Source organism: Sturnus vulgaris, chromosome 5 (genome assembly GCF_052056855.1).
Source record: "Sturnus vulgaris isolate bStuVul1 chromosome 5, bStuVul1.hap1, whole genome shotgun sequence".
NCBI classification, from domain to species: domain Eukaryota; kingdom Metazoa; phylum Chordata; class Aves; order Passeriformes; family Sturnidae; genus Sturnus; species Sturnus vulgaris.
Window position 1 is genome coordinate 20936787 of NC_142247.1, and position 72089 is coordinate 21008875.

Below are 72089 nucleotides of genomic sequence, written 5' to 3' on the forward strand. Positions count from 1 at the left end.
TTTCGACTATCTTTTACCCTTCAAAAAAGTTAGAAATCTCTTCCATATGCGATTACCCAGATAGCTGGGTGTTGACTATGTGTGAGTTGCTGGGGGAAAGTATGTCACTACTTGTGAAATTTTAGAAGATACACCAGGGTTCTAGTTGTGTGGTTTTATGAAATTATGCTGCATTCAATTTTGCTTCAAGTTATCTATTATCTGGTTCCTGTTTTACATGAGGATAAAGAGTACTTTCCAAGTACAAACCCAGACCATTTATTATATCACATAATTCATCTCTATCCACAAAAACAAAAAGCTATTTCCCAGAAAAGTTGTAAAACAGATCATGCAGTTGATTTAAGAAAATTGAGCTTTGCTCATAGTAAAATATGACTAGCTGGTAAGTGGGCATTTCTTTTCAGTAGCAGAGATAATGAAATTTCTTTCTAGCTCATACCTGGGGACTGAAAAGAATAGGTGCAAAATTCTCAAGGCAGGGCAAAATGTTCAAGGCATTTTTCACCTTTAGAAATATGTCTGCCTTCATGTTTTAAAATAAAATTTATTTTCTGTATATAGAGAAAATAAATTGAAGATCTAGTAATAAACTGGATTTTCCTACATTTTGGGGGGTTTCTGTAGTCCCTTGTTATTAAACAGAATGAGACACTACAGCACATCATATAATTTTTTTCTGCTTATTTGGCTGGCAGTACTGTACATTTTCAGCAGCTACATGGCTGTGCTGCACTGTGTCTTTTTGTGTCCATGAGTTGTAGGTTTCCAAAGCTCAGAAGTCTGATTCAAAGAAACTATGAAAATGCACAGGCAGCAGAAATGACAACCTACAATGTCTTCTGTGGTTCACGATGGATGGGAGTCATGACTTCTGACTCCTCTTATTTTGTGTGGGTGGTCACTTGACAAGTTATCTGCAGGGATATTACTAATACACTGATACTTTTATTTGAAGTCCAAGCCTATCAGTTAGAATGAAATCATGCTGAAGAACAAACACATTTTATGAGGACAGTGAAAACTTTCTTTGAAATGAAACTCAGCCTCAAGAAATCCACAGCTCTGGCAAGTGTCTCCAAGTGGATGACCTATTCATCACCAGCAGTTTCTGTAGTTGGTTGAGGAAAACTATCAACAAAACACCTCATTCCCATGAGCATCAGAACATCACTGCTGCCAAAAGTAGTCTCATTTTTATGACTGTAAAACCTGCCAGCATCTAAATATGACTATTAGCCACAACACTGTGGAGAAAAACTGCTTTGATTTTGTGAGCTGAGTACTCACAGATCCCCATTACGCAATAGTCCTAATAAGAAATCCAGGTCTCATATGGCCTGGATTTCTAGGAAGAGCTGCTACATTAGCTACAGAGCAGTTTTACTTAATGCAAAAGCCACCAAAACTTCTTGTACCAGCCTACACATGGTAGAGTTTTTCTGAAAAAGCTAAATATATCCTCCCACTACAAATAAAATCAGGCATTAATAAAAGGTTTCAACATCTGCTGTTCTCCCCTTGTTTCTTTGATTTTTAAGTGTTTTACTGGAAATAAATGGGGAAAATGTGATATTTTCAAGAAAATTTCAGTACCAAAAAAGCATCTTTCTACCACAAAGAATTTCTAAGCAGCTATCAACTTCAGCTTGTCAACTTCACAAAATGATTACAAAATCCCAAACCCTCCTTGAAACCTGCGCATAAACCATTCTTTTCGTCCTGCAATTTTCTGAGTGAAAGCAGTCTTGCCTGCATCCCCCTGTATGTGGTGTGACTGAATTAAGCCTGAATTAAGAGTGCCAAATTATGATGTTGAACTTCTTGAGAAAAGCTAAAGCTGATGTCCCTGCTGGATGTTTTTCCATCTTCCATACTGTGTGGGGGCAGCATTATGTATCATGCTGTCTAACCCATTCATAATTGATTACCTCAAGCTCCTGTCCATAAAGCTGAAATATTATGTGCAGCACTGTATTGAACGGGCTGGATGCACACTTATGATTACACTTGAAAATGAAATGGGTAGACACTCTGCCCAGAATATAGTGCTCTGTACTGCCATAACAGAGGAAACATAATAGAGTGTCACAGAAAACTCTCAGGCATTTCTGTCATTGAGAAGAATGGATTTCATGAGGATTGACCAATCTATCTATCTCTGTACCAATCCATATTTCTGTCTTCATTAATCTATTTCACAAGAGGTATGTGGTGTTTCTCCAGATTGGAATCTGTGCTCTTATCAGCAAATCTGTTGGCCCAAAGCACTTTAACAGTGTATAATGAAGGACTCACAAGACATTAAAATCTACATTTGCTTACAAATCTGTTAATCTTAGATGGTATTTTACTATTATGTTTTGAATTTATAAGCAAACTTTTGACTGAAAGGCTAAAAATTAACCTGAATCTCACTCTGCCTTGGGAGTGGCACAATTTTATTACCCTGAAGATCAGGTAATTGTTATTGTTATTGTTATTACAATGATCAGATTCACAGTTGTACTATTTCACTCCCAATGTAGTCATAAATCATATACTGGTAGAAAATTGAATCAGTAGATCAATGACTCTTGCCTTTATAAAGACAATTTCTGTCCTGACCAGCCACAGCCTAACTAAAAAGGAAATTACTTATGAACCTAACTATGAAAGTGCTAAGCCAGCTTCCTACAGAGAAAGTGCAAGCAGGTAGTTATGTCTCGAAGTAGCCCCAGCACATGTGGCTTAAGATACAAGCAACCTCAGCAGTACCTGAGATCCCAGGCCATGAAAAATCTATGCTTTAGCTAAGTTAGATGGCAGTGAGTGTTTTTGGTGGAAAGGAAAAGTCAAGGGATTCTCTACTGCCTGTGAAGCTAGCTGAGAGATACAACTTTCCTTCACTAGGCTTCTTATGCCTCTTTTAAAAGAAACTCAATATAAAAATAGAGTACTAATTATTAGCTAGGAAAAGAATACTCACTCTGCTATTTTGACTGCCTTCAACATAACAGTGAAAAACTTATTATTAGTAGTATTATAGGTATATTAAGATAAGAGTGGCAACATATTCAGACTTTGTGCAGAAAATGACAGGTAGAAGAAAGATGAATTAAACAAAATTATACAAGAAATCTCTGTCAAAGTTAGGTTTAGTATTCCCTGATGCATAAGTCTGTACTTGGACTTTAAGAAATTCTCTCCTGTCAGCTACTTGTTGCATATGCAGAACAGGCTTCCATTGTATACCTGTCCTGACATTCTTGGTGTTCAGTTTTTTGGATATTCATGCACTCTATGTCACAGCTCCACATGTGCCTTCTCTGTACAGCACCTGCTGCCAGACAATTTCATTGTCCCTAAGTGCACCCATGTGCCATGTGTAAGTGCACATCATCAGGAAATGTCAACATGCATTTGAACTTTCTACTTTTAAAACAAAAATCCCCAGTTAATTTTTTTGCACCTTAAAAAAAAGTAATAGGAAAAGATAGCTAAACCCCTCAATTAAACTAGGGAACTGCCTGCTCGTTCTGTTAGTTAAAATAAAAACTGTAAAAAAGAAAACCTATGGTAAACACATTTCCCAAGGGTTTTAGGGCTAGTCGGCTCTGCATTAGGTATGTGAAATTGTATCAGTATGCAGTGTCTCCTAATACCACAAAATACATTTTAAAGTAAGGACACCTTTCTTTGTCTTCATAAGTAAAGTGTCAGCTTCTTTCTCTCCTTTCCAGTGAACACAATCTGATCTTTGTTTCTAAATCTGTCACAGATTTCATTTGTGTCCTTTCTAGTTTTTTTCTTTCCTACACAATGGAGATTAAACATCTTATTTCATGGAATCTTTGTGCAAGTACAGATGAAAACAAAAAATATTTAAAAATAGAAAGCATGCATCATGGGTTTCACAGTTCTAGGGAGGGGGTAAAAAGATCCAAATTATTCTTGCATTCTCACAGGCTTAAAACTGTTGGAGAATCACTGTTATTGTAACATCAGCAAAGAGGGAAGTCCTGTGTATGTTGTGCACACCCTGTACACTGCCTGTGGTTTCGACCAACAATAACAACCCAACCCATTCCCAATTGCTCACAGCATCCTGCCTCCTGTAGATGGGTACTTGCCCCTTTCCAGGGGTAGTGTAGTGGCTAGGAAGGAGGTGTATCCCATGGAAATTGCACACAGTTCTACCTACACAAGAAGAATCCTCCCACTTGTTGATTTGGAGGTTTTTACAAAGTTACCAAGCTTTACTCATGACAAAGATGACAATCTCTCAGGTTTTGTAACAAATCTACCTTACTGGAAACAATTCCAAATCTGTAATCTGTTTTTCTTCTTTTCTTTTTCTTTTTCTTTTTCTTTTTCTTTTTCTTTTTCTTTTTCTTTTTCTTTTTCTTTTTCTTTTTCTTTTTCTTTTTCTTTTTCTTTTTCTTTTTCTTTTTCTTTTTCTTTTTCTTTTTCTTTTTTCTTTTTCTTTCTTCTTCTTCTTCTTCACAACCACCGACAAGCATACTCTTCCCTCCCGTGAAAGATATTGTCTTGGGAAAGGACTTTTTTACAACTCAAATAATTATTTCAAATAATTATTTTTAATGGCACCTATCAATGAATAGAACTGTCCCCTCCATGTAGAAAGGAAGTACTTGCCAGCAGAGATGAATTTTTTCTGATGCTGGTGATGATGCAGCTATGTTAGTTCGAGGCTAGACTGTCAATGTAAATTAGGAGCCAGAGCATTGCAAATCAAAAAGGATACTGGCACATACTGCAGTTTGGCACGATTATGTGACGTGAGCCAGGATGTGTAGTACATGAAAGACTCAAAAATCAAAGTCTTCATTCCTAACGATTGCACAGGGACATGTTTTCAAAGGGTTAAGCTGTGTGACACCAATTAAAACAAATAGAGGTTTAAAGCTTAAATCTTCAGTCCCACATTCAAGACTTTACACATTGCAGCATGACTTGCTTCATACGTGAGAGTGCAATATCATATTTTCCCCTTAAAACCTGAAGTCAACAAAATGAGAGGTTGAATCCTTTAGTTTATGAGGCCCTACCTCACCTCCTTAGCATCATATACACAAAAGCAAAGAGGAAGAGATGCATTATTTTCTCAGTTTTGAAGTGGTTTACCTTTTGTTTTATCTTTTAAGAAAGGTAAGTGAAGAGGAATAAAAGTGAGCATCACAGTTAGCGTCTCATTTTGTTGCTGTTGCATTTTTCTCCCTGTTTTAACAATTGTAATAAATCTGGGTTTAGGGAGATGCAGACTGAGAAACAGTGATGCTACCCCACAGGTTGCTTCTGTCCAAAGGGGCTTCTGTAAGACTGTTCAAGATCTCCCAGCTTGGGTCTTGTTCTGTTTGCATTAAAGAATTATATCCGTGTGTCACTAAAGATCAGTGTTCATTTGTCCTTCCACAGTAAAATACTGTCTTGAGGGAGCAGTAGGTATCTCCCACTGAGTATGTTTATCTATATTATTGTCTGCCAGTACCTTGCCCGAAGCAAACCCCAATTTTCTTCCTTTCTAGGCACAGTCTTAAAATCTGTTACACCACATGCTGAATTTCTGAAATATTTTGCCTCGGTAGCACTCAGAACTTCATATATGTGTATAAATGTGCTAGGAGTCAAGTCTCAGATCGACTTTGGACACATTTGCAGTCTTTAAAGAAATGGTTTGCCATAGCTAAGTAACGATATACTGTTAAATCAAATTAGCTATTCGGTATTATGACTGATGATGAAGGGTGAACAGTACACTCAATCCCACCTCCAGACAGGGAAACTTCCCGAGTTCAACATCAGCAAGCAAGCAGAGTTAAAAGCAAAAAGAGTGGAAAATTCTTATATTCACTTTGAAGGCAGAATATGGCTCTAATATCTCCCTCACAATTTTTTCCAGAGATTATTAACATAATTTAATAAGAATGTGCTTTATTAATTTAATACATATTGTGAAAGTTCATGTACACATAAGATAGGGATATTGATATAGGGGATTTGGTAACTGCTCCTTCTAGGCCAAAATTTAGGTTATCCAGTCATACATCTCTGTCTTGGTGTAATGCTACATGATTGAGTAGATATAATAATTTCATTGCTAATAAATGAGAGCTGTCCATTCCCTATCCCACTCCAGCAGTCTATTCCTTTCCTGACTGTACAGCGCCTCCTCCCTCCTGCAGCTGTGCTTGCGCTCATTTCATCCTGTGATGAATCAGTTTGATTCACAACTTCAGAAAAAGAAATTGGAATAACAGGTGAAGCAGTTTTCTGGGCTAATGAAATGCATCGGTCCGTGAAGGTCTGATGAATGTGAAAGTGGGCAGGAGTGAGAGTAGGAAGATTAAAAGAATCTCCTCCTCCTCCCCTTCACCAAATTATTAGATTTGTTCAGTTGCTTGTTCAGCACATCCCGTAACAGGTGCTTCAGCTAAGAATGGTTTGAAGTGTTGCAGAGAATGAGAATTAGATCCCTGTGTCCTTTACACATACAATACAAAGAGATGCAGGATGTGTGCACAGTCAGAGCGTGTTCTGGACCAGACTCCCGACCCATGCAACACTGGCCCAAGTATTTTCTGTCCAGCATAGCAGTACAGGCTCGGCTTCTCTGCATTCAGACTGCAAATACAATTAAGAAAACAGATGTAGATAATTCAACAATGATTTCGTGTGAGGCTGCTTCTGCGAACTCCAGATACTTCAACAAATTGTTGGGTCCTGAAGGTTGCTGATTCTGTAAGGGGTAAAAGACAGATATGGAAGGATACAAAATATAATCCTTGAAAACATGAAGAAGGCTGTATAATGAAGCTTAAGAATTTTGATTCAATTTTTTTTTAATGATTGCTATAAAGCCATTATTTAGTGCCTCCAGTGTTTCTTATATGGCTGTATGGCCATATAGCTATACTCCACGTGCTAACTTTCAGACACCTGACAACTGTAAATTATGTAAAACCCTTCAGAGGCTGGATACTTTCACAGTTGTTTACTTGTTCATAACTTAATATTCATAGAGAGTACTGAATATTTCTAAAGCTGAAAGCAAAATTCCATATTTCTTTCTTTGGTGGCAGTGCAGGTTTAAACTATTTCTGCTCTCAGCCCTTCCTTCCTGTCTCCACACCATCACATGCATTGTGCCTGCACAGATGTTTGTGCAGCTTGTGGTGAAAATGGGAACCATCTGAGAAATCCCAGGGCGGCAGAGAGGAATCAAAATGAAAAGGAAGCTTATAACAATGTGTGAATTAAGATGTATGAGAGGCTAACCTTGCATTGTGACATCTATGAGGTTTATGGAAGCCTTGTTAAGTTGACCCTAAAGGATCTGAGGTCTAGGGAAACTTTCAGTCTCATGAAATTTCAAAATATGTCTAAAGAACCCTCTAATTTATATAATTCAAAACCTCTATCTAGTGACCTTAATTTTTAGCTGTTTGCTGCTTTGAAGATTCCTTATGGAGGAATATTAAACTTACTCAAAAATAAACCTTCCTGAGGAGTTGACAGACCCTTAGATGCCAACTGTTCCATCTCCTTTCTGCTCTTCTCTCAGAAAGTAAGATGAATTGTAGCTAGATATATGTTTATGTATACATATAGGTAAAGGGAATGTGTACATATAATCTTTGCAACATTTTTGAATGCCACTCTTTTTTTGTGTCAGATAAGCGATTTGTCGGGTTTTGCTGCTTATGGGAGAGCAGAACATTCATGACAGCTTTCTTAAATACTATATCCATATAATTAAACACAGTTTTATTCAAAACATTTTATACTTTAACAAAGCTGAACATTTAATTTCTGCAGTGACCCATAGACATTGATGTCTCACCCGTCTGTTGAGCAGTTTCTCCAGAGTTCCTCATCTCCTTTTTTTGATAACAAGGGGTTCTGTCACATTTAAATCTCACACCAAATGTTGCCCATTTATAGGCATACAATTTTGGAGCACTTCACTGTCCAGATGCTTTGCATATGAGAAGCTGGGTATCTGGTTTCCATTCCAGGGACCAGGCAGTAAAACGCATATCATTTAGGTGTTTTGAGATTTTGGCTAATTTCAAGTCTGTGATTAACAGTTGGAACTATTCATATCCTTGATGCTAGGCAAATGCCCAAGAAATTTTCTAAAATCTTAAATCACAGTAACACAGTTGTCTCCAAGTGTCAGAGCTTTTAGTCACAAATTAATTTTTCTTCACCTCATATTCTCATACACTGGGTTTTCTCTGCTTTTAAGTAATTCTTTTTCTCCTTAAACCTTAAATAAATGGCAAAACTTCACTGTTATTTTACCCTGATAGTTTTGTCTTCAGATCAGACAGCTAAACTGAAGTAATTTTGGAAGGCTGCATTTCCTCAACATCTTTCCCCAGAACATCTCAAAATGCATTATGAAAAATAATCAAGCTCTTCAGTATGTCAGAGACACTTGAATACTTGAAAGGAAATTAATTCTGGCACAGCTCAAGTCTTTCTTCCCAGCCGAGTGTTCTCCTGTCCTGATTCATTCCTCCTCTCTTCTTCTCCTATGCAAACAAAACTTCAACTCCCTTTGATTCATACCTCTGTTTAACAGCTATATCTTACTTTACACTATTTCTTCTAGAGGCTTGATTACACCATACTTCACCAGCTATCAAATCTGTTTTCCTTCTGAAGTCCTTTCCCTTCCCCCCATACCCCTTTATCTTTTTGATCAACTACTACCTGTTCAATTTACACTTTGTCATTAATTGAATGAGTCTTATTTCCTCAGTATCCTTTTCTTTCCTCTTTTAATGTGCTCCATTTCAGTTCCACCCCCTTTCATCAATCTTTTGACATGTTTCTTAATTCTTTATTTGAAGGACTGCAAACTTGACTCTTTCTTTGTATGTGTTTCCTTTTTGCTTGAATCAAAAATCTGAAAATCAACTAGACTTGCTTTGAAGGAAATTTCTTTTGTCTTTTCACACCATTCTTTTCACTAATCAGTTCAACTTCTTTCAGTTAAGAGAGTATCTCACATCTTTGAACTTCTAGTGTTGGAAAACACATTCTTCTTTTTTCACCTGTTGAGTTTGGGTTGGACATGAAAGATTCAGAGGGCATCACGAAACCAGAAAATTGCATGGGACTGAATAAAAAGGGAAAAAGTCTGATTTTTCACTGAATGCATTTTTTTATCTTAACACCCTAATTTAAAGACTATGCCAAGGGAGCTCTCATTGCCATTCTGCGTACTTTGCTGAATAAAAATCACTAAAGACATGTACTGATGCTGATTTCAGACAAGGTTGTCTTTAGTCTTTTTCACTCAAGTTGTCAGTAATGATGAATACATTATAGATGGAAGACACGGTGGTTTTGTCAGAGCCAGTGAGAAATACTTTACACTTTCCTTACCAAAAGGGTTAAACAGCCACCCAAGGCATGTTTAGCAGCTGTACTACTCTTTTTAAAACAGTACCAGATATCTCAGTAACTGCTTTCTTCAGAAGCAATGTTGCAGCCTAGAGTCACTCCTTCAGCTGCTGCCTCTTCTCAGTGTTCCCTGCTACCTTCCCAGCAATTTTCATCCACCTCCTGGAAACTTTAATCATTTACTGATGAGTAAATGCAGTGAGATGCATTGAAGTTTTTAATATAATTATCAGTGTGAGTAGTAATGTTAGAGTCAGAGATTCTCTTATTCCACTAATTTGTCAACTAATTACTTTTCCAATTTAAGAAATAAAAATAGTAAGTAATAAGATATTTAAAAAATAATAATAAAAAAGCATGTTAGAAAGTACTGTTTCAAAATATTGTCTCAAGAACCTATTGCTTACTCTCAAAACCCAAAAGTGTACTACTTGGTAATAGGATACTGACAGCTTGGTTTTGCTTTTGACAGCATTAAAAATTTGAGGGTTTTGAAAATAAAAACCCAAATATGTATGAAAGCTGCTGAAAGAACACATTATTCAAGCTCTGAGCTTTAGCAAGACCATAAGCATTCAGAAGTCTTGTCTTGATAGAGAATAAAAACACATTATTCTGCCCTTTCCAAAACTCCCGAGCAGTCCCTTTCGCCAACACACATGACATATGAGCACCATCAAGTGGCAAGATATGTAAATTACACCTAGTATTTCGACTTCCTCAAACCACAGAATCTAACTAGGCATTTAGTTGTTTATATTAAATTTCCTGCGTTTTTTTAAAAAATCACATAACTGTCTTTCTATTAACTTATCAAAGATGCGGTAGAAGTAGAATGCTTTTTTGGAATACTCTGCATGTCACCTGAACAGGGCATTTGAGTGTTCCATGGTGGTTAATACGGGCAAGTACTTTCAGAGTATCTAAAATTCTTCTGCAAACACATTCTTTTCTTCTCTGCTACTGCTATCACAATCATAACTGATTCCTCCCTAGTGTGACAAGACCCTTATGGCAGGATAAGGATTCATTAATTAAACTGTATCTGCTGCTTCCTGAGAATAGGGTTATGATTGTCTACCTCTTTTTCCCCCTTTCTTCATGCTTACATATTTTTCTTTTCCCCTACCCATTCTCTTTATTTTCTTCACTGCATGATACTCTGTAAGGTATCAATAAAATTTTGATCCATCAAAAAAGACTAAAAACAGGCACCAAGACTGTATGTCTATCCTGCATTTCACTAAATTTGGGAAGCTCCACTGAAGAGCATGGAGGTGATTATGTGGCCTTCATTTGTGCCATATTAATGGTGACTGATTCTTTTAGATTTCTGTAGCAAAATCAGATCCCCAAAATAATATTGGTTAGAGGAACCTTATGCCTTCTGCAATAATTATATTGTAAATCTATTTTCACTTTCCACATGGATGATTCTGCTCTTAGGCCATTTCCTAAGAACAAAATTGTGTAAGACTCAATTAAGATTTTCTTTAATTTTAAGCATGACTGACTTATGCAATGATCTCTTCCTTAAACCACCCCCTTCACCCCCCCAGATTAATTGTGTTTATGACTGACATGACACACAGACATTCTGGCTTTTAAGTAGATAAATGTGAAACCTCTCTTCTGACCTCTTCTTTTACTACTTTGCTCTCAAAGTTAAAGTACCAAAGCAGTGTAAATTCCCTTGGCTTTAAGTACATACAATTTCTTTATTTGCTTCAGTAGTTCTTTTACTATTATGTAAGAACCTGGATGTCAAACTTTGTAGTAATTACTTTTAGATATTTTAAATCTTCACATCTGGCTATTTTGGTTTTTTTACCAGTACTGCTTCTTTAGGCTGGGCAGACTGTGCCTTTTTAAGAGACCATCACACTAAACCAGAGCTAAAGAACTTCTGCATTTAAGGGTGTTCAATCATAGTTATTATCAAATTATGACGTGAACATCTGACAGTAGACAGAACGTACATTCTGGGCTTTCTCAAGCCTGAAACATTTCATGAAGCCAAGGTGATGGACTAACTGGAGTTAATAGGAAGCAACCAATTGAGGACTAGTGGCTTAAATGAGTGGAAAATCTTAATACACATTAAAAGTGTTGAAGTAAAGAGCAAGAGGGCAGACATATATTCCACAGCTGAATAATCCCCAGCAGTCAGCTAAAGCAGCATTAGTCTCCTTTGTGATGCATTAAACAGAAGTAGCTATTGCACTTTAATAGTAAGATCTTGCTCACATTCATTTTAAGAGCTCTTCTGTAGCAGCAAACATTTGACCATGACTCTATACTGAAAAGTAGGGTTTATATAAATAAAAGCATGTGTCAGTACAGGTAACTCTTCTTTAAGAACATAGTTCTACACTCCGTGGACTGGGAGCAGAGGGATGCACGGCAACTACCCTAAACAATCACTTTAGAAGCCTGATGTGGTATGATAGTGGACATTTCCTGTTGCTCTGCCACAGCAGGAATATTTCGTACATGTTTGGTCTGTCTCTAATGATGAGCCATTACACACATGCTAATATTGCCAATACACCAGTTATAAAAGAACAAGCTCTTTAATTACGACAGCTCTACCCCATATGTTCCAATACATGCATTTTAGAGGACTTCTTTAAGTGCTTTTTTAGGTGCACAATTTCTACCACATGTCAAATAACCCTGATAATTAATTATAGCTTTTTGACAACTAATGCTACTAGTTCAACTTTTTGATGATTGGAAATTATTTCAAAAGCTCTCAGGTTAAAAGTGGAAAATTATCTGAGATTATTTTCCTGTGACAAAAATAGTTATCAATAAGGAATTTTATCAAGTTGCTAAAATGCTTTGGTTTAAGATTCTGCTCCTTTCCAATTACCTGACATAGCTTTTCTGTACTGACATGCTCAAAACTGTAGTCTTGAGACATAGAGCTTCAGAGACTTGCATTTATAAATAAATTAATCTGGTTCTTTGATGCTGGGACAATGTAAGCAGGTTCCGCCCTTTGCTAATTTGAGGAAGAAAAGTCAGAATTTATGCCTAATTTTAAAACACTTTAAGGTAAGGAGCAGATCATGTACCAGCTTCCATAGAACCAGCTTCCTGCCAGGTTACAACACTACATCACCTCTTGTGTTCACAGTAAGTGGCCCTGCCCATTAGTTTATTAAGATGGCTGATGTTTTGTTTTCAAGTTCTTTTAGCATCTCTATTCATCTAGTAAATGTCATTCTTTCAGGAAGTCCAGGTGAGGAAAAAGCAGGCTGTGTTATAAAAAGAGTATCAGGATATCACAGAGAAATACCTTATCAATCTCTTTATTTGTAGGTTAAAATGTAATGCCATACAGTTCTTAACAATTACTGACTGAAAAAAATTATCTGCATAAAACAGAGCAAAACTGAAGGAGACTAATTTAAAAAGCCATCTTGCTTTAACTTCTGAAACGATTACATACAGAATAATATACATATTTACATTACAAGTATATTATATAAATATAATATATATGTAATCTTGTAACCACAATAAATATCAAGGTCTTTTTTAGGCACACAGCATAGAAAAAAATGCAGAATCTGCACAATCCTTAAGATTCTTGGAGTGACTCACTCTAACATTGTTTTCACACTGAAAAAGCAAATATTTTACACCAAATATACAGCCACATTTTATGTAGTCCCCAGTGAACAGGGAATCTTTAATCACCTTCCTATAAGTCTACTCCTTGATTTTCTAATACTATTGCTCTATACAGCTATTACATAAGAAAATAGTTTGCAGGTTTGTTTTTTACTCAGCTAATAGCCTAAGTAATTATCAGTGCTAATAAAATAAGTACAGCATATCTACATAAGGTATATACAGGTGTTTACACAAACACAGGTTTGGTGAACTACTACTAAGCTCACCATTAATACTTGGGAGTTAACCTGAAATTCAGAAAAAAAAAGGATTTTCAATGATATAACTCAGAAATATGTTATCATTTGAGCGAGACCTGGGCTTCAGAAATAGAAAGCTTTAAATTTAGAAGTTAATTAAAAAATCAAATTCCCGGCTATGCTGGCAGAAGTAGGCTGCCATTGAATTTGCATGTTTCCTTCAGTGCAAATAAAAACTCAGAGAATTGATCCAAAGGGAGTTTTCTCAACCAGTACTTACAGTCATGACATTTTAAAGACTGTCACGATGGAGCACCTGAGATCGCGCCCTAGTAAGTGATGCTGACCACTTCTCCTAGCAGGGCTGTGATCAGTGAGAGAAGAAACAAACAGCACTTTTTTTTTTCTGTTGTTACAAATCAGACTCTGGCATGTCAGGCATATCTGCCATCAGGTAGCCAATACCATAACGTCCATTTGGAGCTGTGTCCAGAGTTGGTGACCCAGTCTGTTTTCGATATATGTTTTTGCCAAAATTTGGAGACGGCACCTCACTTGGACTCTTCCCATGAATCAGACTTGTATTATCTCCCTCCAGGTTAACAGGTTCCTTTATTATCCGACCTCTTTTGTAGGATACAGATGCCAAACTACCAGAATTGTCATCAATAAGGTTGCAACAGCGTACCATGAACACTATTGGGACTGGCAGTATGGCCAACACCATCAAAGATATACAGACAATCATTCCCCATGTTGGATAGCTGTGGAACTCTTCCGTAGCCTGAGAAACACAATAGAAAAACTATTAATACATCTTTACCAGAAAAATAACAAAAACCCGCAGTTCTCACTGAGGTCTGTAGTTTTCAAGCACATACTCCACTGCACTCACAATGTGGGCACCACTACAGATCTCAAATTTGAAGAGTTATGGAGACGTAGGATTGCTATCTTTCTGCCAGTGAACAGGACTAAAACATTGTTGAACAGTTTCTGAGAGCACTTCAGCAGCACACAAATCAAGATTTTCACTTTAGGCTTTCTGTTACATTTCTCTCTAGTCGTTCCCCAATCGTTTAAAGGGTGTCCAGAACAGAAAAGCATGCAGTGGTATCTGTAACTATGCCTGGAAAATTAGCCCTTGTTCTGCAAGCTAATAGCTGGTCTAGACAGGAACCATCTCAGTTACTGCCCTTTGCATAAACTACAGGTAAATTATAATGCTGGGGGCACTGACTGTACCCCACACCTCAACTGCATCCATCCATCAATGGCCAACAGGCTCCACTTATCTAATTCTGTACCTGGAAAGGAATGGAATGTTTGGTATTCTAAGGTATTTCTCTTTCTAATTTTTGAGGGTAAGAATTAAATGTAACAAGCATTTTTCTGAGAATCATGTAGTTGTCTGGATAGAGGCAGGCATACTATATACCTATAGTAAAGCCAACCTCTTGTCCTTATCCTTTACCTGTCTTTGCTGTGACTTCCCCCATGGCTAATTTGGGAAAGTTTTGTTAGATTAATTTCTCTGCCATTTTCTCTCTCTCCATTTTGAATAAAAAGCCTGTAGAAATAGCTGAGGCTCATGAGCCTACAACTAGCCAAAGTCTTCAGAGTTGCTTTGATTGAATATCTTTTTGAAGTCAAAGATCAGAACTGTCTTGCCACTGACCCAGACAAGTTCTTATCAGAGACAGGTTTTATTACATCTGCTACCTACACATTGTGATATGTGTTCCCAAAGAGAAAAAATTATGACATGGCTAAATCTCAATATTTAATTCCACATAAAAAAACCTGACGTGATATCTGAAATGATTTATGCATTTATCACCTGCTTTCTGCAGTAAGACTTAATGAATGTAAACAACCTCTCCCGTCATTAAGAGTTTCTTCTTCATACATTATAAAATAAATGTCACCCAGAGTTTGTGCCAATCAGTTATATTTTAAAGTAGAACTAAAATTTTAAGATGGCTGGTTTTACATCAGTTACTTAAGCTAAAAGCAATCATGTCATTATTTATACTGATTTTGAATTTCTAATTTTCGTTTTTTTATCTGTTCATGTGTTTCTCAAATGCTTCAGACATGATCACTATGATGACGGTGATGGTATCATATATACATACGAAATCTACATATAAACATACATACTATATACATACCCTATCTTCAATCCAAGCATTGTAACCAGGAGGACTTAATCCCATTTGGACAATGCTAGCTACCAGCAGACACAGCAACACAAATGGTGAAACATACTTCCACATGTAGTAATAATACTGGCTTGGAGAAAACCCCAGCATATCCTTCAGATCCTCCATAAATCTGTGAAGGGATTAAAATGTTTTTGTTAGTGTAGACACAGATTTTGAGTGCTATAATCGATAGCACCTAACCTGAGGGAACCAACACACTGGAAAAATGCATATTTAGAAATAGCTGTAGTTTAAATTACTTGATGGGCTGAAAAGTAGAGCTTATACCAGTAGTTCAGACCAGATGAACAAAAGGAATCCGTGCACAGTGCAATGACTTAGTAAGCTGCTTGCTGGACTGTGCTGGAAGATATTTAAACTTACTTTTCTTTTATAAGACTCTTTTTACATTTTCTTGTATTGTCTACTGGATTGTTTACCAGCACATCTTACAGATTGTGCAATATTAATTTTGAAGCCACAGATGTACTGCAGTCTAAAAAACCAAATTTATTCATAAGCTATGGTTTGCATCATATAAGCTGCTGAAATAAAACTTTGCCAAGCTATAAAACTGCCTCCTTTCTCCTCAAAATTATAAGTTAAGACATGAACAAAACTCCTATTTTTGTACTCATGATGGAGTACATGGTTCCAGAGCCAGCAAAAACAGAGAATGCTTTTAGAAATTATTATTTTGGAGTGTGCACAAGCAATGATTGTTTTAACTCCCTTGTGGTCCCACTCCCTTTTGAAATGTGCATCTCAAAAAAGCTCTTATAGAAGGATGTCTTCCAAACAGTTACACATGTGAATCTTCTGTCATGTAAACCCTCAGAAAAAAATTTTAACTGCACAGCTTGATGTATTCTATTGTTTGTTTACACTGAAATAAAACACATAATTACAAGGAAGCTGAATTTAAAAATTGATTGTGCCCTCTATAAATAGCCTTCTCTTTCTGAGATCTCCAGTTCTTCTTCCAGTTGAACATGAATCTGTTACCTTTACTTTAAAGTCTTCCATTGTCTCCATCCTACTCATCCTCTTCGAAAAGCTTCCTTTAGCTAAAGCTCCTTATAGCACTGATTCCAGCATGGGAGATTTTCCTTCTTGGCTACAGAGATTCACACGTTGTCTCTTTTCTGTAGCACCCTTTGGATGCTATGCTTTGGTTTTCTACTCTCTGATCAAAGACTTTATGTCTAACAAGACATTTACATGAAACTTCATCTACAAGGAACCCTTGTTACTACCACAGCCAATGGCAACCTGAGGCTGTTGATACTGACAGTTTTTGCAAACTGAATTGCTAGATTCCTGAAGGATATTCTGGACATACATACATCAGAAGAAATACTGGGAATACTCCAGAAAGAGGGTGGTTATTACAAATAAGAAACTTGGCTATTAACTTTTCACTGTATCCTGTCAGAACTCCTTCTGAAAACACGAATCACCAGCACTGTGAGTCATAAGCAGAGGATTATCATATTTTAGTTATGCCTAAACATCAACTTCCTCACAGGTAAGCTGCTGATTTTGACATGTCTACCTCCATTCACAGTGGAGCTTGAACATGACCAACTTTATAACATCTTTTACAAGATCATATGTTTTGTATCTATAGCCAGGTCATCTATTTTATCTTTTGGTTGCATGTGTAAAATAATCTACATGGTGTTTTTGTATCTAAATTATCAATTAGAGGATTATACAAGTGGTCCAAGTTGGAATTCTCCCTTAAAAAGCAAGTAGAGCAAGTACTAGAAAGACCAGAAACAATATCTGGAAACCATAAAATTATATTTTCTTCTTATAGTTTTGTTTCATTATGACAAAGGATTGGCTGATTATTCAGCTCAAACAAGTAAAAAGTCAAACACACCCATTCTATGTCACACTTTTTCTTCATGCAAAGGAATTACAGATGTTTTAATTGCTTCAGCACACTGACCTGTGCATGGAAAAAGTTATTTTTGATACAAATTCTCCTATTCCTTATATGTGGCATATATTGATCTCAATTACTGAACACATTCTGCTGATTTTGGATATAAAATAAATTAAACAAAGAAAAGAAAAAAATTAAGAAGGATTTATGATCATTCCTCTTCACCCCATCTCCAACAGGTCACATTTACTTCCTTGTCAACTGTGCTACTTCCAAGTAAGCTTTGACCCTGTTTTTGCTATCATCTCCTCACAATTAATGCAAAGAAAAAATAATTGCTATAACACCCCAAACTAAATTTAGTTCATAAATTGAAACTTTTTCTTTTTACTGCCGTTAGTTTCCTTTCAAGTAGTATTTCTCAGGCTGCCTGGAATTTTACATTGAAATATTCATCCTCATCTGTTGCTTAGACCATGGTTATTTTTGAAATCTTTCCCTTGATGTCTTTGTTGAGACAAATTCCTTATACTTTCATATCCAGCCTCCTTTTTAAATCTCTGGTTTCATCTCTTTTAGTGCATTTTCCTCTTTTTAGACCTCTTGCAATCATTCTTTGGGTTTCAGTACACTGTTCTGATGTAATCTATCTTATTCCAAACCTGTTCATAATAACAGGCTAGACTCTTGACCAGACTGACATGATTTCTAATTACTTGTATTTCTACGTATATGTCAAGTGCTTCATACAATACAATCAAAATAGTAGTAACTAATGTGAAGAATGGTGTTGATATGGACAGGGAGATACATTTCCTTCACTTACTTGTCTATCCCATAAATTCGGATGACTGCAATATTCTCCAAAATGACCACAATAAGCAGGGGCAGAGTAGCTGAGTAGTCATCAAACATCGTCACGAAATAATTTCCAGAGCGCTGCACAAAGATCAGGCCAATAAAAAACGCTACCAAGCAGCAGATGACTGGAATAAAGGACAGAAATGTGAGCTGTAACTACAACAAAGTTCCACGGACAAAGAGGAACTAACACGTTATTTCATAAAAGTACTTTTATTTCATAAAAGTAAAGTCAGTAACATTTTACTCTTTAGGGGGGGTCTCATTTTTAAGAATATTAGTTATCCTACCTCTTTCCTCCAAAACAGAGAAGTTATGAAATTAGAATTACTAATCACCATATCAGAGCAGTCCTGATTAAGCAGCAGAGATTAATCAAGTGACTTATTTCTCAGTAAATGTAATGTAAATGCAAAGGTAAAATCAACCAGTAGGCAAAATATCATGCATCACTTTTCCGAATTCAGAAGTAAAAAGAATTTAGAAGTGAAAATATGAGGGAAAAAATAATAGGAAAAAGTTTCTATGATTCTAAAAAGACTATGATTCTAAAAAATACAAAGGCTGAATGGACTTCCCCTAAGAGATCATTCACAGCATAAAATTCTATAAGGATCTGACTAAATGTATTTGTACACTAAGAAACATTTCTGTCCCTACTTTAGGGACAACCCAAAATATATTTCTTGAAAGGCTGCATAATGATCCTGCATAATGGATCTCAATATAATTTTCTCCAACTAAATTGTCAATAAGAGCACTTAATGCTTAAGTAAGTAAAATTTCAATAAATCGTGAAATCAGTTGTAGGCTGAGCATCAGTAAGACTGATTCTTACAGTTAAGGTGCTCTTTTTTTTTCTCACAGTGAACCTAGGCTAATGATGCACCTAAGTAGTCCAAAATTAGGTGAAATGAACCTGGGTCAAAATATAAAATATCTTTACAGAATACTCCCATTGCATGAATCCAAGATAATCAATTATAATTGATTTTAGCACTGAAAGTAAGATAATGACACTGTTTGAAATACTATGGTAGAAGTCTAATCACTTTCTTGAACCTCGTAGGAACTATTATATAATAATTACGTTATTATTATTATATATTATATAATAAATATATAGATATAAAATATATTATCATATAATAATGACTTTCTGAACTTTCCACCACTCAGCATGAGGCATGACATTGTTGAATGCAAAATAAATTTAAGCATTTGAGTTGGTTTTCTTGAACTCAAAGAGTTGCAAATGTGCTAACAATTCTATAAAAATTAAAAGTTTTTGTCTTGTAAGCACAAAATCTATTGCAGCCATAATCCTTCTTAAATGCCTCTGGTACTGCATGAAAAATAATCCAGGTATTTCTTTTTTTCAGATAATTAACAAAACACCACATCAAGTTGTAATCTTTTGAGTACAACTGAGTTTAGCCAAAATCATGCATGCACACCACTTTAAAAAGTTACAAGAGAAAGGCAGTTCTTGAATATTTCTTCATCTTAATTATTTTTTAAACAGTGACAAGGAATTACTGTAAAATGCTCCATTACACCAGTGTAATAACTATACATCATGGTACTTGAAAACATACTTAGGAAGAACAGTTAATTTCTAATTGTTGCACTGGTTGATCAGCAAGAAGTTAAGACCCAATTAAAGCAACCAAACAGACCAAAATGTGCTCAATAACTCAGGACTTCTGAAAAATAAATTGATTTATTTTTTTAAGAATTTGATTTTTTAATCTATCAGATATTACTTATTATCTCAATAAAGTAAAGAAAGCAGTTGGGGAAAAAGCAGTGCTCTGCTGCATCAGGGGTTAACTCTTATAAAATATTATTTCTCTCACAGAGTTTATAATTTTCTTCACAGAGATTGATAATGTTATAGCATCTTTTTTTTTTTTAATTTATTTTCTAACCCATCTTTTACAGACATTGATATGAAAGCTGAATTTGTGCATAACACATCAAATCTCTTGCAGCTGTCCTGAAGGTTTTCAGAAACCTAGCTTTCACACCTTTGCTGGTGTTTTATACAAAAGAGAGAAAGCCCTACAAGTCAAAGCTACATGAGCATGATACACCTCAAATAACTTAGGGCACTTAAGTAATAAAAGACCTCAAACAAAACAACTAGATGTCTTGTTTAAGACTTTATAAACATTTAACAGGGAAAAATACGTTTCTCTAGAGAGTAACTGTACTCATTTCAGCGTAATAAAAATTTCATCATAAATTAAGATTTCTTCTGGCCTACTCAGGAATAATTTGTAGTAATTTGCAATGTATTTTCACTCTTTTCTTTTGTTTCTCCAATGTGTGACACAGGCTGGAATGGAAAGTATTCTGAGAGAGTCCAAAATGACTGACCATACTGAAATTTTTAACAGAAATTAAATTAATATTAAATTAAAGTTTTAGGGTGTTTATGCTACTGTAACACTCAGGAAAATATTTTAGTGGCAGATATTAATGTGCCTGTGCATGGAAGTACAGTCTGGAATACAGTGGTTTACTGCTCTACAAAATGCTCTGTAAACTTTCATGTCCAAAAAAAAAAGAATTCATAGTCTCAAAACAAATTTAGCTTACTGCTCAATGGAAAAAAGAAAGTTTGTCTAACTCACCAGTAAGAATTTCTTTCCTGACCTTGAATGTATCAACAATGGGCGTGATAATGCCTTCAATGGTTCCAAACATACTTCCAAGTCCCAAATTTACTAACATGAGAAAGAACATGACTGACCAGAAGGGAGAAGCAGGGAAGTGGGTCATTGCTTCTGTAAATGCAATAAAAGCTAAACCAGTTCCTTGAACTGCCTGTCAGTGAGGGAAAAAAAAAATTATATCATTATTCATGAATTTTTTTTGTTTTGTTTTTTCAGTAGTGTGACAACCTGACAAGTCTGACTTCATGTTCACAGTGTCATTGATTATATTTCGAAGGCAGAGTGGGAAGTTGCTATCTAATATATAATTCTTCCAATTAATACTATTTACTGAGACATGAGAATTTGTAAGTTGATTTGTATTAACACAATTCTTTCATAGATTTATGTTTGAAGGTGTCTCATGGATCATCTGGTCCAAACTTGGCAAAAGCAGTCTAAACAAGATGGCCTAGCAGCCTGTCCAGCTGAATCATAAATGTGTCCACTGACGTAGAATCTACCACTTCTACTGGTGATTAGTCCAAGTGCTGATTGCTCTCATTATGAAGAATTTTCCTCTCATGTCCAATCAGAAGTTCTTTCTCTCTTTCCCTGATAATTTTGCATAACAGCTACAATATAGGACTACTACAAAATACATTCTGTTTTCTCCAGTAAGCATATAAAGGATTTCATTTCAATACTTTTGTTTCAAATTTAAACAGTGGCTATAGCATAGAAACTTTAAAAGTCTAAGTCACCAATTTTATATTTTATCTTCAGATGCTGGTGTAACTATATAGAAGTCAGTGATTCAATCTGCAATTGCCTCTCTAGAGCTAGAAAACTGTAATTTATGTTACAGATTTGGCTCACTGTGAGATTTCAAAACGGGGTGATTCTCATTAAATAACTACCTAAAAGTAGGTAATAATTTTTTACTTTTAGTATTTTTATCTAATAATTGTATCTTAAAACTAGAATATCTTGCAGTCTGACACAGGGAATAGTTAACACTTCTGTTTAGTCTTTGGATAACCCTCCCACTTAAATCTTCTGAAAAACAGAGCTTAAAAACCTTACCACCCCCTTAGAAGAATGATATAATGATCAAAATATATTATAAATCAGTGAAGACTATATTAAGACATCAGACCCAAAAGTCCTCAAGCGAGCTGGAATGCAATCATGTTTTCATCCAGATCTTTCTACGTGCATGGCTCACAGGTACACTGTCCTGACACTCTGTGCAGGTACACTTCACATCTTACTTCAGGCTTACAAATACTCATCTGCTCATAATCTCTGTATTCAAGACTTAATCTCACCTTGTCAAGTTCATCTTCAATTTGACAAGATTTCAGACCAAGAGAATCAAACTGTTCTTCTTTGACTTTCTGTATAATGTCATAAACTAAATTGTAATCTTCTGCTGTAATGCTTGAGAAATTGATATGATGTGGGATCATATCTTGGCTGAGATTGCCCATTTTCAAAAGTTTTAAAATCTTCTCTGAATTTCTGTAAAACACAACAGAACAGAGAGAACAAATTCAGTGGTCTGTGTTAGTTCATAAATGAAATAAACAGTAAAAATAATTTTATAAAAAGAAACGGGTATTCATACTGGGTAACACATTTTTCATTTATGATATTGGCTTTGAAGCCCAGAACTGCAAACACCACCAAAGTTGCCAGCACAGAAGTGAAAAAATTGATGAAGGACACCAGTACAGCATCAAAATGGCAGTTGTTGTCTCTCTTGTTGTAGCTTGAAAAGGCAATGACTCCACCAAATCCAAGCCCTAAGGCAAAGAACACCTGAGTAGCAGCTTCTCTCCAGACCTTGGGCTCCAGCATTATTTCAAGCTGTTTGAAATTAGATATAATATATGTCAGCTATAAAATGCATTTCTATTATATGAAAAAACAACAGAATAAACCCTACATCATACAATGCTAATACTCCACTACAACCATATTTTCAATATGATAAAAACTGAATGCAACCCCTGAAGTTGGCAAACTTATAGGTCAGAATTTCTGTTTATTTTATATTATCTAAACATCAGAGAAACATGCTATACAGCATGTTCCCAACAATGAGACACTACTGGAGCTATGTAACTGAAATAGCACCTAGTTATACTGAGAAATAAGAGAGAACCTTTTTTTTTTACAGTATTAACTGTCTTTTATTTACAGTATATGTACTGACTTCTGTTAGACTTAAGATGTATTTTAGATTAATCTAAATATCTAGTTCTTTTAATAAATGCAACGAGTATGATTAAACTTGCTTTCTTGTTACTTTTCAAACAAGCAAAAAAAATGGTGAACATGAGATACACATGCTTATATGGAATTCTATTACATGCAAATATGTAAAGCAAAATGAAATATATGAAAAGAACGCTCGCCACCAAAAGCTGTATAAGTGCATGAGTCAAATCTCTTAAGCCAGATGCCTTGAACTTAATCCTATGTTAAATGGGTCATGTATTTCAGGGGCAACTAAGCCTTTTATCAAAAAGTTAACAGTATTGGTCACTGAGATTAACTGCATTGCTCCTTCAGCAAAAAAAACTTTGCAAAAAGTTATGGGTCATCATCTGTCTATCTCAAATTCTTCTAAATACTAAAGCATAAAAAAGAATTAAAGAAGTACATGTCAAATTTAAACATCAGATTTGCTCAAGCTGATTCAGGGCCTCCATCAATGCAAGTGACTTTTATTTTCTTTAAGCCCTAGGTTTATTCATAAAAGTAAAACTAAAAAGCATCAGCATAGATGCCAGCAGTATTAGACTTACTCCGAGGAGAAATAAATATGCTATTATTACAACATTTTGAATAAAATGTCCATTTCCCATGGAGACATAATATTTATTACACTTATGCAGCAGAAAGATTTTTTATTCATTTATATATAGCTGAAATAAAATATAGTTGGGAAAGAAAAGGTGTTTATGACAATAAACATATTCCTGACTTACAATTTAGATTACAATTACAATGCACAAGTGGCTATTGCACGTAGTTCTAGCTCTGTATAACACTGTTGTGCCAGAGCTTTCCCACCAGAGGGAGCATGAGGAACATTCCTAACTGTACCAAATTCCTAATTGGTTGAAATATCAAAACACTTCTCGCTTCCTAAAATATATCCTTTGTTATCATCAAAAGTAGTGTGTTTTCGGATACATGTAGCCCAGACTTCCAAACTAAATTCTAGATTGATTTCATATTAGGTATCATACGCGAAATTTTGGAGTCTCTGTACTTCAGCTTCATATAATCCTACAGTTTAGCTGCAGCAGTTGATTTAAGTGGTCTTGTCACATACCTTTCTTTAGGTTTTCCATGAAGTTTCTTATTTAGAATTTCTGCTTTGTTTAACAATCATGCCAAACAGAGAAATTCTCCCCTTCTACATTAGTCTTGCACTCTCACATCTGGACCAGTGTGTGCCAGTCCTCTCCCATGCTGGCATAACTCATGGGAATCTGCTGCAATCGTCTGTGCTCAAAATGTAGTCATTTGCTCAGCTAATTGGGCTGAAAAGATGTTTCTCCCTCCCCTCTCACATTTATCTACCTGGATAATTTTCATGCTAGATTGATTTAACACTCCTTTTTATAGCCTGGATACCCAAATAAAGTATTAGGAAGTAGAGTGAATGAAACAACAGGTGAGGCAGCCTTAATTTCTTCAGGTAGTCTCATAAGAACCTACAGTCCAAATTAGCACTCAAGTACAAAAAAATTTTAACGGAAATATTTTGTAAGGTTTATATTCATATATAATACCTGTGACATACGGACCTCCTAACTTCAAATTTAAGCCACAACTGAAATTCTGATACAGAACTTGAAACTGTCAGAATGAATTTAGAACCATTTTTCTTTTTATGTCATTTATATGAGCAGTTGAAACAATTTTATAATTAAGTATAAATGTAACTGTACAGTAACCACCAGCTGCAACTTATTTTAAGTCTAATTAATGAAGTAGTGAATACTGAAGAGGTGTTGGTATCCAAGGGGAGTTTTTATATTTATTTTCCCTCAGTATTTACTGGTACTTCTCTAGCCAAAGAAGGTATTAACACTGTGGTTGAGAAACCAAGTTATATCTTATAGAGGTCTGTATTTCACCTCCGTTTTAGACTTTCCCTCATTAGTAGGCATTACATTTCTCTCTTCCTCAGGTTTCCCAAATTTGCCTGAGCAGCCTGCAAGTTCCTGCATAACCATGACTCTGTAAAGAGGTGACAGTGAGTGAAGTGGAACATGACTGCATTAATGTGAGAGCTGACAAAGGTCATTTTTATAGGACGACAGTTTTCAAGACTCAAAACACCTGGAATCAAAACAACTGACAACAGCCTGTCATCTGGCATTAGCCACTATGTGCATTGATTTTGATTATCTTATGATTTAGCTTTCATTTTTGAAATAATAGTCCTGTTCTTCTCAACTGTATTGTGAAGTGGACTTATAGGAAAGCCCATTTCACAACACAATATGAAGCCCAGACTTATACATTCCTCAGTATGGCTCTGACTATTCAAACACACTGTTCCTGTAGTATGGATGTAGTTGCAAGCATTTGAGATTGGTGTGGGTAGAATTTAGATCTTCAAGCTAAACAATTATTTATAACATCCTTTATCACCTCCGTAGTTAGAAATTCTAAAGCTGTGTAAGGCACGTTCCTTGCAAAAATATTGGCAGTAAAAAATAGATGCTTATAACTGCTGCTATCTGGGCATGTCATAAGAAAATTGATAAGGAAAGCTGAGTGGCGAGTACTTACACTACTTTACTATTAAATACAGGTCTCCTATACTTTGGGCTACTATGCACATAGCTTTAATTTTTTTCCAAGAAGGAGGGAAAAAAATGCTATTTTTCAAAAGGGACAAGTTAATTCCATATGCCATGATAGTTTAAAGTAAGGCACTGACACCCTAGAACTAGACATTTCAATATTAGAAAATGGCTAACTTCTCTTTTCACTATCTAGAGCTCTCTAAACTTCCTGAATCCTCTAAATTATACTCTCAGTTGTTTAGCTTTGTAGAGGCATATAACTCCGGGAACCCTCACCTAAGAGAAGTAACTCTACAGACTGCTGGAACACCTAGAGCCTTTGGACTTTAGGGCTTGGTATTGTGCCACTGAGATAAACAAAAATATTGGAATTTAAGCAAACAGAAATACAGCCAAATGTTCTATGAAAACAATAAGCCTAAATGACAGCATTCATAAATGGTCAAATTGCCACTGAAACTTTAATACCCTGCAAACAGAAATTAAGTACATACCTTAGGGGTGAACATGTGACGAATTCCATCCACTGACCCATTAAGCAGCAGTCCTCTGATCAGAAAGCATAAAAGTACCACATATGGAAAAAGGGAACTAAAATACATGATCTGAAATACAAGAAGGTTACATGACATTTAACATGGACTTTCTTTCAATAGATTCATTCACTACACAGTATCCTTTGGATAGATGACTGAATCGATAACCATCGAGACATATGCAGAACACTTCCCATTCCCCTTGTCTGCAGAAGAAAGCAAAATCACATGATTGCAAAATTAAATTCTGTACAAAAGTGATACAACTGCCTGATATATTTATCACTAACCAATAAAGAGCCACTGGGCTTCCAGGGAAATTCAGTATTAGTTCAGTGAGATGAAAACAAAGACAGAAGCAAACTGTTGCAGAAATGCTTCCCTTTACAAAAGCATTTTGACTGGGTATGGCAAAGGTATGCAGCGTGAATAGAAACTAGTTTTGTCTTCAGAAGGAAAGTGGACAAGAATCAATAGGAAGTACATAACCAATGAATTCAATCTAAGTAATGCTTACTGTCAAAACAACAAAAAGTAGTCATCAAATCTGATGTTTCATTACCCATCACTGAAAAGAAAATTTATTCTGTAAAGTTTAATAAAATGATTCGCTAGTTAAACTTGCTACTTATTTCTTTAACTGAAATGCCCCAAGGAGGTCACAGAAATTGCCATGTCACTGCCAAACTTTTTAACAGCAAAGAATTTTGCTATTGGGACAAAAGCTTTTTCCTCTGAAAATCCCACCAAGATCAACAGATCTAGCAAATCTTTCATCAGTAAATCCAGCTGGCTGCATGCAAAGGAAAAAAGACAGGTAATTGTACTCAGATGCAAAGGGCTGGTAAGTTATTAGTCAAAAGAAAGAATCCAGAATCCTAGAAAGCATCTGTGTTAATGCCAGAAGCATGCATATGTGAATGCACTGCAGTCATACAGTGAGTACACATAGAAATTTATTTCCTTAAACACTCAAAACACAGAGACTCATGCTGCACAACAAAGCTGAGATACAGTTACATGCAACAATTACACTGATGAGAAGCAAAATTATTTTTCTTCAGATCTCAATTCCCACAAAGCTACTGCTATTTACAATAAAATTGCTAGAATTTTAATGCTTAACTACTAATATTCCTCTACTTGAGATTATAAAGATGCTGAGGTCAATCAAAGCACTTAACCTGCTCCTACAGATTTTATATTATGTTTCACATAAACAAGGTTTGGTGAACAGAAATGTCCTGAAATGCTTCACAATGAAACAATGTCATGCAGGTAAACAGTATACTCACTTTGCCTGAAGACTGAATGCCTTTGATCATGGCTAAGCATACCATGACCCAGGCAGCCAGCAAGCAGATAGTCATCTTCCAATTTAAACCCCCACTCTCTGACAGAGAGCTGGAAATATTCAGTGCTTCTCTGTACCAGTAATAAGTGGTTGCAGAACTCTTTTCACACTCTGGCTCCACAACTGTCAAAGAGATGTTAGCAAGTAAAGAATGGGTTCAGGAGAGATACTTCATAACAGTCTTCTACCACTTCTCAATATTTCTAATTGTGCCATCATCATTTATTAAGAAACTAAACTCACAAAACAGTCTTAAGACATTGTCTAAAAGGAAAAGTGACTGCTATCAGTGAAAGCTTCTGTGTATATCTTTTAAAATACACTTTTGGGATAATGTAATCCTCTGCATTATGGCTAATCCTACTCCAAGGCAGAATTATTTCTCACTTCAGTACTAAACAGTAAGCAGGTTTAGATGAAGACATATATTCCATTTATCACACACAAAATTACATTATCTGCATATGATACTATGAATTACATACTATGAAAATGATCCCTCTGCAATGAACACAAATTTGAAGACATATGGACAACAAATTTTTGATTGTATCTGCTATGATTTGATACTCAAACAGGGCCTTAACTACCATTATAAACAATAAAGTAATAACATAATGATATCAAAGTTAAGAGAAAAGGAAATAAATGGTTCCTACACAGATATATTTAATGAAAGTTGCTATGTATATTCAAGAAGTGGTTCTTTGGATCATACTGTAATTCTGTTATAGTCATGTTACCAAACAGTTTAAGAAACTGTGTATCTAGACATGTAACATATAAATAGAAGATTTCTTCAGAGAAAATATTTTCTTAAGTTCTTTATAAATTATTTATACCTGGCAATCAACCATACATGTAAGCATGTCCTGAGTCAAGATAATTAATGGAAAAAAAGGGGGAAATATACTCCTTTTAAGAAACCCAACAGACATGACAGATCTTCACAGAAATAACCTATTTAAATGGTAAGATATTATCAAATATAATAGTCTTCTTTTCTTAAGCTTATTTCAGGTGGTCTCTGCTCAAGTTAGGCTGACATGCCATATCTTAATATTTAGGAAGGATAAGAGTATATAAACAACCACTGCTGCTCAATTAATGGACAGTAGCTTGTGGAATACATCAGTTTGACTGTGGGTCAACATTTCTAAGTACTGACTATTTCTGTATAGTAACTGAGGCAAGCAACTCTGGAAGAGACACTACAAAAAAGTACAACTTTCAAACACCCCTGGTTGTTCTTTATTCAAATGCTAAATATACACAGAAAATATAATTAAAGAAAACTTAGGATCTGAAATAAAAGGAAAATAAAAGAAAAAAAAAATCATATATCAATATCAATAATAATACAAAATGTGTACTTCTACAAGATAACCAAACCCAAGAGAAAATGAACTTTTCATGCTGTTATAGAGTATGTCTGTAAGAGATTATCTCATCACAGCAAAACTCAAAGGACTGATTATCTTATTTCTATTAATTTACAAAGAAAACAGTGCTCTTATCACATGCATTTCATTGATATTTAAGTTTTCCATTTTCTCCTTTGTTAGTAAACCAACAACTTTTTGCCAGGAAGTATCCTACCAGTTGAAATGTAAAAATATCCATCTTTCACCTTTGTTTTTCACCAAGTATAAAAAGCAGAATGAACATCAGTAAAAAAGAAATAAGATTTATTTTCTGCAACATATTAAAGAGCATTCTCTTAATTTCATTACTCTTTAAAATGCTGCTGACAGTGATGTTTCTTTCCAAATATACTTTGTCTTAGATTAAGTTTTTGTTGTATTTTTTCAAGTATTATAATGTGACATCTTATTAAGACAGAAAACCGCTTTTGCATTGAGCATTTTTGCACACAAATATCTTCTTGAATTGTAGTTTTTCTTCTTTTTCCTTGAAAATCTCAAATTTTATATATATTATTTTTAAGAACCTTATGTTAACATAGACTTACAGGTATGAGATGCATTTTTAACTAAAGGACATTGGTCCCATGGTAATGGATGCTGAAAAGACTGGGAAAAGTAAAACAGGCTCCATCCAATGATGACATTGTAGTACAGGGCCACAAAGAAGCATACCTAGCAACAAGGAAAAAAAAAAAAAAAAACCAAAATGTTACATTTATGAAGTAAATAAAAATTTCCCTGCTGAACTTCTGCATATTTTTGTACATCAGTCAATGAACCTAAGTTTAATTCAACTAAATCAGAAGAAGAAGGGAACGACTTGTCCCATTAAAGTACCTGACATTTTCTAAATTTTCACTTTTCTCCATATTTATCATGTTACACCTATACTTTTTTGGCATTTTTCCTCCAGAAGATTACTCTCTTTCACAGTTCTTAACTTCAAAAGAATCAAAAAATACAAGCTGACTGACTTAACAATCACATATATACCAAGAGTTTTAATGGATCAATTCAAGTTCAAAGATCTTTGAAAACACTGTAAACTGACCTTGATGCCCAGCTATAAATCAATGGTCTTTCCCTGCAGCAAAACAGGAAGTCTAAATCATAAAATCATAAAATCTGAAAGCAAACGACGCAATGTTAAAAAACTTACTACACAGCTTGCAAATCCAATTCCTCCAAGTTTGGGGCTGATATAGTTCCACACACCAATACTTCCTCGACGGATCCTCTGCCCGACAGCAAGCTCCAAGAAAAAGAGTGGAATCCCTATTATCAGTAGCAAGACTAAGTATGGCACAAGATAGGCACCTATGAGAGGAACAAAGTATAAATCAGGGTAAATGGAAGAAGAGTCAGAACTTGACAGAACAAACGTGAAAATTTCTAATAGCTTCAAATTTTAATTAACGTCCTTCATTGCAAAGCTTTTTTGATGCAAGAATACAAGAATAATTTTAGCTGAACCTTGAGCCTAAATCCTGTAAGATATCAAAAACCCAAAGACACCTAATTTATAAAGCACTGTAACGTGTTTGAGGCAAGCCTTACTGCAAGGGAGATATTATTGAAATGAGTTATTTGTTTGAAATTTTGGACATTCAATCAAACTTTTTAGAAATACAGAATCATCGGGAGCTGAACCAATACTTCTCAGAAAACCTTACGGCTTGACTTGTAACAGAGCAGCAAGACTGAATATAAAGGAAGTACAGAAAACACTCAGTACACAACATCCTGAGTGAGCTTCAATCAAAAGAAGTTTCAGAAGATGTCTCTTGATTCCTCCATTTCTCATGGAGATGCTCAAAAAGGGATTTCATACTGTACATAATAATGATGCAACCCAGCTAAGCAAGAAAACTGTATCAGCCTGTTGCTACAAGGCCCCGGACAGAAAACAGAAACATGAGGTGGAAGCAAAATGGAGTATTGTAGCTCTGTATCTTGCAGTACTCACCAACTCTCTTCTTCAAGTCATATTTGAAAACTTCACCTTTACATAAGCATTATATATAAAAAGCAATTCCTCTTTTTAAAGGTGCTATTCCCAGAAAGGATCATACACAATTCTAACTTACGGATGCAACCCAATTTATTTCAGGAAGTCTGACTGCAAGCAAATACATCCATACACTAAGTGCACTGACAAGTTCCAAGCCTAACTTCCTCCCTGGTGTTGTGGAGTATTTAGTACTAGAGCTAACAAAACATGCAGGCATCAGCAATAAGCAACATGGCACCTGACTTTGTGTGGCTCTTACACTGCAATATAAAACACTGTGCTAGACAACTAACTCAAAGGCCTTAAACTTCTGTTTGAAACTATTATAAGGCTAAGGAAGAACATTTGAGAGATGCAGACTGCAGCGTGTTGAAGTAAGCTACAAAGCAAAGATCTAAAGACCTCAGAAGCCTAAATTCAGAGCTGCTAACTTGAATAATCAATGTCTTCATCCTGTGATGAAAGAGAAGCTGAGGAAAGTTCAGAAACCAATTTAGCATTTATCCTCAACTCCAGCTAAGTCCTACTTCAAGTTCTCTCATCCAGGGTCAACTTTCTAGAGCTTTTTAGGAATCTATCAAAATGCACTGGCATTTTCATATTCTTAGTGGGCAATTTATCTCATGGAATACAGTTTATGTTAGAAAAGCCAAACTTCTCTAGGCTGTGCAGGAGGTCTCAGATGTTCTGGTAGCATTTGCTCCCATTTAGTAACGTCCACTTGCTATTTTGCTCCTCATGAAGTACACAATAATTGGACATCTCCTTTCATTACAAAGACCTTATAAAGATATTAATCATGGAGAGTTCAAGACTAGGGGGAAAAAGGAAGAAATAAAATCTGAGAAAAATGGGAGCCCCGACACAACATGTTGATCTCCCAGAATGTGTCCAGAGGCATTGAGTTGCTCACAGGACTGAGAAACAGACCTGGGAAAATTGGGGTTATTCAGTCTGGGGAAGAGAAGGCTCTGGAGAGACCTCACAGAACCTAACAGCAGTACCTAAAGAGGACCTACAAGAGAATTGGAGACTTTTAATAAGGGCATGTAGTGACAGGATAAGGGGGAATGGCCTTTAGATGAAGGAGGGCAGATTTAGATTAGATATTAGGAAGAAATTCTTTACTATAAGATTGATCAGGCACTGGAACATGTTGCCCAGGGGGGTTTTAAACTCCCCATCCTTAGAACTGTTCAAGGTCAACTGGACTGGGTTCTGAGTAACCTGGTCTAGTGGAAGGTTTCTTGCCTATGGCAGGGCAGTTTGAACTCGATGATCTTTAAGGTCCCTTCCAAACCAAACCATTCTGTGATTTTAGGAAAAACTACTGGCACACCAGAAAAAGAATATTCATCATGTACCTCACAGTCTATAGGCTATGTTAACAATGAAGTAGATCCTATGTTTTATTTTCATAACATGATAATGTGCTCTGCAATGATACTGTCTGACAGTGCCTACAGAAGCATTGTTTTTACTGAGGTAGCAGCTACATTGCTATTCAGTACTTTGGTGTCTCTTGCAGTTCATCTTCTATGTGCACTTAATGGAAAGAATGCAAAGGACTAACTTTCTATTAAGAGACAAAAAATAAATAAATGTGAGGAAAACCGAGGAACAAAGTAACAACCACATTCAAAAATGAGAGGGACTATCTGTCTTAAAAACATATAACACAGAAACCATTAAATACCCCTGACTGACTTTCAAAATTTCTGCAAGACAGAATTTACATGGCAAGTGAGAAGCTTTGGCATCACTATCTTTAAAAAATCTGTTCATACAATTCATTGAAAGCCAACAGTACACAGGTGTTATATCATGCTACCATAAATGATACCTTAGATCTTAATTAGACAGATGTGGCATAGCTGAGCAAGACAAACCTATACAGCTCAAAAAAATTTGGGCCTAGTGACTTACCCTGTATCCCACTGGATGACTGCACTAGAGCAGGAACTGAACCCAGCTCTTCAGTGTCCCAGTCCACAACCTTAATCACAAGGCTGCAAAGTTAAGCACACGTTTAAAGACTGGGCTGATGTGGGTGTTTTATGGTGCAGTATCAATGTAAATTGCAAAATTTATCAGTTAGATTCTACAAATAAATGTGGTGTTAAATCCATGTTACATTAGACATGACAACCCTGTAATTCAGTGGGTAGCCAGACAGCAGAGTTCACCTCTATACTGCTAGGTTTGTACAAAGCACTTGAAGTGCTGGTTCTTCTGATTATTCAAACCTCCTGAGCTTCCTTTTGATCTTGTTCCTGTTGCCAAAACGGATATAGCGGAAAATTGTGCATGTGTGTTTCAGTATGACAGAGCTTGGACATAGCTGGATTATATAACTGTATCACAGCTGCAAAGGGCTTCTGTACCCCATAGTCAACATGAAACCACTGCATCTCTGAGCAAGTAATTTGCTGGTCTTCCTTTGAAGCTAGACATAATTCGTAGAACTCTAAGACATCCTCACTTCATCCTAAAAACAATCACTATGGAAATATCTCAGCATGTCTGTTATTTCCCTGTGCATGAAAACATGGGTCCTGGCAGTTACAATATTGGATAAGTACCATTCTAATTTGAATTTGAATAATAAATTGGCCTTGAACAACATCCTACAATCATTTGTCTGCTACACCTATCAGCTAAGCTGCCTTCTGAATATTACAATTCTGCATAGTTCAGGATCCCCATGTCTCCTTTCTACATTTAAAAAATTATTCAACTGTGAAGTATTTTTTTTTCTTTTGCCTGTTTTGGTACATTGGCTTTCATATTAAAAAAACTCATCTCAATAAGAAAAAAAAACAAACCTCATCCTTCTTCACTAGAATGAATGAATGACAAAGATATAAGAGATTTCATTAAGATTCCATGATTGTTAAAACAGCACTGCACTGATTGCTAAAGTGCACAACACTGCTTTGTTGGGTTTGGTTTTTTTTGTTTTGTTTTTTTTGTTGTTGTTGTTGTTTTAATTTGTTTTTATTTTTTTTATTTAATCAATCACCAGAATGGGATATCTGGTAAATTGTCTTCATTGAGATTACCATTGCATTTGGCAACATTATTGATAGAAGTGGAATAATGACATTGGTTTTGATTTAAGCTCTTAAAAATGCTCAAAAAAATCATAAAATTACATGATTCATTAGTGATTAAAGAGCTGGAAAATACTTTCAAAAGCAATAACACAAAGCAACATAGCCATTACCTTGATACTACAGAAGAATTTTCTTCTCCTAGCAATTCTTGATGCAACCTGAAAAACGTATTAACTTTCCACTTTTGCTTCAGCTGCTGCTGTGCTAGATTTTAATTAAGTGTCTGGTGTCTGATTTAATTCTTATCCAGTCAAGGTGAAGTTTACTACTGCCTTGAAGAGAGATCCCAGCTCTTACAGCTTACTAGACACTTACTAACAGAACGCAGGAAAGAAGCTGATGTTCAGATGAAGATAAATTTATTTTCAATGTCAAATGCTAAAATTTTTGAAGTTATGACAAGTGAGCAACAAAATACTCCAAGTTAACAGTATACTAAGCTTCAGTAAGTAAAATTATGTACTACTAGAAAATAGAAACTGCTTTTGTCAGGAAAACTCTGATAAATGGTTTTATCTTTTAGCTGTAGGTTTATAGTCTGTCCTGATAGAATAGTCCTCCTGTCACTAGTTTCACTTTCAGTATGTTCAGGTGTGGCTTTTTACAAAACTGTGCTAGAGTGAATATCACCTTAGCCAAATAGCTTCAATGAAGAATTACTCTTGCCAAGTAGAAACAAGACATTTTGAGTACACTAAAGTACAACTAAATTTTAAGTCTTATAATACTAAACTAAAAATTATACTGTAGTTATCAGTGAACTCAAGGCACTGAATATAAATTATTGATCTAAAGCTAATAATAAAGCCTCTGAATCCATATTCAAGCGTTGGAATACAAGGGATACTTGCTTTGCTCTCATTTCTCTTGTATTAGTTGTTAGCTTCTAACAGAGCACTGCAGAGGAAAAAGCACAACTGCTGTGCTTTTTCATTAGACCAAAAAACTTTAATGTCAATCTGCTGGTATTTCAGCAAAAACTTCAGAGTACTTAACTGTAAAAACTCACAGTGTGACTCTACCCAGGTCATTTTTTTCAAAACATAATGACACTATCATCTGCTACAATTTTTCCTATTTTGCTCACAGCTGTTATCTATAATTGTTTAGTAGTTCTTTTGACTTTTTATATCACAGACAAATTTAAAAAACTTACCTTTAAAAAAAAAGAAATATTAAAAAATTAAGTTAATGCTCACCAAAATGCAACACAAAATCTTTGGGCATGTAGTATCTTGTAGACTCCTCACTTTTCTTCAAAGTAACACACAGGCATTTTAGCAGAAAAGCTAATTTAATTTGCTTTGTACTTCTAATTATGTAACAGTATCATTATACTTCTGTTAATCCCAATGGGAAATGACAACCAAACAGAATAAACTTTAAATATTTTCTTTATTTGAAAATAGTGAAAGGTGTGCAAGCTGTCCTTCAGATGATAGTTATGAGCAGCAGAAAATTATAAATCTAGTTTGTCACTATTTATGAGCATCTTGGCGAGACTGGGTAGACTTGAGCAGTTTTTAAGGTTATCAAACTTAGAAAGCTGATGGCAGCTCTGAACCTATGTTATGTTAACAGGTTATGAAAATTGTTATATGGGAACTGTGCTTATCTGAACAAACACACATTCACCTTCATGTAGTAAAGGAGGAATAAACAAATCCTACAGTGCAAAAATGAAACTGAGCATACTCAGCTCCAGGGCAAATCGCCTTTATCAAGAATCAAGGATGAAACAGCTTTTTTATCTGTCATGCTCCAAAGAGTGGAAGAGGTGCCCTAAGTGCCAGATGGGGCCTGGGCATTGCCTGCCGGGGGTAAGAAGGGCCTGTATTGAGGACAGATAGATCTATAGTCAGCTCCTCAAAACTTTACTGAACATCTTCAGCCCCTATTTCACAGAGCCTCTAACTCCTCTGTGCCCTCCCTCTGAAGGTAAAGAAAACCAGCACCTTAGAGTGCTCTCAGCCTCCTCCCAACTCTTCTGCCCACTCAGTACACTCGGCATTACATCCCCAGTGTGGACCCAAGTACATCCCAGCTGCACACCTGCCTTTCCTCTCACCTCTCCCAACAAACATTTTTCTGCGAATAAGACAAGTGTAAAAGTCAGCAAAGAGCTACCCAGTCTAGCTATAACTTTGTTTACTATAAAAAATACCAGATATTACTAAATATTTATGAGTTGCTATGAATTAAAGCAACGGGAGTAAGTATTAAATAATGACAAGAAGTAAATTGAAAGAAGTTGGTTTGATGAAACAGACCAGACCCACAAACAGATTGCAAAGATACCTACAGACATCCAAATTCTCACTGCAGCCTGGTGCTTCTCAAGCTACTTTTAAAGATGGTATCACTGGTATGTCATTGAAGCAGTAGAGAGCTGATGTTAGGAGTGTCATTATACCACAGGCCACAGCCATAAACAAACTATATCTCTATTGAAAACAGGGTGGGAAACACATTAATTTTTCTCCACAAAATTCTCGAATAACATGTATCTATTTGGGCTAACCTTGCTGTGTCTTATCTATGTTTATTTTGTTGTTCTTATCACAGCAGTTTAGATAAAAAGATAAAAATGAAGATTACTACACAGTTAGGATTTGCCTTTTCTTTTACTGGTGGTTTTAGAATATAGTGTTGCAAGAAGACAGAAGGAAAATACTGAGTAACTATGATTTTTACTCCTTTTTTGTTTAAATTGAAACTGGATTTATTGGTTTACTACTTTTTAATATACTTCTCTCCCCTCACATGGTACTTTCCAGATATAAGCTCCTTAAACACAGAGAAAAAAATGAAGGTCTAAAGTGAAGGTAGAGATCTAGTCATGCACTTCACTGAAACAGTTCTAAAAAAAAATCAGAGAAAGTTTACCTTATACCAAGAGACTTCAACAGGTATTTATAGCAAAGTTTTATCAGCAGAAGATTATAGAATAGTTCTGTATTTACAGATATTTACATGAGTTACATAAAACCACTCTAATTTTACCTAGAATACTTATTTGAAATAATTTGTGTAGCAGAAAACATAACTTCATATAAAATGTGTGTAGGTTTTCTTACCATGTGTTTGAAGTTTTCACTCCCTCCCCCTATTCTTCTATGCACTTGTGACAATTATCTATCCATCTGCACACACATACAGGCACCAAAGTACTTTACATATTTCCAAGTTTTGTGCCACCTTCTCCATCTTGCACTATGATTAACTTGAAAACCAAGCAAACTTCAGCTCTAATGATCAATTCCTTTTCTTTGTTGTACAGAAGGCTGCCATTTGCTAAAATGGTGCAAAATTATTGTTAAAAACCAAATACACGCTTGTCTCAGCATGTGCAGAAAACATTGTATCTCCACAGACTGTGTTATACATCCAATTTTCTGCAATCACAGCACAGGAGAAAATACTTTACAATCTCACATGGCACCATAGCTACTTTTTCAAGTTTAATTAATAAAGTGTAATAATCCATGAAGATTGGCTGGTTTACTGTTTTGGGGGGGGGGGTTGTTTTTTGTTTTTGTTTTTCTTTTTTTTGAAATGTGAAATTATTAACTAATTTAATTCATTTATATTTGACCAGAATTAAATGTACCCTCATTAACAGAGTAACTTTAAAAGCACCTGAGAACATGAAACCAACAGCCCGAGGAGCACACCAATGGATCCCTTCTTTTGGTTCAAAGGAGAATCCAACTGGCTTGCAAAATTCCTAACTACATTGGACAGACTTTCAAAGGGACATAACTATACAAAATAAACTGCTGTAGTCCATCTTGATACCATACTTTAAATCAATCATTTAATGACTTTCTCTCCAGAATAAAAGAGAAATAAACTTAAATGGTAGTAAAAAAAAAAAAATTAGTAACTAGATATAAAAGAATTTAACTTTATTCTGAAGATAGAATATTTGAAAGCATAAACTTAATTTTTAGTGCTTGAATTGAGAAAAACAAAAAAAGAATTACCCTTGTATCATATTCTAGGCTAATTTCTATACTCCTCAATTACATCAGTCGTATCATTCAGCTTTTTAAAAAGCAGCAGGAGCAGAATGTTATTCTTAATTTTCTGTACACATTCACTTTGTGTATCATAAAAAAAGGTTTGTTTTGAATTCAGCTTAATAATTAGCTACAATAGAGTGTGCATTAATATAGTATACTTGGATATGGTATAGATTTGGATGAAATATTAATCCTGCATTCATGGAACAGGGAAAGTCTCCAGCCTCACACTTCAAATTGCATTCAAGACCACAGATGCCCAACTAACAAATAGCTTGATGTTATTGTTTTAAGTGAAAGGTACCTTGATATTTAAAAAAATAGTAAACTGTCTAACAGCACAAAAACAGATGCAGCCCCTTAAAGTAATGATTTAAATTATTTATCATCAGTAAAAAAAAAAAAAAAAAAAAAAAAGAAAAAACACCACAACTTTTTCCCTCTCAGAGTTATTTTTAAGTTCCTGCCAGAAGTAAATCATGATCAAATGGCCAGGAGCTACAAGCAATTAGAGTAAAGGTGTGAAACTTAGTACCACTAAATACTAAAAGACCAAATGCTGCTTTGGGCTTTAAAGTCAGTGTAGTTTTAATGCCTTGGTTTATTGTCAAAGCACTATAAAGAACACTTAGCACAATAACCAGGTACTAAACAATGCAACCTTCCATAATTATGTGTTATGGGAAGCCACTGGTTTGAACAGTAGCTAAGGTTGTATCAAGAGCTTTCTACCCTAAAATGAGGAAATGGCATCTTAGAAGAATCTGCTACTTACTTTAACAAATGCATCTTTTTAAATAAAGAGAATGTGGGTTTTTCCTCATAGGCTCTGGCAAAAACTAAAAGAAAAACCTGACTTGCTGGGGCTGGCTTGACTGTGGCTTTCTCTGACTTTGAAATCTGAAAGGTTAGCATCATCATCTAGGTACAACTGGCTGTATCACAAAACTTACCTCCACCATTCTTCTGACACAGATAGGGGAATCGCCACACATTCCCCAATCCCACAGAAAATCCAACTTGTGCCAGAATATATTGGAGTTTGCTGTTCCAAGCAGGTCTTTCATCTTCTACATCTGAGCCTTCTTCAACATCTACATCTTTTTCTTCCTGATCATCAACCATAAGTTCACTCTTCTTGAAGGCATCATCTGAAGAGTCCTCATTAGAGAGCAGGTCCTTAACTGACTCGATGACTTCATCATCCAGTTCTCTTTTCACTACCTTGCTGTTCTTAGGCATTTGTAATTTGAAATAAAGAGCAGGGAGATGATGATCAGCTGAGACAGATGGATACTGAAGTAGACTCTCCCTCTACTTGGGAAAAAATACTGAATAAAAAGACTGAAGATGGTGCCTGATGAGTCCTTGATACCAGGGAATCAAGAGTAAGGACTTCTGTTTCTGAGCACTTGTTCTACTGAAAGTACCTGTGGGGAAAAAAGAAATTTAAAAGGATATTACATTATTATGCAGAAGAAACTTGATTTTGAAATCCTGTGCTTTGTTTTACCCATTTCTGCATATCTCAATGATTTGACAAGAGGAGAAAACAAGAAGAAAGGGATGTTAAACCACTTTCAAATTGTAGGGAATAAGCCCACTATTTGGTCTAAAAGATTTTATAAAATACATTTCATTCACTTGTTAAGGGTTTTGTTTTGCTTTAGTTCCTAAGGACTGATAGGCTAACTGTTCATATTTTAATATCATAGCAAGATTCTTCTTATCAGGCAAAAAAGGGTATGCACTTTACATAAAATGTAGGAGCCTAAATCCATTATTTCGTGATTTAATAGCTGTACTTGAATTTATTAAAAGTATATTTTAACCAAAGTAAATTAAATTTTTCAGACCATTTCAGAAAGTCATGCAGCAATTAAAATTTTGATAGAGGGGATGCACCTAGCAGTACAAAAGCCATGGTGACTTATTTTCTTATTATACTTCATCCTGGAATATCTTAATCACAATCATAGTTTGAAAGAAGAGATGCTCATCTCTTATAAGCTTTGATACTTTAGATATTTTTAATTATTCCTGTTTCTAGGAAACTACCTGAAATATTTGAAATGCCAAATCCATTTTAAAAGCCTACTGTTTCAAATGTGTATGCACAGAAACAAAAATGCCTAGGATTGAATACATGTTTTTCTTAAACACAATCATTTAAAAAGACAGTTGCTTGCAGCTGCCATCAAAAGGTAACCATAAGATTTTGGGGAGGAATGTTTTTCAATAAATTCTTCACTAATTACATGGGATAAAACTAGTGTGTGCAAAGCCATCTGCACAATTAAGAGTCTTAGAAGGGATTTAGATTATGCGTTAAGCTGCCTGAAAGCTCTAAAGAGGGCTTCTGTAAAGAATACACAAGAAGTCTAATCAAGAACTGCTAACTGATGAGAATCAGAAATTACTTCAGCAAACATGAGACCTTACAGCTTTTGCTTATGGACTTATTGCAAGATCTGGTCCATAGTACGGAGACTGCATCATGTCCTGACAAAATCCCAAGCAGTGGAGAACTGCAAGGTGCTGTTCACACAGAGAGATCAAGCACCTCACGCCTGCTGCCGTGCCAGGCACAAAGGGAAGACGTTTTAAGCCACTGGAACCCAGCCCACAGCTGATCAAGATGAGTCTTCACAGCACCAGAAATAAAACGTCTGTCACCACAAGTACTATCACCAACCTCCTAGCCATCCGGGCAATTACTTTTCCCAATAATTCCAAGGATTTGGAAGTTGAAGTTCACTCCAGTTGCCTACTGAACTCCATCATAACCCCTTTTCATTGATTCCCTAGACTCCAGTCACTGTCTTCTCACTTTCCCTTCTGTTACTGTCTCCTCTCAGCAACTCTAGCTCTGGCAGTCAGCCCAATTCTCTTAAGCATAGTAGAACCTACTTGGCTTGTGATCTGCCTCATGTTCACCACTGTCACTGAGGGGTTCAGGGTTCTATAAACCTTCCTTATGACATGCAGTGGGACTAGCACCAGGGTTTATTTTGACTGATACCAGTTCTTTAAAAAAAAATTAGGTGCATGAGCTATACAGAGAAGAGCTGAATAGGGGAAAAGTTGTTGATACAAGAGAAATCCTAATACTCTATCCTGTATATCTGGGCTAAATTACTGTCTGTGTGGGCCTCTCTTCAACTGTTCTGTCTTTTGCATTGCAGTCTTCAAAGGACTATACCCTCTTCTAGTTCATACATGATTCAGTGGCTCTTAGTTCTGACTGAGATACCTATGTAGAACCAAAATGCAACTTAATACATTACGTTGAAGAATTCAAGCAGTCCTAATGGAGCTTTGGAACTATAAGCCACAGCATCTGGTACTTCAAACATTACTTTTAGTCACATTTCAAACTTTTTTTTTCCCTTTGTTCAACTGATGTAAATTAGAGCAGCTTCTCAGTTCCAGTAACTAGTAATAAATTCAGGGATTACATTAAAATGAAACAGCTGCACATGTGAAACTACATCAGTATTTGTCTGTAAGTCTGAAATCCTTTACTAATTGTAATAACAAAAAGAGATTTTCAGTCAAAAAGACACAAGCCATCCATCAGTATTTACTGAAATGTTTTAAAAGGTCATACCTGTTTTAATTATTTTAGATAGAGTAACTAGCAGGCTGCAATATGATTTAGCTGGAGCTCTCATTGATGATTCAATTCCAACAGAAATTGCATCACTCTGTCCTGTCATGCATTAAACATTGCACTGCTACACTTCAAGATAAAGCGGGCTTGAGGCTTTTACTCCTAGCATAGTATCATAATAATTTCCCTTTTATTAACCTTCCATTAAACAGTATATTATCCACAGAAATATCACTGTATAGTCTTGCAGCATTTGCAGGGCTTGAGAAAATGTGGGAGGCATGCTCAGCAGACTGAGCATGGTCCTAACAGTACTGCTTTCCTAATTCATGATCACTGGCCAGACTGCACCAAGGATGGAGGGCAGTCCTTCCTGAGACATCACAAATCCAAAGGCATTCTCCAGCTGCCAGATTTAAGCACTTTTCTCTGTATTAAACCAGCAGGTACTAAAGCAAATAAGCAGTCCTCTCTTAAGAGATACTACCATCAGGTACAAATGTTTGAAGTGTGGTTCCAGCTGGTTTGTGCTAGGAGTCTACTGCTCTGTGCTCAGCACTCCCAGAATGCAGTCAGTGACATGCACAGAAGCCTCTTTGATCCAGAAGACTGATATCAAACTTCTCAGATCGAGCTAGGTCTAGATAAGAATGCTCCTGCGTGAAATCTGAATAGGGAAAAAGTTACTCACCAGCACTGTTTTGCTAAACACGAACCACTGAACAAGATTTCTTTTCTTTTTCCTCATGAGAGCATTGAACTTGAGCACTTCACCACACAAAATGCTATTCTATGTGCCCACATCAGTTGGATGTAGTCCAGTATTGAAGTTCATCAGCATTAAACTAGGAAATATCTTAGCAAATTCTGTTAAACATCTTCAGTTAGTTCCAGTACTAGGTACCTTCTACACTGCCTTGTACAGAAATACAGCACCATGTGATAAGACAGTTAATTCTGTAAATCCTTGAAAAAATGGTGATTTGTTATGCAGATTTTTAAATTATACTTAGGAGAAACTATCATTACATTAGGACCCCAAGTCCTACATCTTGTCAGGTATTTTAAATATTACTATGATATTACCAGTACCTTGGATTAAAAGTAAAATGTCTAAAATATAATTTAGCCTTATTAAAAATGTTTGTAGGTTGTATTTTTTTTCTGTCTTGATCTAGATCATGGAATTTGATCAATTGATTTAATTCTCAGCTTCTCATCCTTTTCATGACTCAAATGATACAACCTGTCAGATGAAAACACCAAAGGGAAATTTTTATTATCACATTTATTGGAGAACATAATATTTTTCTGGACTTTTCCATGACTGAAATCAGCAAATAAGAGTGGTTTTCCTTTTTTTATGTAAAATTCCATTTATAGAAGAAATCTAAAATTACTCTTAGACTGACTTGACAAGCGTCTGCATTGTTTGATGGAATTTAACAGAATGGAAATTGATGAACAGTACACGGTTCAGTTAAAAGAACATTTAGAAAATTATTCTCTCACTGAATTAAGAGCAATCAATAATCTGAGTTGACATAAGCAAACTTTTGCAAGAGAAGTACAAAATCAAACATATGACCTAGATTTTAATTGTCTTACTAACACTGTCCTTGATATGCTAAAATCTATTTCTTTCACATACTGAAAGATAAAACAGTTTTTCTGACTTTTTTGATATCAAGCAAAATGCAGACCCCAACTCTCTCACAACACAGTGGGAATTTTCGTGTTTGTTTTTTTTTTTTTTTTCCCATGGAAAAAGGATCAACTCAATGCACCAGCATGCAGAAGTAAAGTAACCTGATTAGACCTCCACATTACTAGCAGATTAAGCAATAATAATCCCTTGCAAGAGGGAATTCAGATCCAAATTAGCTCCCTGGGAGACCCGGGCTTGCTATAGAACGTTTACTTCAGCTTCAAGCCTGCATTCAGAAATGCTGGCACAGGGAGATAAGACTTGCAATGCCCCCACTGACCAAACTTGCAAGCGTTTGCAGTAAGACCCAAAGCAACTTCATTACTCAAAGCACCAAAAGGCACATTGAAAAACTTCACTGCATGTCTTTTTCTCACAATCTTTTTTGTATGGAATGCCTAGTAAGGGAGTTGTCCTGGTTCTGTTCAACACTGCTGCTCCTCTTCACCATTACGCTGGCAATGAATCTCCTGTGGAGCTCCCTGTGATGCACCTCTATCAGACAGATGTCCATGCCAATCAATATATGGGGCCCTACTAGAAGAACACCGTACTTCTGGTTCTCTCGGCTGTGTAACACCAGTAAACATTTAAAAGTTACAAGGCTGGAGATTTTCCCAACATGTACAGAAAAACAGGCACAAAGAAAACCCCTAACTTACGGATTTGAAAGTATAATGAGTACAGCTGCCCCATGTTCTTGGAAATTCAGCACAAACCTCTATAAAAAGCCATTTGTAAGGCAATCTCATGTTTAAAACATCCCACAATACTATTTAAATCACTGATATAACTAAGTATTAACGAACTTGTAGTGGTGTTTTTCCAACATAAATTACAATACAATAATTCTTACATTGCAGTTCTTCTTATAACCAGCACTCCCCTCTGAAAAGGAAAGCCAAAAATATTCTTTTCTAACACAGTGTACTTTTTCTTTCTTTTATAATCTTATTTTTACTTCTGATGGAAACACAGCAATTTGACAAAATTATTTACATTTCATTTGTAATGTATCACAAAGAATCAATACCTTTTTAGGTTTGATACCTTTTGCCATTGAATGGATTAAAGAGATCAACATTCTATTCTTCAGAGCACTGCGTTCTTCCCTGAGGAAGCAGTTACATACCAACATGCAGCTGTGAGGGTGGAAAAATGCAATAAAAAGCTGCAGCCAGTTCACATCACCATAATTTCAGCTTTGGAAGTGGATTGTGCCAGTGTGGTGTACCAGTCCAGTCCCACAAGCTTGTGTCTTATGTTCCTGTTCACCACATCTTCTTTTTGACTCCCAATGAAGAAACCAGTATGGTTATGCAGAGGACATGGAACTAAAAGTCAAAGTCAGGAATTTCACAATTACACATGTTCATAAAAGATCTTTATTGATATTCATGCCAAATGTTTGTCTGTTTGAAATCACTGGAGGAGAATCACATGCAAAAGTGAAGAAGAGAAGCCTTTTGCACCAAAAGGAAATGTACAACGTGCATCTCAAATATGAGTAAACAATCTGGGAAGAAAAAGCATGTTGGGAACAACCAATACAGAAAATGAAAACCAAAGTTTTAGGAGCAAGGGACTGCTGTAAGTCTGCAGAATAGAAATCTGTGCAGACAGGATGAGGGGAATACCAGGAATACCTAGTGACCATCATATTTGAGTGAAAAAGAGAGGAAGAGGACTGCAGGAGCAAACCAGGTTTCACAGGAGAACTGTGACTGTGAAGAATGGCTATCTCTGAGGGGATCTGTGTACAGATAATTATTTCAGGAAGAGTTACACTGTGTTACAGTACTCATTGCACAGACTGAATTACTGCTGCAATGCAGCATTGTGTTCTTTGGCGGAAATAGGAATATACACCATAACCTTTTTGCCTAGTCAAGCCCATCTCTATCTATGAACTGAAGCAAACATTATGTTGCTCTTCAGCATGAACTGCATGATCCAGCATTTTTCCCTACCTAGTTTAATACAGTCTGTCAGTAAGGTACAGATTCAATATATGCTTAACTCAATTGCAATTAAAGATAATTATATTCTATACAATTATACTTGTATTAGCATGTCTCAGAAAACATCACTGAAGAATGTAAAGAAATCTGTTGCACATTCATGACACTGTAAAAAAATAATAGCTCTGTGGGCTATAGGAGACTTAAACACATTAGAAAAAGTTTTTATTCTGGTGTCTATAACAGAATCATTACTATTACTAGCAAAACTATTTAAAAATGCAAGACTAAATTCACACCTGCTGCAGATATAGGTAGTTATACAGACTTCAGTGACACTGCATCTGTTTCATATTGCTGGGAAATCTGTTCTCCATTCTACAATATTTGGTTCTTCCCTTTATCCTACAAGAAAACCTTCCACAGACTCAAATACAAAAAAATTCTGGTCCAGATTAATCTCGTTAAATTTTAGTTACAGGAGAATACTTCCTACTATTATAGAACAAACACAATAAATTAACAAAACGAGCAAAGTTTATTTCTCTGAATTGTTCCTTATCAACAGAATTGATCTTAACAGCTTGCATGACTACTGCCAACTCACTGGCCCAACAGAAACATCTAGAGACAGAATGTTACAACCTAGAGCTCTTAAATGTCAGGTTTTCTTTTCACTGCACATAATCTCTAAAGAATTAATTTGCCTCACTGTAGTTTCTCACTTCTGCTTTCATAGGTTTCTCAGTATTTTCTTCTCATAAAGCAACCTCACTGAAATACTTCAGAGACTTACAGGATGAGCTAACTGTAACCTCCTATTCAAATGGAGAAAATATATCACTTATTCAGCAGTCTTTTATTATTTTATTATGTATGCTATTGAAGGAACAAATTCAGTACTTACTACTCCTTCAAGTGAACTAATCTCAGCAATTATGAAGAAACTCTACCTCTGATTGGTCAAACACAAAAGGTGCAACTACTGGCAACTTGAAACAAAATCTCCATATTCTAAGCTCGCCATATAAGATACAAGAGAACCATGAGTTTATCGTACAATTTTATCACACTTCTAAGTGAGAGGTTATAAAAATATATTTAATATTTAAATAAAGTATTAAAATTATTTAGGTTGCAAAATCAATTAGTGAAAATTAGGTATTACCAGATATATAATATCTGGTAATAGATCAATAAGTAAATCAAGTTGTCCTTGGACAGAATTTATGTGATTACTTCTTCCTCTGTGTTTTTTATATACAAGCAAAAAGCTGAATTGAACACATGGGTTAGTGGAAATCTTACTTCTCATCACATCTGATTATTTGATTTCATTACACAAATCAGCTTTCAAGTTATGTTACAATAAATGCCTATGTCTTTAAAAAGAAAATTATTAATACCAATTCCACTATAAAAAATCAGACACTGTAAATTTCCTATTACAGTTTTCATCCCTTCTCCATTTTGGCTTAAGGGGAGCATGCTGAACTATTAATATTGCAGTACACATTTCTGACACTTGAAATGCAAAACTATCACTTGGCAGCAGCAAGAAACTCTTTTTCCAAAGTGGGAAATAGACTATTGGCACCATGACTCGAGGCACTGCTGTCCACAGCATTACACAAACCTTTTCTTTGCTTTCTCCCATACAAACAAGGAATCCCTAGCCTTAGGAGTGACGGATAAGAATGCAGAGCTCTGTTTCCGTGTAGGCTTACGGGAAGCTCAGTCCACTTACTGCCATTGCCTAATGCAACTGCTCTGGCAGCTACCACCGCATTTTCACACCACCCTGCACACCGTCTCGCCAGCATTTGTGCTTCTGGCTCTTCGGTAGAATAGCATTTGGTTGTCATCTGCCCATTATATTTTTTTCCTAAATAATTTGAATACATTTCCTAAGCAAGGTTACTTTGAATCAATTTTCAAGGACAAATGGGGTCGCTAGAGTTTTAATCGGCCACCTACTCATATGTCAAAGTTATTCTGCAACTGAGAATTCATAGATCTCTAAAGTCATATCAAAAAGCTGCTACCATTGCTATGCTGATCTATAAAATTTGGGACTGAAAACTGTTCTTCCAAAATCAATAGGTATTTTGTCTTTTATTTAAGATCACTACTCATGGAGATAAGTGAAACGGTCAGCACAATGCAAAGTAACTGGGAAAGCAGGTAAAAATGTCCTTAATGTTGTGTACACTTCTGGTACACTGCACTAGAGAATTTCCAAAAACATCTTTCTAGAAAGATTCTACCACAAATACTTCAAGTGGTAATTCCACACCACCATGCTAAGGAGTGTCTACTCCTTAACAATGTAATCTAAATCAAAAGGAATAGCTGCAACGAGTAGATTGTGTTTCTGAATGTGATTTTTTTTTCTGACTAATTCAGCATTTGAAAAGTTTTGTGCATACGGGCTTTTGCAATATGGAAAAAAGACAACCGTAAGAATGACAAGACATGAAAGGTCAACATGAATCAGATTATGATATAAAACTAGTTTCAAGATGCCTTGGCAGTTTCATACATTCAGTTTTCTATACTGGTGACACATCTGAACAGCTAAAACCAATGAGAGTTTTTGTTCTTGAGTCTGAAGTGCAGAGCTGAGCCCAAAGGGAGTGTCTGATAAGCACTGCATGCAGCCTGTGATTCTATGGTTATCTTAATATGGCATGTGGGTAAATAAAAAACTTATTAGCCAAAATTAAATTAAGCCATCTTTCCTAAGTATTTTGCAAAGTTTCCTTTCTAATGTGATGCTGATAATGGGAAATATACTGCTAAATAGAAAGAAATTGATTATGTTGTCATCGGTTTATAATTAAATGGAGAAAGCTGTCTGCATAATACATCCAGACACATTGTACAAATGTATACAGATAACAAAATCTTTACTTCATTTACAGTTTTCTTTGTAGGGGGGAAATTAGGTCCACATCCTATAGTATGCCGCAGTAACACACAGATGGTAACATACTATTTAAAAACTGTTAAGCATATCTTAGAAAATAACACTACAGCAGTGAGCTTGTTATGCAGCAGCATCACATTGAAAATAATATAGTTGATGATATTGTGGTCTTTAACAAGTAAAACAAAGCGCAATTTACTTAAATAGATGAAATCCCATCACAATTCTCATGTGTGCCAGGTCGTGTGACTGTGCAGACATATTACAATCACCTCGTTTACTTCCACAACAAAAGCAAAGCCTTGAGAAGAAATTTCAGTTCGCTCTAACACTAGCAAAATGAGAACAAAACCGGGCAATACGGGCATAGAAAATTAGAAGGATTAACAGGCAAATCGAAGAGAAGACTCACTCTAGAAGAGAAGTGTAGGTATGAATCTACCCTGTGGACACGCCGTAGTACACGGCGGGCTGCAACCATCAAAACCCTGCACGTAAAATAAATGCAAGAAGCACAAGGGGTTGGGAGAAGGTCCTCATTACCATACCCACCCAAACATGGCTGACACCGGGGCGCACCAGCCCCCGGCCCCGGGGTTGCCCCCGCCTCCGCGGGGCGAGAGCCGCGAGTGGCGCGGCGCCGGCAGGCACCGAGCGGCCCCGCCGGGCGACGCCCACGCTGCGCAGCAACAATGCAGCGCCCGGGCCCGGCCCGCGGCACACGGCACCCGGGATGCCCCCGCGGGCCGCTCCCGCTGGTACTCGGCTCCGGTGGTACTCGGCTCCCCCGGCAGCCGGCTCGCCCTGCTCTTCCCCGGGCCGGGCTCGTCCGTGCGGCGAGGCACATCAGCGCGGTGCTCCCGGCGGGGAGACAGCCCGCGCCCCCGCTCCGCGCGGAACACGCGCTACACATGCATCTGAGATTCTTTACGCAACGCAAGGGAGGTGAATGAAATTTCTTTCACTCGGAAAAGGATATAAGTTCCTCGCCCTTGCCAATAGCAATAATAATAATAATAATAATAATAATAATAATAATAATTATTAAAACAGCCCCGTACATCCTCTTAACCTACTGCCGAGTTAAAACACATGGGCGGCTTCTAACTGGCGCTAGCTATTGTTTCCCGAGGGGCCGGCTCTCTCCCCGCCGGCGAGAGGCTGGCGCCAGGGCGAAAGCAGCCTCCCCGGGTGGGCTGGGGGGACCCCGACGCGCAGGCAGGCGGACACCGGGCGGAAAGCAACCCCCGACACATCCTGTCCCTTCCCGCCCGGCGACACACGCGAGGCGGCCGCGCTCCCCCCGGCCCAGCCGCATGGCAGCGCTGGAAAGCGGGGCCGCCCCGCGCACCCACGCTCAGCGCCGTGCCGGGCTCTGCCCTGCCGTGCCTGCCTTACCTCCACCCGCCGGGCGCCAGCTGCGGAAAGGGGGGCCCGGGTGCCCCCACGGGCGCGGATGGCGAGCGGGGCCGTGCGGGCGCGGGGCTCAGCGGCGAGCAGGCGGTGGCAGCCACATGTGCCCAGCCCTCACTGCGGCGGCGTTTAAAGACAGACATAAAAGCGGCGGGGGGAGAGGAAAGGGGAGGGCAGCGCCGGGCCGGGGGAGCCGCACCTCCTGACGCAGGGAGGAGCGCCCACCCACCCGCCTGCAGCAGCATCTCTGCCGGAGGCGGGCGGGGAGGAGGCAGACGCGGCAGCGAGAGGACCAGGAGGGAGGGGCCCCGTCCCCATCCCCGCGCCAACATCCCCGCGGCCACGCTTAGGCACCGCGGATGCCTCATTTCTATCCTCATCTTCATCGCCTCCGCCTCTACGCCCAGACTCGTGACGGTCCCCGGGTCCCTTGTGCCGCTCACACGGGCTGCGAGCTGCCCGCCCTGGCTTCCTGTTGGCGGGGAGCGGCATAGGGGCGGGGGGTGGCCTGGAGAAGGGAACTAGGCACACAGGTGGGAGCTTCCTTGGGGAACACGTAGGTTTTCCAAAAGAAGGGGATTAGTGGGAATGAGGGGTGTGGGACCCAGGAAGGAAGAGAGGTCGGCCGGGGCAGGGGGGCAGCCGCAGCGAGTACACCTGCGTGCTGCAGGTCAGCAGGAGCCTGGGAGTGAGCTTGGGGGCTGAAGGGATGGAAAGAGACGGTGGAAAGAGTGGAAGGCACCGAGCATCCCCGTGGTGATGGTGCACAGGTCTTGTAGCCCTGACTCCTACAGTTGCCTCAGTCGCAGGAAGGTGATGCTTTGCTTCAACGCCTCCCCTAAACATTCTGTCATTAAGTGTTCACTGCCCTTCGGTCGGTTTTCTCTGCTTACATTGCTCTTTGGGGGGGAAAAAAAAAAAAAAAAAAAAAAAAAAGAGCAGATCGATCCTGCCTAGAAAAGAAGACTTGTAGTAAAGATGTGAAAGTGAGCTGTTCAAAGGCTCGGCAGCCAGGTGGGAGAGGCACACTGACTTTGCTGAGGATAGGCACGATCGAATGGAGAATGAGCAGGTTTTAATGCTCGCTGTGTGAACAATTATTGCAATAGCTTCAGTCTTAACATACATAACTTTATTACACCTCGTGAATGAAGGAGAGATTTCCCTTCAGAGTAGGGAAGATAGTCTGCCTAGATGATTTGCATTTCCTCCATCTTTTACTGAGAAACCTGTGATACAAGCTTCTTTTCATTTCTGCTTCATTATTAAAAGTAATTCATCACAGCATTGTGCATTTCTTGATATTGGTGCTAGTTCACTGAACTAATAATTTCCACAATGTATTTCAATTGTGTATAAAAACAGCCCTGTAGACAATAGATTTTGTACTCACTGATTGAATATTGTTTGAGACTCAGGAAAAATGAATTTGCCTTGAGTAAGTTTCTAACTGTGAAATAAGTTTCCTTTATACTAAGTACTAATAAGAGGAAGAATTTATGCTTTCATCTGCCAGATCATGAGTGATACTTTTATTTAGTAAATTAAGTAGTAATGTTATCAGATGACTGCACAGTTAATTGAAACAGGAAGAAGTAATTTCTGGATCCGTTTAAATTCTGTGTACCGTTAATGGTGAGCTTAGATCTGAGGTAGGGAGCTACACACGCACAGACATAGAGAAAGCCTCGTTTGCTGGTCAGACTATCCAAGTGTCTCTACTTGTGACTCAGGAGATTTGAGGATAGAGAGAAAGAATCTAAGTGGAAAGCAAGAAATGCCAGCAAGTCAAAAATCGTTATCCTAAAAAGCAAAGCCCAAATGCTGATGTACAAAAGCTCTACACCATCAAACCTTAAGAGGAAAAAAATGCTGAAGGAGAGAAAATAATTGAAAGAAAAGCAGTTATGCCAATTTTATTTTTCTGCTAGGTTTTGCTATCTTGTCACTTGCAGAGATTTTAAATATTATGAGTTGGAAGAGACCCACAAGGATCATCGAAGTGCAAAGTCCTGGCTATGCACAGGACAACCCCTCACACACTGTGTGTCTGAGAGCATTGAATGCTTCTCAAACTCTCTCAGGCTTGGTGCTGTGACCACTTCCCTGGGGAGGCTGTTCCAGTGCCCAAACACCCTCTGTGTGAAGAGCCTTCTCCTAATATCAAACTAAACCTCCCCTGACAGCCTCAGGCCATTCCCTCAGGTCCTGTCACTGGTCACCACAGAGCAGAGATCAGTGTCTGCCTCTCTTTCCCCACGAGGAAGTTGCAGACTGCAGTGAGGTCTCCCCTCACTCTCCTCCAGGCTGAATAGACCAAGTGACCTCAGACACTACTCACATGGCTTCACCTCAAAGCCCTTCACCATCCTCATATCCTTACTCTAAGAGCTTAATGTCTTTCCTACATGATGGCACCCAAAACTGCCCCCAGGACTAGAGATGAAGCTGCCCCAGCAGAAGGGACAATCCCTTCCCTTGCCCAGCTAGCAACGCTGTGCCTGATGCACCCCAGGACACCCCAGCTTGGCCCTCCTGGCTGCCAGGACACTGCTGGCTCATGTTCAACTTGCCATGGACCAGGACCCACAAGTCCTTTTCTGTGGTGGTGCTTTCCAGTATCTCATTCCCCAGTCTGTCTGTACATCCAAGGTTGCCCCATCCCAAGTGCAGAATCTGACACTTGGGCCTTTTGCATGCAAGTATCATTAATACTCTCAGTGCATATAAATGACACTTTTTCACGTGCTGGGTAAAAGTGGAATTGGTATTGCATTTTAGACTTTTTGAATCTGTCACTTTTGTTAGTATTCTATCTTTGTCTTAATGTTACCTCAGCATTGAATTTTACCTTAAAATATTGCACTCCAGAATAGATTATAAATTGAGTGATATCAGTATTTACTAGCTATACTGGTTTGTGTGAAAAACAGTCATTCCTATTTTTTCTATATTTTTCAAAAGCTTAATGATCTAGTAATTCTAAATCACTTATGATCCTTTTCATAAGGATCCTTTTTGTTTTCATTTTATTAAATGTAGCCTCTTATTTTAAGAACTGTGATAATCTATTCAAGAAAATAAATATATTATTTGTTTTCAACAGTAGCAGTAGGAATAATTGAACAGTAAAGATGTTTTATATAAGTTGCCTATTATCACTGATTTTATGATTGTGAATACTTTTGAAGTTGAGGAACTTCAGCTGAACAGAACAGAACCACTGATACGTCACTGTGGCTTCTTATTGCTGCATCATTCTGGCTTCTCTTAGTTCTCTAGGAGATGGCATCTGGTCAAGATTCTGAAGGAGATTTTGTCTTATTGCTCAAGACACAAATTATCCCTTTGGACTCAGCAAGCATACTAAGCATGGACTTTCCAACTGCAGCACCTGTTTTTGTGTTCTGGAGACAATGAGAAAGGCACCTTATTATTCCCTATTATTTGGGGCAAACCAGAATACATTGCAACCATTGGACCAGCACAGAGATTAAAATACATAGTTCCAGGAACACTGACAGTTGAGGGTATGGCTATTTAGGGTTTGAGATATGTATTTGATGTTTAATTTTCACTAAATTGAAAGTTTAGATGTTATTAATGGAATGGTATAGTGACCACAATTTCTTTAGCAGAGAGGAAAAAATAGCATTCAAAATATTCAGATAGATACAAAGTATCATGTAAAGTGTAGCCATAAATGTATTAATTCTGGTATTTGAAATACGGAACCTACTGCTTATTAAGGAATGCTTCCATGTGTTATGTTAATCTATGTAACACATTATGAGAACCTCAGAAGCTATATTCTCCTCTGAAATTCAGTGCTTACCATAAAGTCATAGCAATAAAATCATACCCAAGGGAAGTTCTTTCTGATCCCCAAAATTCACTGAGACTAGGCAAAAAGATTATAGCAACTCAAAACTCTGCATGAGTTAATCTTCTCTTGTGATGTGTTCTATCTGAGATGCTGGGATGTATTTCTTAAATAAATTAATACTTCTATGATAGAATGAAACAAGTACAAACTATTATTTCAATTACTACAATTCAGAATACCATGTAAATAACAGAATCTAAGATTGAGACAAAAGAAGAGCATTTATTTTCAGAAATCCCCCAAAGACTTTTACAGATATAATCAATGATAAAATAATTTCTGTGGCAGCAAGGAATAAAAAGCATAAGATGTTCAATTGCAAGCCATCCATGAGAGATACTTAAATGTATTTAGGCATATAAAATGGACATTTCTATAGTGCATTTGAGACCACCAAAGGAACCTCTGAAACTGTGCTAAGGCACATGGAAAATAAGGAGGTGATTGGTATTGCCAATATGGCTTCACTAAGGGCAAATTATGCCTGAAATCACCTACCTGGAACTAGTATTCCTTCTGGAACTGTACAAAGCATTTGAAACTGTCCTTGCATGAATTCTAGTCTCCAAACTGGAGAGACATAGATTTGGTGATGGAACATTCTGTGGATAAGGAATTGGCTGCCCAGAGTTACGGCTTGATGTCCAAGTGGAGACCAGTGGCAAGTGTTCCCCATAGGGGCTGGTATTGGGACTGGTGCTGCTTTACTGGTGGCATGGACAGCAGGATCAAGTGCACCCTCAGCAAGTTTGCAGATGACAGCAAGCTGTGTGGTGTGATGGACATGCTGGAGGGAAGGGATGCCATCCAAAGGGAGCTGGACAGATGTGACAAGTGGGCCAATGCAAATCTCTTGAAGTTCAACAAGTGCAAGGTCTTGCACTAGGGTCAGGGCAATCCAAAGCACAAGTACAGGCTGGGTGGAGGATGGGTCAAAAGGAGCCCCAGAGAAAGGACTTGGAGGTGTTGGTGGATGAGGAGAGTGACACAAATTGGCAATGTGAGTTTGCAGCCCTGAAGGCCAACTGCATCCTAGGCTGTATCAAAAGCAATGTGGACAGCAGGGTGAGGGAGGTGGTTCTCACCCTCTTACTCAGTTCTCATGAGACCCCACCTGCAGTGCTGCATCCAGATCTGCAGTCCCCAACATAAGGAAGGCTGCTCTATGTGGCCTCCAGGGAAAATAATAAGCACTCTGCTCCAGAAAATAGAAGAAAAAAAGGTCTCAGCTGTGGGTGTCACTGCTACAGCTGTGCTAAAAAATACTTACTTTGAAAATTAAGAAGCCAGCAGTTTACTGAGTTGTCTTTACATCAGAAATAGATCTGTATTGTAACACAGCATTCAAAAAATAAAATGTTTACATAGAAGTCTAATACTTTCAAATTGTCATATACTCAGCTTTAGTACATTTTAAATTAATATAAATCATTAATATAAACCATTATGTATATGGACACATAGGTGTCACGTAATAGTTCAACATGCAGCTGAGCATAGTGATTTGTTCATAGATATACTATGTCCTGAATGAAGGTAAAATGATGTCAAGAAGTTTGTTCTTTTTTTTTAAAGCCTGCAAAGAAGTAGTCTAAAAATTATTTTTGCATGCAGAACAATGTGTGACATTTTAATTATACTGAGGTCTCAGTTCAGAATGGCTTTCATGTTAAGTTCCTGCCTAAAAGTGCACAATACTCAGAATTGTTCCTTATGTTTGAGCTAGGTGAATTATATTAAGTATAAAGTTTTGCTATGCTCTGGAGTTTTTTATCATTGCATAAGGAAGTGAACCACAATGGAACCCTAGTCTCCTCAAAATTAATTCTAAAATTCATGGATCTAGGATTACATGAGCTGTGTTAATCTGTACATTGCATGAAGAAAAGTGGTTTAAAGAAAAGTTGCACAATGTGTCTGACTGTCTTGTCTCTTGAGATTTCAGAGCAAGCCAGTTTGCCAGTATATTTTAACATATGTCCTGTGATGACAGGCTTCTGGTCTGAGAAAATCCAAGCATATTTCTTAATCCCAGGACTGGCAAGGGCAAATGTAAGGCTCCACTAATGTATGCAATCCTGTGAGTCATCGCTGCCCACAGAAGCTATCATTCTCTACTGGCAGCCTAATAACTGCGTTATTCTAGAATAATATGAAATCCATGTTCAATTTTGCCCATTTCTTACATACATTGTGTCATTTTTAGTTATTGAAGGGCAAGAGTGGAAATTACCTTTTTCTCCTGAATGGAATTTTCTTTAAAATGTGTGTACAAGGGACTGGTATATTCCATATGCTTCAAGCTGAAACCTTTATGAATCAACCACAACTTGACCCTTGTGTCAAAAGACACAAGCAATTCATGTGAAATTATTTTATTTAAATACACTGCAGTTGTAAAGCAAGGAGGATATGTAAGCTTATAGTGCATCAATAGAATTAGAATTTAATTGTTGGCCATCAGTTAAGGCCAGGGAGTGAGGGTCAGGATGTGTGCTGCATTCACAGGACTAAGAGACTGGAGGGGACAACGGGCATTAGCAAATCTAGTTCTGTGATATCCTAGTTAACCTGCCTGCATAAACCTGTCCCTATATTTATCATGTTCATTCTTAAAGCTACATAGGTTTCACCACTGCATCTTGCTGAAGTTTCTCTAGAATTTCTTTTCTGTGATTGTTTAAAACCTTCTTTGAACAGTCACAGCCACAATCACAACATTATTTATTCTTGTGCCAAAAGGTCTTAAAACTTTCTGCCTTTCTGCTTTCTGCCTTTCTGTTTTATGTATCATTATGTATTTTCCACCACTCCCTCCCTTTGTTTTAGTAGGGTATAAAACTGAGGGGTTTTAGAGCAATGAAAGATGATACAAAACTAACCCCATGCATATTATTTATGCACACCATGAAAATATATTAGCTTGAGTCTTAAAAGGAGCAGGCATGTGACAGTTTACTCCAACATTGTGCTAGAGAAGCGTTTTTCCTGAGTTAATCTATTACATCTGTGTGGAACAAGAAGTAGCTCCCATGTAGCACCATACAGTGCCCGTGTAGTACACGTTGTTTCCAGTTAAATACAGGACCAGAACAAAGGTCCACCTGGACAGTATCTGTCTTCAGCAGTGCTACATACTAGATGCTTACAGAAAATCATGAGGAACAGAACAGTGCAAGTACTGTTGTGTTGCACTACATAGTTGCTTGAAAAACCGTCAAAGTACGACTTCTGTTTTTATAGCAAATGTTTAATAAATTTCCGACATTTCCTATAATTAAGAGAAAATACTAGTTTATTCAATAAAAATATGAAACTAGTATGCCTGAATTATCATTAGCACATCTATACAGAGCTTACCAATTTTTATTTCTCTTTGGCTACTTTTTATTTCAATTTGATTGAAAAATCAGCATATGATTGAAGTCAAAGGAATAATCCCACTGTTTAACTTAAATATATTTATTTCCAGACATATTTACAATTTTTAACTTATTCATTGTCAAAAATTACTAAGGAAAGTCTTAGAAATATGTATTAGAATTTACAATGTGTGGTACTTCTTCGTATTCTGGGATGGAAATCATCTGGATTTTTCCTCCCTTAACTGTCTCCAGCTACACAATCAGAAATTGAAGTTTTATTGTTGAGATTTGCTCAATTTTAATCATTCTCATTAGTGAAGCTGCCTTTGCCACCAAGAGTTACACCGCCAATGTTGCTTGAAGACTTTAGCAAGCTCTCTAAATTTTTGCATATTTTACTTAAGGACATTCTGTACTTACTTATTGCATAAGTACATAAATTTCTGTAATAAGTTTCTTAACTTAGTCTTGGCTCCTCTGAAACCAAAAATGTTAGTTACAGAATTACTTAACCTCTGTGTTTATGTAGACCAAGTTCAAATTTGCAATGGTGCCTTTATTTTGGACTAGAATAATTAATAATTCTTTCAAATATCAAACTAGCTCACTCATGAAATTCGGCTGGTTTGTTTTGTTTTGTTTTGTTTTATTTTTTTGTTGTTTGTTTTTTTGGGGGGGTTGTTAGGTTTGGTTTTAGGCACTTTGGTTGGTTGGTTTTGCTATACTAAATGCAAAAATACATATTGGTGTATCACAATTACTTCACAGACATGATTAACCTAACACAGTGTCATCCAGCTCAACATAATTGTTAATTAGATTCCTCTGGGGGGATGTAATAAGTTTGTTTGTGGATACTTGTTCTGTCCAGCATCTGGAAAGAACCTTAGTTTAATCCTAATTTTGAGGCAGCTGAAAAAATTTTCTCTCCCAGGCATTTTACATAGGTAGAAATATGAGATCCCAAGTCATTAAATTGATCACATTATGACAGAAATATTTTGACATAAGTTGGAGATTCAAGCTAACTAGTTGTACACTTTGATTAAATCCATATTATTAGAATCTGTGATGAAGAAAGATTTGAAAATGACAGGGTTTGAATGACAACTTACTGCTAGGCTATGTAAAAATGCTAGCTTAAAAATAACAGGCGGTAGAAAAATTGACTTTGGATTCTAGATATTATTTTGTATCCTATGTATTATATTAATTTGAATATCAGAAAAAGACTATTATAATTCAATATGGGCATAAAACTTTCTCAAATTATATTTTTCTGAATATGAATTTACAAATGCTGAAAATTTTAAACTCTTATTTGCCTGAAAATAAGCACTATTTTCTGTACACAGAAATCAACATAAGCAATGCTTACACTGATGGTATTGTAGGATGTTTTCTTTACAGAATACTCTTGTTTCCCCTTACTGGTAGACAAATGTTTTGTCAAGGAATTTTTGATGTTTTGGTGAGAATTTTCTTTGAAATGGATACCTAGACCTTGAAGACCATTTTAGCAGCACAGTTTAAACTTTCAAAATGAGAGACATTCAGCTCTACAGGGCTTATGAGTCAAAAGCAACCTTAAATGCAATTTTCAGAGAATATTTATAGGAACTGGGGTGCCAGACCAAAGTTTGGAGTCTGTGGAGACTTGTTAAGTTAGTTTTTTTTTCTGGGCTGTTACTTTAGCTTGGACAATACTCTGCACCTGAGAGTATTGGGTGTTCTACGGTGGAACTGAAATCACAAACTAATGAGTAGATTGTTCACTTAATTCTCTGTGCATGTGAGAGACTTACATGTCTTATACTATCTTATAATATCTGGTTATTATTTTATAACTTTTTCTTATACTATCTGGTTTACCCTGTTCAGGCCTACGACAGCTGGGATTGATCCTCTTCTTAGTAAAGTCAATGGCAAAATTTCCATGGCAAGTAACAATTAGAGTTTCCCAATCCTTGACAATGTTAAATTCCCATGAACAAAAGCTTTACTTTGCTGCAGGTATGAACTAGCAAGAAATAACTCCCCAGAGTAAGAGAAGTAGGCAGGAATGCGCACCACAGCCATGAGTGCCTCAGGGCAGACAGACAAGGTACTTGTAAGTTCTGCTGCTTTGTGCACCAGACTTGCTTTAAGCCAAAAGCTCTCAGGAAGTCAGCACATGTAACCAACATTTCAAGTGGTAACTGATTGAGAAAGTTTGTGAAGGTTGATGTCTGAATAATCACATACTAGGTGAAGTATATGATCAAAAAGACAGAAAGCTTCCTCACATTTACGCGTTTTATTCACAAAACTAGTATGTTCAAAGTAATGAATCCCTTGCAAATATGTACAAAGAGACAATTCATGTTGGATGCATTACATGAAAGCACCAGTTAGAAAACTGATTTTCCTGGTGTCTTATCTTTAAAATGCAGTGGCCCTATTTAAACATGACAAATGAGGACAAAACCCTGCAAAACCAGCCTTGTCTAGTTCATAGTGCTGATATCATTGTTTAATCAATGAAAAGGATGTATTTTGTTTTAAAAAGTGAAAAATATATAACGGATTTCCTAAGAGATCCCAGTGAAAAAGCATGCATGCAACATTATTATTTAACCTATAGAAATAAACTGAATACAAACAATTAAACTTTAGTTCTTAATTATGGGAAATGCTTATTCATATTGGGGGCAGAGAGTTACAATCATGCTTGCCCAATAGAACTGATGATTGCTACTAAATTCAACTGAGTATTTTTCCAGCTGTTTTACACAGAGTTATGTGTTTTCAAAAGATTTTCATAAATCAGTCAAAATCTGGAAAAAAGTTTATAGAAGACAGAGTGACTTGCTAAACAAATAAGCTCTTTAATATACCAAAAGCTGGGAGGATGAGGTTGGGTACATACTTCATGGTGGCAACTTGAGTGTTTTGTAATTTTGGCGGCCAGATTCACATATGCATAAGGTCTCTGGTGCTTGCTGGAGGATTAGCACAAATCACAGATTTAAAGAAGCAGCAACACCAAGAGTTCAGCTGAGCGTTTAGTGAAAGAGTCAAGAGTGGACTATGTTGAAGAAGGTGATTTAGTTTAGCAAGTAAAGTTCTTCAAATATATGTTTACATGTTTCCACTTTTGTATAAGTGTAAGGTCACTACTCAGTGCCCAGTTTTATTATCTTCTGTGACAATATTGGGGGACTAGAAAAGCACCAACAAGGTGGATACATCATTCATTAGACGAGGCAGGAGGTCCAGAATTTAATTTTCAGCTGCCAGGTTCAAGGTCCTGAGCAAGGACTCTGGCAGGACACACCCATTCTGCAGTGCCATGATAGCAAACACAAGGTTCCCTTTGTGGTACCAAAGAAGGTAATCACCTTCCTCACCTGTTTTCTCACCACTGGCTCATAACATATCTTTAATGATCAGTTAAGAGTGGGAAAATGTTCAGTTTTTACTCAATAGAAATTACATACTCATTTTTTGAAAACAGAGAATTGTTAAAAAAAATTTAAAGACAAAGCTTTAAAAATGTTAGGTAATTTAAAACTGTTATTATTTTAGCCTGATTATTTTCCGAACCAGAAGAATATTTATGTATTTGACAATTTAACTTTGTATTTAAGAGAGCAAATTATCTGTTGTATAACTTCATTAAGCTGGCTCTCTTGTTCATGCGGTTTGAATTTGGCTAGGGTTACAGAACAGTACATACTTTAGGGATTGGCATTAGAAACTAAAATGGGGTTAGAGAAGGGAAAGATGACTTCAGACATTTTAGCTTTGCATATTTAGAAAGTTTATTAAAAATAAAGACAAACAAATATTCGTGGTTTTGCTTTGCAGTGATTTAGCAGATTTTATGTTTGGTTTCTTTAAAATTTTCTTTCTCATATCTGAGCCAAAACACTGAAATCTCTTCTATGTCACCTCCTTTGATGTGAGAAATAGAAAGATTATAAATGACAAAATCCATGCAAACAGAATCTACTAAGTGTCTTGGAAAAATTAATTTGGATACACCACTGTGAAACATAAACTGAAACAACTTTTGTTGTAGGATGAAAAAGGAGAGCTCTCAGTACCTCACACCAGCCAAAGGAGGATAGCTATTTTGTACAGAGTGCTTGATGGTGAAGAGTTAGCCATAGTTTTTCACAGATTAGCAGGTGAAGGGAAAAAATAGAAGGAAAGCATTGTTACTAAATGCTTCTGTATAAAATAAAACACCTGTGGCTCATAATCAAGTTCATGGAAAACAAATGAGCTAGTAAACATATAGTGTGTTAATTTAGCAAAAGGACTTTGTTTTACCATGGGGGAAAAGAGAGTGTTACTCTACATTTGTGGTACTTAGGTGGATAGTGCTTATGTTACTCATCATCATACCATTTGCTTTTTTATTGCAAATCTGGCAGGAATAAAATCAATCATCCTACAAATGATGGACTAACCTGAAAACAGCTTCAAAATTTAACTCTTTTTGACTGACAGGTGCTCTTATCAGATAATACTTATAAGATTACACATATTTCTACAGGAGCTGACATATATTCTCTTTCTGTAAGAATGCACACATAAACTGTTCACCCATATATACACCTGTGCATAAGCATTTTCAGATATATATATACATGGATATCTGTGTGTGGGTATGCATACATACCTATGGATAAATTATATATTAGAGAGAGAGAATGAGAGAAAGGGGGTGGAGGGGAGGCAGACAGATGCATCCATCTGTCACATCCACCAACTCCCACAACTCAGCACTGTTTGCTTGTGAAGACTGGGGCTGACAAGCTGCTGTTTCTAAGCACAGAATGGATTTGCTTCAGGAATTATGTACTGACACTCCGTGGTGACAGGAGACCAGCCAGGCCTGTAAGCGTGATCAGTGGAGAGACTCAGTCCCAGGGTGGCATCAAATTTGGAACTCTGTGTCATCCGGATGAACACCTTTCCATCCATAACTACAAGGATCCCGGAGAGACTGTGCCTCCAAAAAAAAGCATCAGGATAAAGTAATGCATGGTAAAATGCTATATACTTTCCATATCTCTGTGAGTGAATTGTTGTGGGAATTACTTAAAAATGGGTCAAAGAAGGGTGATGGTAAAACAGCACATGGAAAATATACTTAATTGATATATTTGCTTGTTTTATTCAATCGACTTAATTCAGCAGCTAATTCCAGTTTCTAGACCATATATTGGATGGCATTATGTCTGTTGCATGTAATCAAAAGAACGATATCCTGCCAGCTTCACAGTTGTAAGTCATAAAATTTGTCCTCTGGCTACCCAAAACTCAAATTTAAAATGTTGCCCTAACTTGCAAACATACAGAAATTATTTACTTTTTACATCTTGTTAGACTAAATATAAACTACAATTTATTGTTCATTATCCAGTTATTTCTTTTCCCGAGGAGTAGAAGAAAGTCGTTCTGAAAGCTATTGGAGATGAAGATCAGTGCCAAATGAAATCTGAAATAAAATCATCTGAAACAAGCAGCAAAGTTGGGCATTCCTCTGCTGTATTTTGGTATACAGATAATAATCTTTTCCCTTAGGATATAACCCTATTCTCCTGACAATAGGTATTTGCTTCTGGCTATGATTTCTAAAATCATAAGTAAGTAAGTTACTTCAAAGTATGATTTTTATCAGTCTGAAATGGAGGCATGCTTCAGAATTATAGATATACCTTTAAAATTGGTTTCCTTTCACCTTAATGATATGTACTCAGATTCCCTAATATGTGGACACAGATTGCATTTTATCTTTTTCCCATTTTTACATATGAGAAAGTATATCCTGTCTTTTGTTTGCTTGTTTATTTTTGGGTGATATGTCATTTAGATGATAGCGTAGAGAATATTCCAACTGACCCATAAGACAAAATATTATTTTTGTCACATCTCAGATAAAACAGTGATAACAGTAAAATGAAAATATTACTCAATGTCCTGTTTAAAAGTCTGGATTGTCCAATAACCTAAACGAGGCTGCATATATGATTTAAAACAGACACAGGTTTCTGACCACAGAAACTTCTGAACTTGCTTTTATTTTAACAATTAATATCAAAATTAATTCAGCATTCAGGGTATGGGGAGTAGGAAACATTTTATATGCCAGCTGAATATACTGCATTTCATTTTTATATCATTCAATCTTTTTTCTTCTCTCCTATTTTTAGGTTGACCACTGGGCTATTAAATTTTATATGCTGAAAAAATGGGCAAATAGGGACTGTTTTAGGGTTACAACTCTTGGGAGGAATAAGGCGATCCACAACAAGTTGGGAAACCTTAGAAGAACAGACTAGTCAAAGCAGTTTGTCTCTCTGATGATTTCACATATTCTCTACCATAAAACAGTTACTACTCAGAGCCCAGTTTTATTCTCTTCTGTGAGTGACAGTATTGGAGGAATAGAAAAGAACCAACAAAATGGATACGTCATCCTTTAGACATAAGACAAACAGAAATGAGGTCCAGAATTTGATTCTCGGCTGACAGGGTACACCCATTCTGCAGTGGTAGCAAGAACGAGGTTCCCTTTATGGTACTAAAGAAGGTAGTCACCTTCCTCACCTGTTTACTCACCCACCACTGGCTCATAACACATCTTTAGTGACCAATTAAGAGTGGGCAAATTCACAAGTGCTCTGTGTTTTAGTTGGTGAAGGGTTTTTTTCTGCTTTAACATCTTGTTAGGAATATTTCATCATGTTCAAAGCTCTGGGCAACATCCCATCATCAAAATCACATGTTACTCTGCATGTCTTAGCCTGGCTGAAAGAGCTTTTTGTCTACATTTCTTCCCTCCCAGCTAAGGGAAATTGCCCTTGCTCCCCTTTACCATAACTGAGTTTATTTATGTTTGGCTGGTGCTGTTCATTTTGGTAGCAAGAGTAAACTGGTTTCTTTTACAGCTCCATTAGTAGTGGTACAATACCTGATGGATGTGTGTTCCTTCTGTCTCATCCTCCTCTCTTTCATTCTTTTTTTCTCTGCTTATTATACAATTTGTTTTTTGAAGACCTATCTTGATGTTCAACCTCTGATGTTCAAATCAAAATGTGTACTTACAGCACTTTCTGCTAACTGCATGATACTAAGTGTGTATTGAGAAATGATGCCTAAAATGTTACTAGAATAAAATTTTGCTAGTTTAGGAGGTTTATAGAGAGGAAGATACCTGAGGTCTAGAAATAAAACCAAACCGTATCACCTTGAGTTTTGGACACTGGTTTAACAGTATAGGAATTCTACTTTTTAAATTTCACTTTTAAAAATATATTAAAATACCAAATATACTAACTGGCTAAACAGTTACTGCATACACACAGGTATAGAGTACTAGAAAACTAGAGTTTTCCATTAGTAACAGAATTTTGGGATCAAGAAAAGTGTTGCTTAGACATCTACTTCTCAGGCAATGAAAGATAATAAATATTGGTGCTACTTAACAGAATTTCATTAATTGTAAAGGCCTTCATCGAGGGAGATGGATATATAATGTCAAAATCATAATCAAAATGGTTGCCTTTTGCATGGGCAGGGCACGTGGAGTGTGGAGAGGCAGCAGATACAGCCTGAAGTGTGCTACTTCTAGCTCATTTACAGCACACCAGTACTCACTGAGTAACATTGCTTAGCAATGAAGAGAAACAACTGAAGTATAACCTCAGAGGATAATTAAGAAATAACATAGTTTTTTTCTTTTGCTTTCCTTGACATATTTTCTTTACAAGACTCAATTCAACTTTAATTAAGTTTTGCTTTGAGGCTCTGAACCTGAAGCAGTGCATTTTTATTTTACTTGTAATATAACCTTTACCTTGCAGGTAAAAAAAAATAAAGTAATGGAGCTATAATCATCAGATCATAGAATGAAAGGATTATGAGTTTTATACAGGCTAAAAAATAAAACCTTTGAATTAATTAGCATTTTATGAGTTTCAGGTACATGTGAAATATCAAATTAATAGGGCCTTATTCTATTCTTTTTAGGTGTTAGAAGAGTATTAAATGAGAAAATGTAACTCATGTTCAATTTAAGAGCTCTTCAAACTAGAAGGATGTTGGAAAATGATTAAAAACTAGGCCCTGAAAGCTTCACCAATTTTAATAGTTTAAAATAATTAATATAAGCCATAGGTTTGGGGGGGGTGGGTTAACCAGAATAAGATGAATAAAATTCTACATCAAAACCCCCACCCTTTTAAAATGAAGTATCTTGTCTTCAAAGTTACTTTTATATCTCTGATATGAGCACTATCATTTTGAATCTTTCCTTTCAGTGTAGAATTACAAAGCCTATACTATTGCTCATTATCCAATCTTGTCTGAGAGGTGCAATAGAAACAAGTGAACTAACCAGTCAAAGGTAGATGCAGTTGCAGCTCTGAAAGATCACAGGACATGAAAAATTAGTAATAAAGCACACATTTATTTGTGTATTAAACAGGCAAATCATTCTCATTAATACTATATATTCATGTCAAGCATTTTAAAGACAATATCGAAATTGTAATCTAATTTTAATAATGAAATATGTTAAGCACTTCTACAGTTTTATTTTTTTGAGTCACAACAATATTAACTACTTTCATTGTCCCAACAAGCAAATATGAGTTTCCAACAGAGACTTATCTCAATCTAGGTATGAGAATCAGAGCTAAAGGTTTCACTGTCCAAAGCATAATCTATTCTAAATTCCTGTGCTGAAAATACAAATAAGGAAGTATTTCACTGTACATGGTCAGAAACTCAAACTAGTTTTATAGTTTTTCTACTATGGGTATTATAGATGGATTTGTCATGTAATTTCTGGAACATTTAATATCCCATTGACACCCTATTATTAAAATGTCAAACATGAACAGATATTGATCATGCTAAAATATAAAAATCCAAACTCTGAAATAATCACTTGAAAGGGTACAGAAATGTCAAAACCAACATTGATTTCAGAGAACAGCCTTACACATTCCTGGTTTTCGGTTGTGCATCTAAGGAGTGTATCATGTACCCTAATAACTACAGCAAGAAAGGCAGAGAGAAATTCTGATTTGAGATCAACTTATTTTTGGAACTCTGCTCTTCAAGGTAAAGATTGGTAAGAGAAAGGAATGAACACAATCCAAACATAGACAGTATTACTTCTTCAATGTAATTTTGATTTCATGCTGAAGACCCTAAGTCTGAGACAGAAATTTTGCCAGAAACAATGACACTAACTTAACTTTGTGCCCTTGTGCTCTGTTGCTTATGAACTTAGCTTCAGATCCACCATCCAAACTTCACTTTCAGTGCAGCAGCTTGCTACAGCTTCTTTTGTGAGGGGAAGGTAGAGATTGTGGAACAAGGTAAGTGTTGGGAAAAAATGGCAAACTCATAGAAACAGAAGAATCCTTCAATATTTCAGTGTTTTATCTGGTCAGCTACAGAGATTTCAGAATCTTGCTGGAGGTTAAAGAGGCCTATTTCAATATGCATATGTGACTACTGGCTATTTTTTGAACTTTTTTAACTATTCCACAGTTGAATGCAGATAAGTATTCATCTGTAACTTACACATTTTTTCCTAAGTGAAGATCAGCAATTATGCTTGGTGCTAACTTTGTTTAAAAGTTAAAGTCATCCTCCTCTTTAATCGCTCCTCCAATCTCATTTAACATCCTTATGTGACTGCCAAAACTCACTCTGACCTGAATATTACAATAACCTTAGAGTAAGACACATTTTGAGTCAGGGTTTAGTATTGTTTTGATCAAACATTAGGATGGGATAAATAAGCACCTTTTAATGAAGATTTCGTCATTGTAATCCATGCTCCTTGACTTTCTCCTTTGCTAAATCATGAGGCACGATACACTCTGCTCCATGTTGTTTGCTTGGTCAGGGGACCGTGGGCAGCTGAGAGGACAGCACCAGAGCTCCAGACACCTCCTCGACCTCTTTCAGGATGCTACTGATCAGGTCCGTCTGGACCACAGGAGTGCAAAAGTACTGAGTCTTGCTAAGTCCAGGACAAGATCCACATCAGCATCTGAAGAAGGCTAATTTGTATTTCCCCTTCTTTGCTCATAGCCATTACTACAAAGGGCAGTCAACACAATCCATGCATTTGCTCAGCAACTCTGTTGTCTTTCAATCAAAGTACTTTTCAGTTTATACCTCCCTCTCCAATTTGCTGAAAAGGTGGCATGTGCATAAAATGGGCATGGAAATTTGGAGACACATGGTGAGGAAAGGACCATGATAAAGCAGTAAGCATTTCCACAGCATAAAGCAGCATGAGCACAAATTGCAGGACATTTTATAAAATGACAGCAGATGTTTATCTTGACTACACCGACTAAGGTGGTTTTTCTCTCCTAGCTGTATAAAATTAATATTAATCAGCAGAATGTGACATCAAATTGTACAAATTAATATGACCTTCTATAATAGGGTTGAAGAAAAAGGACTATCTTTCAAAGTGTTCAAGCAAAGAGAAGGTGGGTTATTTTAATAAGAGTATCATGCAGGTTCTTGTCCTGCTAAAATATTTTTATGACTACTAATTACTTATGTTCTAAGGGGAAAACAATGGTTTCTCTATTCATTCTTAGACTATTTCACAGCCAGAGTGCACATGAGCCAGCTTGTACTTCTTAAACCAAGTAAGTGCAAGCTTTAGTCTTGATGATATTTAAGATGCAAGACAGAGTGAAGATTTGACTAGTTCTATGTGGTTTTCTCTGTAGAAATTTGTCCTATAACATTTTAATTTTTTTATTTATACATTTTAAATAATCTTAATAACAGATTTATATTTTTACAAGTTTTATGTATTTTCCAATATGCTCATAAACCTAGATTTAGAGGTACTTTCTCCACAAGGACATAAGAATTTCTGAGATCAGTTTTATTTGTTTAAAATGACAATAGAAATTCCATTTTGAAACTAGATGTGCAGCTTTCAATTGGAGAAAATCAAAATTATGGGCTTTCACACTTCTCTCTTTCTGCCATTTTTGTTCTTGAAGGTCAGACCTTGCTCTCAGTCCCTTCATGTTTTTTATTGAATGTTAGTGACTTTCTCAGTGACGTCACCTCAGGCTGGTGCCCAGAAGCACAATCTGGCAAGGTAGAAGTTTGTCTGTCCATGTTGTCCACTGCAGTCTCTTTAGTGCCTAAGTGAGACTGAGCAGCTCTTACTGTTGCTGTTTCCCCTCTGTAGTTTCCATAGGAAAGATTCAACATCCCTTCAGACATCCCACCTGATCTCATCTTGTCAGCTATAAATTAGGCCTCTTCAAACCAAGACAGAGAAGCCAGTGTTTTCCACTATTATTAGTAGTAGTAGTAGTATTAGTATTACTATTGCTATTAATATTACTATTACTATTTTCTGTATTTGCCAGTCATTTTTACTTTGTTACCACTTAAAAACAATTCTTGATCTCATTGTGCTAAACGCTTCATGAACATAACCAGTGAGAATGTCTGTGTCCCTAAAAGCTTTCAGTCTGAAGGACAGGATATAAATAGCTGATGAAACAATCAAATCAACCGGAAAAAACTGGGGGAAAACATGCTAAAAAAAATAAAAATCCACAGTTTAATTCATTCTGCATCACAGCCACAATTTTCCCATCTGTTTCTGACTGATAACAGAATGAGAGATAAAATTTCCCCTGTTGCTGCTTAATTTAGTAAAACATTATGTTAAAAAGATATTGCCTCTCTGAGGGACATCAGTGAAATGAATACAAGTGAATACAAAGCTTAAGGGGTTTTGGCCTTCCAATTATTCCAAAGGAAAATAAGCATCAACATGATTCTTTGCTTCTCTATACTGCCAACAAAACTGGTAGCTCTAACAACAGGCAAGTCAAAACAGCAAGTACTTCTCAGTCTTCCAGTTTTTCTGTGTGTAATCTCACCAAAGTCAAGAGCTGTACAGGATAGGATTCAGCCATAGGAGGCTTAATTCAGGAAACAGGCGTAAATAAACCAAATCAAATTGTAAAACAGGGAGAAGATTTTTTTTCCTTTAACTTTTGAGAGGGAGGAAAAAAATATTTTAGAAAGTGCCATCCAGCAAAAGTAAATCTAAGCAAATTTTGCTTAAAATAGCTAAATATGTATTATATTTGAAACCCTTTTACTAGTCTTTTAATATATTCCCATAATTTTTTCATCAGGAGAAGCCAGCAACTTATGTCCATTATAATTATTAATCACAGTAATTTGTTGTCTTAAAGAATTTAGGCAAAATTTGCAAAAGATAGAAAGCTAATAGAAAAACTAAAGGCAATATTTCTATATTTATTCACCTTAGAAAAAAGATGAATTTTGATGTGGTAATAACATCTAGATAATTACCCTTTTAAGATAAATTTTAGGTTTATATTCCAATGTAAAGGCTGGGATGTGGAGAATTACTATGAGCCTTGTTTAGCTCCATAAGCAATAGTTAAAGGTTCAGTTGTATTTATCAAACCGATTCTTCATTGATTTTTTTCTTCTGCCATGCAGCTTATTGATTTATTTGTGCTACTGAAAATTGTCTGTCAGCTGTTCGATTTGGCCACCTGACTTTTCAAAAATTTGATTACAAAGCAAACACTTCATCCTGGGTTATGGATGTGAGAACAACTGGCAGCAGCAGAGGCACACACATCTGGGGCAACAGCTGTTTGCTAAGTGAGCCTGTGTCCAAGCCCAGGTGCACTGTGTCCCTGTGCTGCCACGCAGCCCTTTCCTCAACCACTCATGTAAAGATCATTCAAGCTCCTCTGTCTTACGTTGTGATCCATAACATGATAGTTATAATATATTGCACAAAGATTTACCATCATTTTGTACAATAATTTATCTACATCTCAGAGGACTAGGTTGCTTTTGTGGTTCTTTCATAGGTAAGAGGAAATATGTAATCCCATTTAGTAATGAATTTTAAAGCAAACAAGTTTTCTGGCTGCATTTTGAAGTGTCTTCACTTTTTTCTTTCTTTTCTCTGACCTGATCAATAGTCTTCGATTTGCCAGTCAGGCCATCTCGAACTTGGCTGCTAATTTAGAAACTTCCGGAAACAGAATTTTTCACCTTCGGTTTTCTATTTAACACATTCCAAGCGTCACTTCTCAGGTAACATGAAAGATAATTTCTTTCTCATCACAAGAGAAAAGAAAATTTCTAGCTATTTTCAAAATTATTCTGAAAGGATGGAAGCTGTCTGCAATTTTTTTCTGACCGCTTTTCTTTCTTTTGGTTGGTTTGAGGGTTTTTTCTTTTTTTTCCCCCTGGGAGCCCCAAAACTGATTAAAACTCAAGCTGTTGAGACAAAGTAATTTTGAAAGATTAATTTGATGTCTTATATTTCTTTAGTATTTAGTATGCTTTAATTAGCCTTGGTAATTAAAGGATTCTAAAGAAATATAAGATGGAAGTTCCCCAATAAATATACTGACTAGCACAAACTACACCTACAGGAGAGCTATGAAGAAATTATGCTCTTTGCTTTGCTTAATTTATTTTTGCTTTTGAATACAAGCAGGGTGAAGACACAAAGATCTGTGTAGTTCATAACTAATTACAATCTTCAGGATTTTTTTTCAAGAGTTTGCTCCCGCTACCAGAAAAACAGGATAGAAATCATAGGGTAAAAAATATCAGAACATATGACCAAAAAATATCTGTTAGAACATAATGAGAAGAGAAATAATAAAAGATGTAAAAGGGATAGAAGGAAAGGAAAATCAGGAACTAAAGAAGTGAGCTAAAACACTAAGAGAAGAAAATAATGGTACAAGAATAAACTTGCCTGTAATTTCTTCTCAGTCTTGGCTTACATAGTTTGCTTTTAAATACTATTCCAAACATAATCATTTAAATATATCAGATGTGGTCTCAACAGAAAATAAGATTACCATTTCACACATCAACTACTAATTCCCAAGTCGGTATAGATCTAGCTTGGAATGATTCACTGATCCTAAAAGATCTTAAGTAGAGATTCAACATACAATTAAACAGGCATACAATTAAATTCCAGTCCCTGTTTCCTTTTACATATACTATTAACCTGTCCCTATGTTTTAGTAGATTTGACTGTGTCACTAAAGGCCTTTTATTTTGTTGGTAAAATATATAGGTATGTATATATTACTTTTTCCTGTATGTATTTTCTTGAGAAGTAAGAGAAACTACATTTTAATGGGAAATTCATTGTGATTTGGTCAACATTTTCATTTATGATTCTGCTGTCTTTTTGTGCTGTATGCTTATATGGAACTTGCTTATTGTTATACTTCAGAAGTAATTGAAATCTATAGAAGACATCATACTTTAAAGACAACAAAAGGGGAATATTTAGCTATACAGTTTATCCAAAGTGTAAGTTAAAGGAAGTCTGATGAGTTGTTTTAAATATATCACATTTTCTAGGCAAAGAAACATGAATTTTTATTTGGTGTTAAATTATTTTATAAAACCCTACTGGAATCTTTATTCATGCTAATAATCATAATTCTTTTAAATTGCTTGGCACTATCATATACAGTAAATAATGTCCTTTGCACAGAAATATACACTAAAGCCTAAAAAAACACCTTAATATGAGGCAAAATTAATAGCAGTAACCAGTAGCAATATTTCAGCCTCTTGTCAGCTTGTAGTTGATAAAATATTAATTCTTATGTCTGTCACAGAGAATTGAGATTACCACACTCATCAAGCATTATCAACTACTAAATATTTCATTAAAAATGATGTAGCAAATCAGTGCTCTTAGGTGTTGTGGGTTGTGGGTTTTTAAGGCATTGCATATCAATACTCTTAAAGAAGCCAAGAAGTTCCACACTAGGACATGTGCAACCCACAGCATACTGCCACTTAACACTAAACCATGGGTATGGGTGCATTGCTCAGGCAGCTGCTTTTGAATTGAAACAAAAAACAATCTGACATATTACAGA

General features: G+C 36.5%; 1 protein-coding gene across 1 annotated transcript; it reads right to left on the bottom strand.

The window, feature by feature from the left end:
- Positions 1 to 12718: 12718 nt before the first annotated feature.
- Positions 12719 to 50103, bottom strand: SLC6A15 (solute carrier family 6 member 15). Its single transcript, XM_014888540.2, has 12 exons — positions 49840 to 50103; positions 39184 to 39660; positions 30238 to 30395; positions 29624 to 29750; positions 27593 to 27774; positions 26256 to 26366; positions 22554 to 22795; positions 22255 to 22447; positions 20903 to 21095; positions 18229 to 18388; positions 15476 to 15638; positions 12719 to 14085 (listed from the first exon to the last, which is right to left on the bottom strand). The coding sequence occupies exons 2-12, from the start codon at positions 39470 to 39472 to the stop codon at positions 13714 to 13716; spliced, it is 2190 nt and encodes a 729-aa protein (XP_014744026.1). The 5' UTR covers positions 39473 to 39660; positions 49840 to 50103; the 3' UTR covers positions 12719 to 13713.
- Between the last annotated feature and the right edge of the window lie 21986 nt (positions 50104 to 72089).

Bases quoted from the DNA above. Each gene is read 5' to 3' on its own strand.
- SLC6A15 (XM_014888540.2), bottom strand. From the start codon at position 39,472: ATGCCTAAGAACAGCAAGGTAGTGAAAAGAGAACTGGATGATGAAGTC. The intron at 29,751-30,237 runs GTAAGTTTTTTA...CCTTGTTGCTAG, and splicing joins TTGGATTTGCAAGCTGTGTA to GTATGCTTCTTTGTGGCCCT. The intron at 26,367-27,592 runs GTGAGTATACTG...CTTGTATTTCAG, and splicing joins GCATTCAGTCTTCAGGCAAA to ATCATGTATTTTAGTTCCCT.